General features: G+C 41.1%; 1 protein-coding gene across 3 annotated transcripts; it reads left to right on the top strand.

Annotated features, from left to right (window-relative positions):
- Positions 1–25,655: 25,655 nt before the first annotated feature.
- Positions 25,656–55,604, top strand: LOC122210048 (integrin alpha-D-like). Of its 3 annotated transcripts, XM_042922460.1 has the most exons (30): positions 25,668–25,852; positions 27,613–27,718; positions 30,334–30,437; positions 30,570–30,640; positions 30,766–30,880; positions 34,106–34,236; positions 34,897–35,042; positions 36,534–36,687; positions 36,784–36,934; positions 37,130–37,203; positions 38,517–38,646; positions 38,761–38,903; positions 39,055–39,195; positions 39,289–39,498; positions 40,200–40,330; positions 40,449–40,606; positions 41,489–41,643; positions 41,902–42,033; positions 42,859–42,932; positions 43,163–43,304; positions 44,834–44,947; positions 45,061–45,140; positions 45,240–45,323; positions 47,601–47,679; positions 47,843–47,950; positions 48,058–48,135; positions 48,339–48,452; positions 48,603–48,704; positions 48,972–49,082; positions 55,213–55,604. In XM_042922460.1, the coding sequence occupies exons 1-30, from the start codon at positions 25,819–25,821 to the stop codon at positions 55,309–55,311; spliced, it is 3,471 nt and encodes a 1,156-aa protein (XP_042778394.1). In that variant the 5' UTR covers positions 25,668–25,818; the 3' UTR covers positions 55,312–55,604. The 3 variants fall into 3 exon arrangements, with proteins under 3 accessions (XP_042778397.1, XP_042778394.1, XP_042778395.1); XM_042922461.1 differs by lacking the exon at positions 39,055–39,195 and having other exon boundaries at positions 25,669–25,852; XM_042922463.1 differs by lacking the exons at positions 48,058–48,135; positions 48,339–48,452; positions 48,603–48,704; positions 48,972–49,082; positions 55,213–55,604 and having other exon boundaries at positions 25,656–25,852; positions 47,601–47,677; positions 47,843–47,911.
- The last annotated feature ends 14,590 nt before the right edge of the window (positions 55,605–70,194 follow it).

Here is a 70,194-nt window from a genome sequence, read left to right on the forward strand (position 1 = left end):
ATGCATAGGGGCACATGTACCCCAATGTTTATAGCAGCACTTTCAACAAGAGCCAAATTATGGAAAGAGCCTAAATGTCCATCAACTGATGAATGGATAAAGACATTGTGGTTTATATACACAATGGAATACTATGTGGCAATGAGAAAGAATGAAATATGGCCCTTTGTAGCAACGTGGATGGAACCGGAGAGTGTTATGTTAAGTGAAATAAGCCATACAGAGAAAGATAGATACCATATGTTTTCACTCTTATGTGGATTCTGAGAAACTTAACAGGAACCCATGGGGGAGGGGAAGGAAAAAAAAGAGGTTAGAGTGGGAGAGAGCCAAAGCATAAGAGACTCTTAAAAACTGAGAACAAAGTGAGAGTTGATGGTGGGTGGGAGTGAGGTGGGGTGATGGGTATTGAGGAGGGCACCTGTTGGGATGAGAACTGGGTGTTGTATGGAAACCAATTTGACAATAAATTTCATATTTAAAAAAATGTCAATACTACCGAAAGCAATCTACATATTCAATGCAATCCCTATCAAAATTGCATACATCATTCTTAACTTGCCAAAAGTTTTTAATCATAAAAAGATGTTGGATTTTTTACTTGAATATTTTTTAGTCTTCCATCTTGAATTACTTTTAGTGGTTCTGAGTAATTCTCTTTAGTTTTTTTAGTGTTTCTCTCAGCACTACAGTATATACATGTGATTTATAATAATTTGCTGGCATCAACATTTTTCTACTCTCAGTTAAGTGTGGACATCTCACTTCAATTCAAGTCCCTTTGCCTTCATCACTTTTAAATATCATTGTCTTGTGTGTCAAATGGTGCTCTAATTTTGTTACAGTCTTTAAAACATGATTTATAAAACCCATGAGGAAAAGGATAGTTCACTATATGTACTCATACTTCTGATATTTCCATTGTTTCCTTTCTTTGTGCTTCCTGAGGCTCCAATATTTTTTCTTTTACCAGTCCCTTTCCAAATATTCTCTAAGGTGCCTCTCATTCTAATATTCTACAAATTCAAAATCTTTCAAGGAAACGAGTTAAAAGTTAGGCACTCAGAGAAGTAAACATTTTTAGAAGTCTGAGAGAGGAGACCAAGCTGGTCTGAAGCTGAGGTCCTGACTAGAAAGACCACACTAGGAAGCTGAAGAAAACAGAGTATCAATGAAGAAAGAGTAATGGAGCAAATTTTATACCCTCCACAATTATGTTTTGGACAAAACAATTTAGTTTTGTTTAAATTTATAAAGAACTTTACCATTCAAATGAACTATCCTAGAAAGTCTTTTATTCAAACATTATAGGACACCTACAACGTGCCAGGAGCTGTGCTGGGTGGTGGAGATGCAGAGATAAGAAATACATGGTCCTTGTCCTAATTCATGATTGGCTTAGACAGGAGTACCTAGAAGCAGAGCCTAAGATGGGGATTCTGGTAATTATTTACTGTTAAAAGAATGTTCAAAGAGGAAAAATAGTGAGGGGAGTGGGAGGAAAGGTCAGAAGATGAAGTGAGACAAGATGTGGGCTCAGCTATAGTCTACATTAGTCTGATTGAAAGGAGACCAGAAAGAGCTAGGCAATATGAATGACATCACAGAGCCCACCTTAAGGCAAAGATCAAACTTTCAAACCTCTGTAATAGCACAATTCTAGGGAGAAAGCCAATTGTGGGCCATTAGCATCCAGCATTCATAGCAACTAGAAGATTGGTAAATTGTCTGGGAAGAAAGATCTGAGTGGGTACCAACAGCATCCACTGTAATGGTCTGGGATAGCAAGTAGATGGTAATCAAATTATAGTGGAATTTGGTATCATGGTTCAGACAGGTACCAAAATAAGCATAAGAACAAAGAGGAGTAGTGGTGTCCAGCTGGCTCAGTCAGAAAAGCATGTGACTCTTGATCTCAGGGTCATGAGTTTGAGCTCCACATGGGGTGTACAGATTATTTAAATAAATAAAACCTGGGGTGCCTGCGGGCTCAGTCGGTTAAGCATCTGACTTTGACTCAGGTCATGATCTCACTGTTCGTGGGTTCAAGCTCTACATCCAGATCTGTGCTGACAGCTCACTGACTGGCACTTGCCTCTGATTCTGTGTCTCCCTCTTTCTATGTCCCTCCCCTACTCATGCTCTGTCTCTGTCTCTCAAAAATAAATCAACATTATAAATTAAATAGATAAATAAATAATCTTAAGAAAAAAAAAAAGAACAAAGAGGAGGAAAGAATAAATTCTGTCTGGGGCAGCTGAAAAAGTCTTCCCACATAGTTTGTGGGAACCAGTGGAAAATGAAAATGTGGGACACTTTGTTCAAAATTATTAATCACTTCAAAATGATGACATGGCACTAAACCAAGAACAGAGCCCTTCTAAATGTGCGGCTCTGTGCAACTGCATAGTTCACTCACCCATGAAGCTGGCTCTCATGAGGAAGAATCTGTGAACACTGAGGAATCAACAGGGTTGTGAAGGAGATGAGTTATAAGCTCCAATCTGTATTTTTCAAAGCAGTTTCCAGAAGCAGGGCAGAGGATGATTAGGGAATCAGCTTTGTGATAAATTCATGATGTTTTCTAGGCCATTTAAATGCCTCATCACTCATCTCAATGAAACAAAATGTTCACTCTTTATCATGTAGGGTGATTTTGTTGCTGTTTAGTTAATACTAACATCTGTAATAGTCAATTGTATGTGAAGAAATAATTATATATCCTTAATGAATAATGTTCTAATAAATAATGTTCTTCTAATTATTTATGACCTGATAAATTCTGTACCTAGAGACAAATTTTCAGAAATAGGCAACTTTGGAAGAGCACAATACAGAGTTCCAACATTCACACTCAGAGGTCAAGATTGAAGATATATCTAAGGAAAATTGTGAGTGTATGTAACAATCTATTTTTGACTATAAGCCACATTCACATGTCAAGAGAACAAAATTTTCTTTTTGTATTTTTTCAGCTTTCATTTCATTCTAAGTAAAAGCCTACTTCAGATAAAAGCAAATCCATTTTAAAACTTTATTTCCTCTGGGTGCAGAACACTGTTGTTAATAAACACATTTAATTCTGAAAAAAAGGGGGGGCTGCAAGAAGTGGTACAATGTGAGAGCTCCCCCTTCTGGTCTCTGAACTCCATTCAAGTAATTAATTAATTTTAATTAATTAAACATATAGTGTTACACCAGTATCAGGTGTACAATATAGTGATTCAACAGTTCCATACACCATCCTGTGCTCATCATGACAAGTGCATTCTTTAATCCCCACCCCCTATTTAACTCATCCTCCCACCCCTCTCCCTTCTGGTAACCACCAGTTTGCTCTCTAAAATGAAGAGTCTGTTTCTTGAGGTGCCTGTGTGGCTCAGTCAGTTAAATGTCTGACTCTTGATTTCAGCTCAGGTCATGATCTCACAATTCATGAGATCGAGCCCCACATCTGTGTCAGCACAGAGCCTGCTTGGGATTCTCTCTCCCCCTCTCTATCTTCCCCTCCCTCTCTCTGTCTCAAAATAATAAATAAACATTTAAAAAAGAGTCTGTTTCTTGATTTCTCTCTCTCTCTCTCTCTCTCTCTCTCTCTCTTATTTTTCCCTTTGCTTGTTTGTTTTGTTTCTTAAATTCCACATATGAGTGAAATCATATGGTATTTGTCTTTCTCTGACTTATTTCACTTAGCATTATACTCTCTAGCTCCATCCATGTCAATGCAAATGGCAAGATTTCATTCTTTTTTTATGGCTGAGTAATGTTCCATCACACACACACACACACACACACACACACACACACACCTCTTTTTATCCATTCTTCAGTTGGTGGACACGGGCTGCTTCCATATCTTGGCTATTATTGTAAATGGTGCTGCCATAAACACAGGGGTGTGTGTATCCCTTTGGTTTAGTGTTTTCGTATTCTTTGGGTAAATACCCAGTAGTAAAATTGCTGGAATGTAGGGTAGTTCTACAGTGGGTAGTGGAATGTAGGGTAGTTTCCACAGTGGCTTCACCAGTTTACATTCCTACCAACAGTACATGAGTGTTCCTTTTTTTCCACATCCTCACCATCAAATGTTGTTTCTTGTATTGTTCATTTTATCCATTCTTACAGGTGTGAGGTGATATCTCATGTAGTTTTTTGTTTTCTTTTTTATTTCCCTGATGGTAAGTGATGATGTTTCTGCTGGCCATTTGGATGTCATCTTTGGAGAAATGACTGCTCATGTCTTCTGCCCGTTATTAATTGGATTATTTGTTTTTTGAGCGTTGAGTTTTATAAATTCTTTATATATTTTTGATACTAACTCTTTATTAAGTGTGTAATTTGCATATTTTCTTCCATTCTATAGGTTGCCTTTTGTTTTGTTGATTGTTTCCTTCTCCGTGCAGAAGCTTTTCATTTTGATGTAGTCCCAGTAGTTTATTTTTATTTTGTTTCCTTTGCCTCAGGAGACATATCTAGAAGGAAGTTGTTATGGCCATTGTCGAAGAAGTTACTTCCTATGTTGTCTTCTAGGATTTTTATGGGTTCAGGTCTCACATTTAGGTCTTTGATCCATGTTGAATTTATTTTTGTGTGTGATATAAGAAAGTGGTCTAGTTTCATTCTTTTTTGCGTGTTGCTGTCCTGTTTTCCCAACACCATTTATCGAAGAGACTCTCTTTTTTTGCATTGGATATTCTTTCTGATTTGGCAAAGATTTAATTAATCATATAATTGTGGGCTTATTTCTGGATTTTATATTCTGTTCCTTTGATGTTATGTGTCTATTTGTGTGCCAATACTATACTGTTTTTTAGTACTACAGCCTTATAATATAACTTGAAGTCCAGATTTGATGTCTTCAGCTTTGTTTTTCTTTTTCAAGATTGCTTTGGCTATTCAGGATCTTTCATGGTTCCAAACAAATTTTAGGATTGTTTCTTCTAGTTCTGTGAAAAATGATCTTGGTATTTTGATAGGAATTGCATTAAATGTGTATATCACTTTGGGTAGTTATAAACATTTTAGCAATATTTGGTCTTCCCAAATATGAACCTGGAATATCTTCCCATTTCGTTGTGTCACTTTCAGTTTCTTTCATCACTGTTTTATGGTTTTCAGAGTATAGGTCTTTCGCCTCTTTAGGTAGATTTATTCCTAAGTATCTTATTATTTTGGGTGAAATTGCAAATGGGATTGTTTTTATTATTGTTTTTTCTGTTTCTTCATTATTAGTATATAAATGCAACAGATTTTTGTATGTTGATTTTGTATTTTGCAACTTTACTGAATTCACTTATTAGTTCTAGTAGATTTTTGGCGGAATCTTTTGGGTTTTCTATATAGAATATCATGTCATCTACAAACAGTGAAAGTTTGACTTCTTCCTTGCCAAATTGGATGCTTTTTATTTCTTTTGTTGTCTGATTGCTGTGGCTGGGACTTCCAGTACTATGTTGAATAAGAGTGGTGACAGTGAACATCCTTCTCTTGTTCCTGACCTTAGGGGTAAATCTCTCAGTTTTTTTCCATTGAGTGTGACGTTTGCTGTGAGTTTTTAATATTAGGGCTTTATTATGTTCCCTCTAACCTACTTTGTTGAGGGTTTTATCATGAATGGATGTTGTACTTTGTCACATGATTTTTCTGTACCTATTGAAATAATATATTCTACCCTTTCTCTTATTGATATGATGTATCATGTTGATTAATTTGCAAATATTGAATCATCCTTGCATACCAGAAATAAATTCCTTTTGATTGTGGTGTGTGATTTTTTAAAATGTCTTGTTGGATTCAGTTTGCCAGTATTTTTTTTTTTTTTTGAGAATTTTTTCATCTGTGTTATCAGGGAAATTGGCCTGTAGCTCTCTTTTTTTCGTGGTGTCTTTATCTGGTTTTAATATCAGGATAGTGCTGTTTTCATAGAGTGAATTTGGAAATTTTCCTTCCCTTTCTATTTTTTTGAATAGTTTGGCAAGATTATGTATTTAAATGTTTGGTAGAATTTACCTGTGAAGCCCTCTTGTCCTAGACTTTTGTTCACTGGGGTTTTTTGATTAGAGATTCAATCTCCTTGATGGTAATCTGTTGATTCAAATTTTCTATTTTTTCCTGCTCCAGTTTTGGTAGGTTATATATTTGTAGGACTTTATCAATTTCTTCTATGTTGCCCAATTTTTGGCATTTAATTTTGGTATATAATTTTTCACAATAGTCCCTTAAAATTGTTTGTATTTCTGTGGTGTCCATTATTTCTCCTCTTTCATTAAATGATTTTGTTTGAGTTCTCTCTTTATCTCTCTTTGATAAGTCTGGCTAAAGGTTTATCAATTTTGTTGATCTTTTCAAAGGACCAGCTCCTGGTTTTGTTGATCTGTTCTATTCAGTTTTGTTTGTTTGTTTCTGCTCTAATCTTTATTATTTCCTTTCTGCAGCTGTTTTTGGGTTTTGTTTTTCCTGTTCTGGCTCCTTTAGGTGTAAGATTAAGTTGTTTATTTTAGATTTTTCTTGCTTCCTGAAGCAGACCTGTATTGCTATAATCTTTCCTCTTAGAACCACTTTTTCTGTATCCCAAAGGTTTTGGACCATTGTGTTTTCACTTTCCATGTTATTTTATATTTTCTTCCTTTATGTCTCCATGTTATTTTTTATTTTTTATTCAACCCATGCACTGTTTAGTAGCATGTTATTTAACCTCCATGTATTTGTTGTTCTTTCCAGGTATTTTCTTGTAGCTGATTTCTAGTTTCATAGCATTATGTTCCAAAAGATGTATGATATAGCTTTGATTTTTTTTTAAGAAATAACTTTGATCTTTTTAAATTTGTTGAGATTTGTTTTGTGACTTAATATGTTTCCTATTCTGGAGAATGATCTATGTGCCCTTGAAAAGAATGTGTTTTCTGCTGTTTTATGATGGAATCTTCTGAATATGTCTGTTAAATCCATCTTGTCCAGTGGAGTGCCTGGGTGACTCAGTTGGTTGAGCATCTGTCCAACTCTTGATTTTGGCTCAAGTCATGATCTCATGGTTCACGAGTTCGAGCCCTGCATGGGACTCTGTGCTGACAGCACAGGGCCTACTTGGGACTCTCTGTCTTCCTCTCTCTGCCCCTCTCCTGCTCACAATCTCTCACTCTGTCAGAAGTAAATGAATAAACATATAAAAAAATCCATCTTGTCCAGTGTTTCATTCAAAGCCACTATTTCCTTGTTGATTTTCTTTTTGGATGATCTTTCCAGTGATGTAAGTGGGGTTTTAAAGTCCCCTAGTATTATTGTATTACTATCAACTAGTTCCTTTATGTTTGCTATGAACTTTTTTGTGTATGTGGGTGCTTCCATGTTGGGTTCATAAATATTTATAATTGTTATATCTTATTGTGGGATTGTCCCCTTTTATTATTATATAGAGTTCTTCTTTGTCTCTTGTTACAGTCTTTGTTTTAAAGTCTACTATGCCTGATGTAAGTATTGCTACCTTGGCTTTCTTTTCACTTCCATTTGTGTGATAAATGTTTCTCCATCTCCTCACTTTCAATCTACAGGTGTCTTTAGGTTTGAAATGAATCTCTTGTAGACAGCATATAGATAAGTCTTGTTTTTTAATCCACACTGTCACTCTATGTCTTCTGATTAGAGCTTTTAGTCCTTTTAATTCAAAGTAATTATTGATAGATATATGTTTATTGCCATTTTGTTACTTTTTGTGGTTGTTTTTATAGTTTTTCTCTGAGCTTTTCTTCTCTCTCTCTTTTTTATGGTTTTCTGGTTTTCTTCAATGATTATACTTGCATTCCTGTCTCTTTATTCTTTGCACATCTATGACTGGTTTTTGATTTGTGGTTACCATAGATTTGTATAACATCTTCTGCATACAGTAGTCTATATTAAGTTGATGATCACTTAAATTTGAGCCCATTCTTTACTCCTCTTCCCCCAGTCCCTTGGTTTTAGGTATATGGTATCATATATCACATCCTCTTATTTTGTTAATCCCTTGACTGATTTTTATGGCTATATTTATTTTTCATACTCTCATTTTCCCTTCCACTCAAAGAATGCCCTTTAATATTTTTTGTAGGATTGGTTTAATGATCACAAACTCCTTTAGTTTTTGTCTGAAAAACTCTTTATATCTCCTATTCTGAATGATAAGCTTGCTGGATAGAATATTTTTGGCTGCAGATTTTTTCTATTCAGTACTTTGAGTATATCACTCCCTTCTGGCTTGGGAAGTTTCTGATGAAAATTCTCCTGAGAGCCTTATGGAATTTCCCTTGTATGTAACTATCTTGTCTTCTGTTGCTGCTCAAAAAAAAAATTTTTTTAATCACTACCTTTTGCCATTTTAATTACTATATGTCATTGTGTGCACCTCCTTGGGTAGATTTTTTTGGGGGGGGAGAGATCTCTGTGGCTCCTGGATCTGGATATCTCTTTCCTTTCCCAGATTAGGGAAGTTTTCAGCTATTACTTCTTCAAATAAATGTTCTGCCCTCTTTTCTCTCTCTCTCTTCTTCTTCTTCTAGAATGCCTATAACGTGAATGTTATTACACTTGATTGAGTCACTGAGTTCCCCCAGTTTGTTCTGGTTTACATACTTTTTCCCCTCATTTGCTCAGCTTGATTAACTTCCATTACTCTGCCTTGCAGGTCATTAATTCACTCCTCTGCTTCCTCTAGCCTGCTATTTATTTAATCGAGCATATTTTTATTTCATTTATTGTGTTCTCTATCTCAACTTGGTCCTTTAAAAAACTCTTTGTTGAGAGGGTTGGAAGATGGCAGCATAGGAGGACGCTGGGTTCACCGCGCGTCCTGCTGATCACTTAGATTCCACCTACACCTGCCTAAATAACCCAGAAAACCGCCAGAGGATTAGCAGAACGGAGTCTCCGGAGCCAAGCGCAGACGAGAGGCCCACGGAAGAGGGTAGGAAGGGCGGCCAGGCGGTGCGCGCTCCACGGACTGGCGGATTGGAGGGAGGGAGCCTGGGCAGAGAGGCAGCCTGCCGACCAAGCAGAGCCCCTGAGTCTGGCTTGCAAAAGCGGAGGGGCCAGATGGAGTGTGTTCCGAAAGCAAGCGCGACTTAGCTTCTGGGAGGTCATAAGTTAACAGCTCTGCTTGGAAAGCGGGAAGGCTGGAGGACAAAGGGAGGGAGAGCTGCTGAGCCCCCGGATGACAGAGCTCAGTTTGGTGGGGAACAAAGGCGCTAGCCAGCTCCATCTCCCTCGCCCATCCCCCAGCCAAAATTCCAAAGGGAACCAGTTCCTGCCAGAGAACTTGCTCGCTCTGCGCAAACACCCAATTCTGTGCTTCGGCGGAGCCAAACCTCTGGCAGCGGATCTGACTCCCTCCCGCTGCCACAGGGCCCCTCCTGAAGTGGATCGCCTAAGGAGAAGCAAGCTAAGCCTGCCCCTCCTGCCCCCGTGCACCTTGCCTACCCACCCCAGCTAATACGCCAGAACCCAGCACCACAAGCCTGGCAGTGTGCAAGTACCCCAGACGGGCCACGCCACCCCTCAGTGAACCCCGCCCCTAGGAGAGGGGAAGAGAAGGCACACACCAGTCTGACTGTGGCCCCAGGGGTGGGCTGGGGGCAGACATCAGGTCTGACTGCGGCCCCACCCACCAACTCCAGTTATACACCACAGCACAGGGGAAGTGCCCTGCAGGTCCTCACCACTCCAGGGACTATCCAAAATGACCAAACGGAAGAATTCCCCTCAGAAGAATCTCCAGGAAATAACAACAGCTAATGAACTGATCAAAAAGGATTTAAATAATATAACAGAAAGTGAATTTAGAATAATAGTCATAAAATTAATCGCTGGGCTTGAAAACAGTATAGAGGACAGCAGAGAATCTCTTGCTACAGAGATCAAGGGACTAAGGAACAGTCACGAGGAGCTGAAAAACGCTTTAGACGAAATGCGAAACAAAATGGAAACGATGATGGCTCGGATTGAAGAGGCAGAGGAGAGAATAGGTGAACTAGAAGATAAAGTTATGGAAAAAGAGGAAGCTGAGAGAAAGAGAGATAAAAAAATCCAGGAGTATGAGGGGAAAATTAGAGAACTAAGTGATACACTAAAAAGAAATAATATACGCATAATTGGTATCCCAGAGGAGGAAGAGAGAGGGAAAGGTGCTGAAGAGGTACTTGAAGAAATTATAGCTGAGAACTTACCGGATCTGGTGAAGGAAAAAGACATTGAAATCCACGAGGCACAGAGAACTCCCTTCAGAGGTAACTTGAATCGATCTTCTGCACGACATATCATAGTGAAACTGGCAAAATACAAGGATAAAGAGAAAATTCTGAAAGCAGCAAGGGATAAACGTGCCCTCACATATAAAGGGAGACCTATAAGACTCGTGACCGATCTCTCTTTTGAAACTTGGCAGGCCAGAAAGGATTGGCACGAGATCTTCAGTGTGCTAAACAGAAAAAATATGCAGCCAAGAATCCTTTATCTAGCAAGTCTGTCATTTAGAATAGAAGGAGAGATAAAGGTCTTCCCAAACAAACAAAAACTGAAGGAATTTGTCACCACTAAACCAGCCCTACAAGAGATCCTAAGGGGGATCCTGTGAGACAAAGTACCAGAGACATCGCTACAAGCATAAAACATACAGACATCACAATGACTCTAAACCCGTATCTTTCTATAATAACACTGAATGTAAATGGATTACATGCGCCAACCAAAAGACATAGGGTATCAGAATGGATAAAAAACAAGACCCATCTATTTGCTGTCTACAAGAGACTCATTTTAGATCCGAGGACACCTTTAGATTGAGAGTGAGGGGATGGAGAACTATTTATCATGCCACTGGAAGTCAAAAGAAAGCTGGAGTAGCCATACTTATATCAGACAAACTAGACTTTAAATGAAAGGCTGTAACAAGAGATGAAGAAGGGCATTATATAATAATCACAGGGTCTATCCATCAGGAAGAGCTAACAATTATAAATGTCTATGCGCCAAATACCGGAGCCCCAAATATATAAAACAATTACTCATAAACACAAGCAACCTTATTGATAAGAATGTGGTAATTGCAGGGGACTTTAACACTCCACTTACAGAAAAGGATAGATCATCTAGACACACGGTCAATAAAGAAACAAGGGCCCTGAATGATACATTGGATCAGATGGACTTGACAGATATATTTAGAACTCTGCATCCCAAAGCAACACAATATACTTTCTTCTCGAGTGCACATGGAACATTCTCCAAGATAGATCATATACTGGGTCACAAAACAGCCCTTCATAAGTATACAAGAATTGAAATTATACCATGCATACTTTCAGACCACAATGCTATGAAGCTTGGAATCAACCACAGGAAAAAGTCTGGAAAACCTCCAAAAGCATGGAGGTTAAAGAACACCCTACTAAAGAAGAAATGGGTCAACCAGGCAATTAGAGAAGAAATTAAAAAATATATGGAAACAAACGAAAATGAAAATACAACAATCCAGACGCTTTGGGATGCAGCGAAGGCAGTCCTGAGAGGAAAACACATCGCAATCCAGGCCTATCTCAAGAAACAAGAAAAATCCCAAATACAAAATCTAACAGCACACCTAAAGGAAATAGAAGCAGAACAGCAAAGGCAGCCTAAACCCAGCAGAAGAAGAGAAATCATAAAGATCAGAGCAGAAATAAACAATATAGAATCTAAAAAAAACGGTAGAGCAGATCAATGAAACCAAGAGTTGGTTTTTTGAAAAAATAAACAAAATTGACAAACCTCTAGCCAGGCTTCTCAAAAAGAAAAGGGAGATGACCCAAATAGATAAAATCATGAATGAAAATGGAATTATTACAACCAATCCCTCAGAGATACAAACAATTATCAGGGAATACTATGAAAAATTATATGCCAACAAATTGGACAACCTGGAAGAAATGGACAAATTCCTAAACACCCACACTCTTACAAAACTCAATCAGGAGGAAATAGAAAGCTTGAACAGACCCATAACCAGCAAAGAAATTGAATCAGTTATCAAAAATCTCCCAACAAATAAGAGTCCAGGACAAGATGGCTTCCCAGGGGAGTTCTACCAGACGTTTAAAGCAGAGATAATACCTATCCTTCTCAAGCTATTCCAAGAAATAGAAAGGGAAGGAAAACTTCCAGACTCATTCTATGAAGCCAGTATTACTTTGATTCCTAAACCAGACAGAGACCCAGCAAAAAAAGAGAACTACAGGCCAAAATCCCTGATGAATATGGATGCAAAAATTCTCAATAAGATACTAGCAAATCGAATTCAACAGCATATAAAAAGAATTATTTACCATGATCAAGTGGGATTCATTCCTGGGATGCAGGGCTTGTTCAACATTCGCAAATCGATCAACGTGATACATCACATTAACAAAAAAAAAGAGAAGAACCATATGATCCTGTCAATCGATGCAGAAATGGCCTTTGACAAAATCCAGCACCCTTTCTTAATAAAAACCCTTGAGAAAGTCGGGATAGAAGGAACATTTTTAAAGATCATAAAAGCCATTTATGAAAAGCCCACAGCTAACATCATCCTCAACGGGGAAAAACTGAGAGCCTTTTCCCTGAGATCAGGAACACGACAGGGATGTCCACTCTCACTGCTGTTGTTTAACATAGTGCTGGAAGTTCTAGCATCAGCAATCAGACAACAAAAGGAAATCAAAGGCATCAAAATTGGCAAAGATGAAGTCAAGCTTTCGCTTTTTGCAGATGACATGATATTATACATGGAAAATCTGATAGACTCCACCAAAAGTCTGCTAGAACTGATACATGAATTCAGCAAAGTTGCAGGATACAAAATCAATGTACAGAAATCAGTTGCATTCTTATACACTAACAATGAAGCAACAGAAAGACAAATAAAGAAACTGATCCCATTCACAATTGCACCAAGAAGCATAAAATACCTAGGAATAAATCTAACCAAAGATGTAAAAGATGTGTATGCTGAAAACTATAGAAAGCTTATGAAGGAAATTGAAGAAGATATAAAGAAATGGAAAGACATTCCCTGCTCATGGATTGGAAGAATAAATATTGTCAAAATGTCAATACTACCCAAAGCTATCTACACATTCAATGCAATCCCAATCAAAATTGCACCAGCATTCTTCTCGAAACTAGAACAAGCAATCCTAAAATTCATATGGAACCACAAAAGGCCCCGAATAGACAAAGTAATTTTGAAGAAGACCAAAGCAGGAGGCATCACAATCCCAGACTTTAGCCTCTATTACAAAGCTGTAATCATCAAGACAGCATGGTATTGGCATAAAAACAGACACATAGACCAATGGAATAGAATAGAAACCCCAGAACTAGACCCACAAACGTATGGCCAACTCATCTTTGACAAGACAGGAAAGAACATCCAATGGAAAAAAGACAGTCTCTTTAACAAATGGTACTGGGAGAACTGGACAGCAACATGCAGAAGGTTGAAACTAGACCACTTTCTCACGCCATTCACAAAAATAAATTCAAAATGGATAAAGGACCTGAATGTGAGACAGGAAACCATCAAAACCCTAGAGGAGAAAGCAGGAAAAGACCTCTCTGACCTCAGCCGTAGCAATCTCTTACTCTCACATCCCCAAAGGCAAGGGAATTAAAAGCAAAAATGAATTACTGGGACCTTATGAAGATAAAAAGCTCTGCACAGCAAAGGAAACAACCAACAAAACTAAAAGACAACCAATGGAATGGGAAAAGATATTTGCAAATGACATATCAAACAAAGGGCTAGTATCCAAAATCTATAAAGAGCTCACCAAACTCTACACCCGGAAAACAAATAACCCAGTGAAGAAATGGGCAGAAAACATGAATAGACACTTCTCTAAAGAAGACATCCGGATGGCCAACAGGCACATGAAAAGATGCTCAACGTCGCTCCTCATCAGGGAAATACAAATCAAAACCACACTCAGATATCACCTCACGCCAGTCAGAGTGGCCAAAATGAACAAATCAGGAGACTATAGATGCTGGAGAGGATGTGGAGAAACGGGAACCCTCTTGCACTGTTGGTGGGAATGCAAATTGGTGCAGCCGCTCTGGAAAGCAGTGTGGAGGTTCCTCAGAAAATTAAAAATAGACCTACCCTATGACCCAGCAATAGCATTGCTAGGAATTTACCCAAGGGATACAGGAGTACTGATGCATAGGGGCACTTGTACCCCAATGTTTATAGCAGCACTCTCAACAATAGCCAAATTATGGAAAGAGCTTAAATGTCCATCAACTGATGAATGGATAAAGAAATTGTGGTTTATATACACAATGGAGTACTACGTGGCAATGAGAAAGAATGAAATATGGCCTTTTGTAGCAACGTGGATGGAACTGGAGAGTGTGATGCTAAGTGAAATAAGCCATACAGAGAAAGACAGATACCATATGGTTTCACTCTTATGTGGATCCTGAGAAACTTAACAGAAACCCATGGGGGAGCGGAAGGAAAAAAAAAGAGGTTAGAGTGGGAGAGAGCCAAAGCATAAGAGACTGTTAAAAACTGAGAACAAACTGAGGGGTGATGGGGGGTGGGAGGGAGGGGAGGGTGGGTGATGGGTATTGAGGTGGGCACCTGTTGGGATGAGCACTGGGTGTTGTATGGAAACCAATTTGACAATAAACTTCATATATTGAAAAAAAATAAATAAAAAAATAAAAAAACTCTTTGTTAAAGGTCTCACTGATGTCCTCCACTCTTTTCTCAAGGCCAGTGAGTACCTTTATAATCATTACTTTAAAATCTCTATCTGGAATATTACTTATATCTGTATTACCTAGGTCTCTTGCTGTTGTTTTGTCCTGTTCTTTCATTTGTGATATATTCTTTTGTCTCCTCATTTTACCTAACTCTTTGTGTCTGTTTCTCTGTGTTAGGAAAGTCAGCTATGTCTTCTGCTTTTGAAGGTAATGGCTTTATGAAGAATAAATCCTGTAGTGCCCTTTAGTGCAGTGCCCCCTGTTCCCCAGGGCTTTGTGCTTCAGTGAGTGTCTCCTATGTGTTGTGTGTGCTCTCCTATTGAGTCCTAGCCTTCTTTTTCCTTTAGTCCAATTGTCTGCAGAAGCTCCCTTTGCCTGTTGTGGGCAGTGTTTGGCCCTGGGCCTAATAGGGTACATTTTAACAAGGTGTGCAATGGCCTGCTTGTAAATTGAGAACTGCCGCCACTGCCACTGCTGGAACCAAGGTCCCACAAAATGTTCATATTGGTTAATGAGGTGTTGGCGGGTTTTGTGCTGGTCTTCTGGGGGAGGGGTCCTGCATTGCCAGGACTAAGGCAAGCATGACTGGAAAGGGTGGATCTGTTGAAGCATGGGAGGTGGTGGGCTTGGAGCAAGTAAGCTAGGAAGTGATTGTCAGCACTAAGCTGGTTTCTGAAGGTGGCTGTGTGTTCATGCTGGGATGTGGAGAGGGAAATGGCACCTACCAGCTCCTTTGATCCTGGTAGGGTCTCTCCACAATCCCTGCCTCTCTGGGCCATGCTCTGAGATGAGTAAATAAGTCTCAAGTAAGTCCCAGGCAGCTTTCAAACTGCTGGTTCTATGCTGTATCTGCAGGAGCTGTCTGTCATACTGTCTCTTTAAGGGCAGGGACTCACTCAGCTTCCTAATTCACTCAGGGCTCTCTCAGAGCCAAGCTCATGGATTTTTAAAATCCCATGCTTTAAGTTCTGCTGGTTGTAAGAACTTACAACAGCCCCTCTCACTTTTAAAGCCAAATGTTAAGGGGATTCATCTTCTCCATATGGACTCTCCAATTTGATAGCCTATTTCTCACCCTTCTCTGTGACCTCATCTCCCTCTAACTGTGGGTGGCCAGGGTCCATTTTGCTCCCAAACTGTGTCTCCATTCTTCCTAACTTCTTCTATGTGGCCTCTTCTCCACCTTTAGTTGTGGAGTTTGTCCTGTCAATTTTTAGGTCATTTTTCCGGGTTATTTATATTGATTTAAGTGTTATCTAATTGTATTCAGGAGAGGAGGAAAGCTTAGGGTCCTCCTACTCCACCATCTTCCCAGCCTCTCTCCTCTTCCCTTGTGACTTGATGACTTTTTTAAGTGTAACACTTGGATCCTTTCTCTTTATTTATGGTTTTGTATCAATTATAGGTTTTTGGTTAGTGGTTACCATGAGGTTCATGTATAACATGTTATGGATATGGCAGCTTAGTTTTAGTTTATGATGGCTTAAGTCATACACATTCTAAAATCACTACAATTTATTACTGCCTCCACATTTTATGTATATAATTTCATATTTTATTTCTTTTCATTTCACAGCCTTTAGAAATAATTTTATAGAGATAGTTGATTTTACTACTTTTGTCTTTTCACCTTCATATTAGCTTTATAAGTGATTGAACAACTACCTTTACTTTGTTGGCCTTTACCAGTGAAATTTTTTCTTGTAATTATTTTTTTTCTTCTAGTTATGGCCTTTCCCTTTCACTTTAAAGAAGATGGATAAAGAAGATTTTATATATATATTACATATATGTATATATAATATATATAAAGGAATATTACTCAGCCATACAAAAGAATGAAATCTTGCCATTTGCAATAACATGGACAGTGCTAGAATGTTATATGCTAAGCAAAATTAGTAAATCAGAGAAAGACAAATGCCATATGATTTTACTCATATGTAGAATTTAAGAAACAAACATATGAACATATGGGAAGGGGGAAAAGGGAAGAGAGGGAAACAAGTTACAAGAGAATCTTAAGGATAGAGAACAAAGTGAAGGTTGATGGAGGGTTGTGGGTGGGAGTTGGGCTAGATGGGTGATGGGTATTAAGGAGGGCACTTGTGATGCACACTGGATGTTGTAGGTAAGTAATAAATCATTGAATTCTACCCCTGAAACCAATACTGCACTGTATGTTAACTAACTAAAATTTAAATTAAAAAGAACTTGTTTTAATAAATACCTTACAATTGCTCTCATATGTGGAACTAAAGAAATGAAAATAAGGTAAAAAAAAGAGAAGCAAACCAAGAAACAGACTTTTAGCTATACAGAACAAACTGATGGTTACCGGAGGGGAGGTGGGTGAGGGGATGGGTTAAATAGGTGATGGACATTAAGGAGGGCACTTGTTGTGATGAGTACTGGGTATGTTATGTAAGTAATGAATCACTAAATTCTACACCAGAAACCAATATTACACTGTTTGTTAACCATCTGGAATTTAAATAAAAAATTTGGAGAAAAATAGAAGTCCCTGTAAGATTTCTTGTAAGGTTAGTTTAGTGATGATGCACTCCCTTAACTTTTGTCTGGGAAACTCTTTATTTCTTCTTTAATTCTAGATGTTAACCTTGCTGAATAGAATATTCTTTTTTTTTTAAGAGAGAGAGAGAGAGAGAGAGAGAGAGAGAGAGATAGCAAGCAGGGAAGGGGCAGAGAAAGAGGGCGACAGAATCCCAAGCAGGTTCCATGCTGTCAGCCCTGCTGACATGGGGGGCTCTAACTCACGAAACTGCAAGATCATGACCTGAGCTGAAGCCACGAGTCAGATGCTTAACTGACTGAGCCACCCGGGCAGCCCTGGATAGAATATTCTTGACTGTAGGTTTTTTCCTTCTAGTACTTTGAGTATATTATGCAACTCCATTTTGGCCTGCATACTTTCTGCTGAAAAATCAACTTATAGACTTACAGAATTTCCCTTGCATGTAATTGTGTGGTTTTCTCTTGATGCTTTCAAGGTTATCTCTTCCAATTTTGCTATTCTAATTATGTGCCTTACAATTTTTTTATTTAAAATTTTTATTTTAATTCCAGTATAGTTAGCACACAGTGCTGTGTTAGTTTCATATGTACAACATAGTGTTTCAACACTTGCATACATCATCCTGTGCTCATCATAACAAGTGGACTCCTTAATCTGCATCATCTATTTCATCCACTCCCTACCATCTCTCCTCCAGTAACCATAAGTTTGTTCTCTATAATTAAGAGTATGTTTCTTGATTTCTCTCTTTCTCTCTCTCTCTTTTATTTTTTTCTCTTTTCTTGTTTGTGTTGTTTTTTAAATTCCATATATGAGTGAAATCATATAATATTTGTCTTTCTCTGGCTATTTCACTTAGCGTTATACTCTCTAGCCCCATCCATATCATTTGCGTGTTAGCACACAAATGGCTGAATAATATTCCATTGTGTGTGTGCATGTGTGTATGCATCCATCAATGGACACTTGGGCTCTGTCTTGAGGTGGCTCTCCTGGTATTCATTTTGTTTGGAGCTGTCTGTGTTTCCTGGACCTGGATGTCTGTTTCCTACCCCATGTTAGAGAAGTTTTTAGCTATTAGGTTTTTTAGGTATTTAGCTATTTAGGTATTTAGCTATTTTAGTTTTTAGGATGACCTTTTAAATTTCTTCTGTTACTTCCACATGTAGCAGTAAGAGTTTCTGTCCCTTCTCAAATCATAGCCAATACCTTAATTTCATTATTTTATGAGTAGCTTCGCATGCTACTTTCCATTGAGATGTTTTGAGGGATGACGTCAGATAGACGGTATCTTACTGTCTCAGTTGTTGCTACCCAGTCAAACGAAGATCATTGTAAGTTAGTATTATTTTCTCAAAAGGCCCTAGATGTTGATTAAATTTAGCATCAGTGGTAATCGGTCTGGGTTGCACACCCCCTGTTCCTGTGAGGGTCAGAATATGCTCTCATTTGCCCCATAAATCTAATAGGTTCTGGGTCTCTGTGTCTAAATCAGTTTATTGGAATTCCTATTTTTTTGTCATTTCTTATCTAGTATAAGATTTCTCCTCCGTGACTCTGACTGGTTCCATATTATCATTCGTTGTGGTTTTGTCTATTTTCATGGGTTTAACTTTTAGTAAGTTAAAGTTACCAGGGCTGAAAAGGTTAAAATAATTATTGTCCTCAGGCTGTGGATTGGTACTTTTAGGAACAAAAGGATCTGGACTTCTTTTTACTCTGGGGTCACTTTTTGTACTACTTTTATATCACTCCCCCCCCCCCATTGGTATCTATGTTATTTAATGTTCCTAAGAAGAGCATTGGGATGTCTTCCTTCTTTGGTCTTTTAAATATAAGATATAACTCACTGGGTTGGGAAATGAGGCCAACATCTGGAGTTTCTTTCCAGATTAAATCTTAAATAAGACTCTGGGGGTCCTCAGAAGTTAATATATAATCCAATCTACCCCTAAACCACCCCCTTGAGTAATTTGTGTATGGTTAATAGGTGAGAGATATTTGGTATTGCCCTTTTGTCTTTCACAACAGTGTTCAGAGTTTAATTTTACCTTTTAAAAATGTTTATTTATTTTTGAGAGAGAGAGAGAGACAGAGACAGAGACAGAGACAGAGAGAGACAGAGAGAAGTGGACAGAAGATCCAAAGCAGGCTCTGTGCTGACAGCAGAGAGCCTGATGTGGGGCTTGAACTCATGAACCATGAGATCATGACCTGAGCTGAAGTTTGATGCTTAACCGACTGAGCCCTGCAGGTACCCTCTAAGTTTTATTTTAAAGGTGTTTAATAAAGCATGCCAAAATGTTCATAATGGTAAATCAGTATTACAATAATTATTGTGGCCAATGTTAGCACCCAAACTATAATAGCTCTATAAATTTTGTCTATTCACAGGCTGTTTATAATTTCCATAGAATGCCATAGATGGTAAATAGCATATTTAATTTAAACTTTGCCAGTTCAATAATGGGCTTTATCAGGTTTTGGTCAATTATGAATTGATCATAAGTTGTCAATCTGTATTTCAAATTTGCAATGGGTATGATATAACCCACAGCACTGACCGCTTCAAATATTATTACTTCAGGTTAAGTACTAATTATGCCAATTATTTTGCTTGGTGGATAATTAACCCTCAGAAACTAAGTTCATCTTTGCCGGCAATTTATTTAACTGTGGGAATTTCACAAGCCAATAACATGCAGGATAATGTCTCTTAATAAGTCATTAAAGAAATAACATACTGCAGGGGTGCCTTGGTGGCCCAGTCTGTTAAACACCCAACTCCTGGGCGCCTGGGTGGCGCAGTCGGTTAAGCGTCCGACTTCAGCCAGGTCACGATCTCACGGTCCGTGAGTTCGAGCCCCGCGTCGGGCTCTGGGCTGACGGCTCGGAGCCTGGAGCCTGTTTCCGATTCTGTGTCTCCCTCTCTCTCTGTCCCTCCCCCGTTCATGCTCTGTCTCTCTCTGTCCCAAAAATAAAATAAAACGTTGAAAAAAAATTAAAAAAAAAAATAAATAAACACCCAACTCCTGATTTTAGCTCAGGTCATAATCTTAGTTTGTGGGATTGAGCCCCACACTGGGCTCTGTGCTGACAGCACAGAGCCTGCTTGGGATTCTCTCTCTCTCTTTCTCTCATTCCCTTCCCTGCTCATTCTCTCTCTCTCTCTCTCTCTCAAAATAAATAAATAAACATTAAAAAAAAAAGACATAACATACTCCAAAACAATGATGGATTTGTCACACTATTGTTCCAGGTGAGGGGAGATGAAAGGAATAGAATCCAAGTTTAGTTGTGGTGTTGTTTATACAGTTGATAATCAGCAGAGACAGTTTAGCCAACCAAGAACTGATGTCCAGCTGCCAGTGCGAAAGTAAAATTCCCTGGTTACTACAGCATGTTGATAGGAAAAGATGCCAAGGTGTAGGTGGGCAAGATGATCTCCTTCACAGAGTTGCTGCATGGCTTTCACCATTGCTAGTTTTACCATGGCAGGAGTTAATTTCCCCAAGGTCTTCAGAAGGCTATTCAGATCAGTAAATTGTAGCCTTGCTCAGACTAAATACTCATGGATATCCCTCACAAAATCTTGGTATTTGTAGTCTAAATGTCCCCTTTTGAGAGTTGCTTCTTCATATATATTTTTAAATATAATTTGTTGTCAAATTGGCTTCCACACAACACCCAGTGCTCATCCCAACAAGTGCCCTCCTCAATGACCATCACCCACTTTCCCTTCTCCCCCACCCCATCAACCCTTAGTTTGTTCTCTGTATTTAAGAGTCTCTTATGGTTTGCCTCCCTCTCTCTGTTACTCTTTTTTCTCCTTCCCTTCCCCCCATGGTCTACTGTTAAGTTTCTCAAGATCCACATGTGAGTGAAAACATATGGTATCTGTCTTTCTCTGACTGATTTATTTCACTTAGCATAACACCCTCCAGTTCCATCCACATGGTTGCAAATGGCATGATTTCATTCTTTCTCATTGACAAGTAGTATTCCATTGTATATATAAAGCACATCTTCTTTACTTATTCATCAGTTGATGGACATTTAGGTGCTTGTTGAAAGCACTGCTATAAACATTGGGGTACATGTGCCCCTATGCATCAGCACTCCTGTATCCCTTGGGTAAATTCCTAGCAGTGCTATTGCTGGGTCATAGGATAATTCTATTTTTAATTTTTTGAGTAACTTCCACACTGTTTTCCAGAGTGGCTGCACCAGTTTGCATTCTCACCAACAGTGCAAAAGTGTTCCCATACCACCTCACACCGGTCAGAATGGCTAAAATGAACAACCCAGGAAGCTTCTTCACATATTTTGACTAGTAATCCTTCTTCAGCAGGGCCCTTCAGCAGCTTAGCTACTAAGTTCATATCAGTGAGAAGAGATGATATACTGATATACTGACACAACTCCTTTATTTTTATATTAAAATGACTTTACTTCTTTTTTAATTTAAATTTTAGTTAGCCAGCATATAATGCAATATTGGTTTCAGGAGTAGAATTCAGTGATTTATCACTTACATTCAATACCCAGTGCTCATCACAACAAGTGCCCTCTGTAATACCAATCACCCTTCTAGCCCATCTCTCACTCACCTCCCACTGTCAACCCTCAGTTTGTTCTCTGTTGTTAAGAATCTCTCATGGTTTTTTTCTCCTCTCTCCACTTTCTTCCCCCTTTCCATATGTTCATCTGTTTTGTTTCTTAAATTCCACATATAAGTGAAGTCATATTGTATTTTCTTTCTCTGACTTATTTTGCTTAGCATAATACATTCCAGTTCTATCCATGTCATTGCAGATGGCAAGATTTCATTCTTTTTGATGGGTGAGTAATATTCCATTGTATGTATATGTATAGATATATATCTTCTTTATCCATTCATCAGGTAATGGACATTTGGGCTCTCTCCATAGTTTGGCTATTTTTGAAAATGCTGCTATAAACATTGAGGTGCACGTACCCCTTTGAATGTGTATTTTTTTATCCTTTAGGTAAATATCTTATAGTGTGATTGCCGGGTTCTATTTTTAGGTTTTTTTTTTTAAGTTTACTTATTTATTTTGAGAGAGAGAGAGGAGACAGAGAGAGAGAGAGAGTGAGAGAGAGAGAGAACAAGCTGGGGAAAGGCAGAGAGAAGGAGAGACGGAATCCCAAGTAGGCTCTGCCATTAGCACAGAGCCTGATGCGGGACTTGAACCCACACACTGTGAGATCATGACCTGAACCGAGATCAAGAGTCACATGTGTAACCAGCTGCGCCACTCAGGGGCCCCTCTATTTTTAGTTTTTTGAGTAACCTCCATAGTGTTTTCCAGAGTGGCTGAACCAGTTCGCATTCCCAACAACAGTGCAAAGAGGTTTCCCCTTTCTCCCAACACCTGTTGTTTCTTGTGTTTAATTTCAGCCATTCAGACAGGTGTGAGGTGTTATCTCATCATGGTTTTGATTTATATTTCCCTGATGATACATGATGTTGAGCATCTTTTCATGTGTCCATTTACCATCTAGATGTCTTCTTTGGAAAAGTGTCCATTCATGTCTTCTGCCCATTTCTTAACTGGGTTGTTTTTTGGGTTTTGAGTTTGATAAGTTCTTTATAGATTTTGGGTGCTAACCCTTAATTAGATATGTCATTTGCCAATATCTTCTCCCATTCTCTAGGCTGCCTTTTAGTTTGGTTGAATGTTACCATGCTGTGCAGAAGCTTTTTATCTTGAAGTATCAATAGTTCATGTTTGCTTTTGTTTCCCTTGCCTTTGATGATGAAAACAACTTCACTTCTAAAAGCAATTTTATTTTGTCTTGGTTATAAACAAGGGGATTTGAAATCATATTAAACCAATATACAACACATGTGCTTCTTACCCATTTCTGATACATTGGAGGTCCCAATGACCCCTTTCTTGGGTTTGATTAATTTCCTAGAGTAGCTCACAGAACTCGGCAAAACATTTTACTTACCAAATTACAGATTTATTATAAAAGGATATAACTCACATACAGCGAGATGGAAGAGATGCCTAGGGCAAGGAATAGGGAAAGGGCATGAAGCCTTCATGTCCTCTCCAATCATGGCCTTCTCCCCAAATCTCCATGTTTTTGCCTACCTGGAAGCTTCCAGAATTCCGTGCTTTTGGATTTTTATGAAGGCTTCATTACATAGGTGTGATTAATTAAATCATTCATTGACCATTGATGATTGAACCCAATCTCCAGCCCCTCTCTCCTCCCAGGAAATTGGGGAGGTGGGACTGAAACTTCCAAACCTCTAATCCCATGATTGTCTCTACTGGCAGCCAGTCACATTTTTAAAATAAATATCTATTCATTTTTGAGAGAGAGAGACTGAGTGGGGTAGGGGCAGAGATAGAGGGGTACAGAGGATCTGAAGCGGGCTCTGCGTTGACAGCAGTGAGCCCAATATGGGGTTTGAACTCATGAACCATGAGATCATGACGGAGCTGATGTCAGACATTCAACTAACTGAGCCACTCAGGCACTGTGACCAGTTCCCATTTTTAGTTGCTTCCCCAAGGTCCCCTTGTAACATGAGACACTTATATTGTTCTTATCACTTGGGAATTCCAAGAATTTTTGGAGCTCTGTGCCAGAGAAGACAAAGACCAAATATATGTTTATTATAAATAATCATATCAAAAGCTTTAAAAGTTTTACAAAGAGTTGGTGGTTCTGCTAAGTGTGAAACCCCTATTAAGTGCCCTGAAGATACTAGAGTTGAGGAACATCACCTACAGCAACTGTTGAAGGAGTCAGAGCCTTGGAAAACTCATTACCAGGCCTAGGAGAAAGATACTTTTGTGACACTGTGTGGTTTTCATAAGTATTTGAATATCTTTTTCCAATATGCCCTTATTATTGTTGTTGTTGTTTTTTAATGAGTGGAAATTAACAGAAAAACTTTTGCTGAGACAAGTGATAATAAAATTGAGCAAAATTGGAAATCTTTACAGTTGCTGAAATCAGTGAAATATTAGTTACCCTCAAGCTTTGCTTGGGAAAGGAAGTCCCAAATTAAAGATTATGTATGAAATGTTAATTCATTTGAGATTGTGTCTAAAAGATGAGGTGTGCTATAGATGGAGGACACGAAGAGATCTTTACATTTTGTGTTAAGAAAGACCACCAAAAATTATTTTGTGGTTCCAAACACAGAGAGAAGTTCACAGGTTCACAGGTTCACAGAACTGATGAGAGGGTGCCGTTTGCTACAGAGGCTTAGCACAAGAGTTGAGCTAGTTGCTCAACTGTCCTTGACATTCTTTGCAGGAAGTAGGTAAATCAGCCTCAAAGCCAGCAATCATACATAATCTTTGGCCCCATTCCCTGCATCAGTGCCCTTCCCACCATCTACTTTATTTTTTTCTGTATATTAAATATCAACTCAAGTAAATTGACCTAAAATTTTTGTTTAGAGATGATTTTATATTGTCTATAGTTGACATGTAAACTACATTTTCAGTATTTTAACTGTCACATATATACTTAAAATAACATGCCATAGTTAGGGATTTTGTCATATATTTTAGCCTTCTAATTCTATTCCTGGTACTATACTCAGTACCTTTTTTTCATGTTTTTGAGAAACATTCATATATGCTTAATTATAGAATATTCAAAACACAAAGAATATTGCAGAGAATAAATAACAACCACGCATTTATCTATCTTTTCCACATTGAAAAATGTTAAAATATTAAAGTATTAAATGTTAAAATATCAAGAGTTGAATGTTAAATTTAACAAATGTCAGAAGTTCCCTGTCCACCTCATCACTGAGGCAATCACTGTTCTATATCTATCCTTAACAGATTAGTTTTGCCTGTTCATGTGAAACGAATCAAACATTTTGCAGTCTGGTGTCTGATTTCTTTTACTTATGACAAAATTGAGATTTATCCATGTTGTTACACCTATCTGTAGTCTCTTCTCTTTTATTGTTGACTGGTAAGCCCTTTTATGGCTACTAAGCCCATTTACCAGTTTGATTATCCATTTTCCTCTCAATGGAGTCCGGTTTTATAAACAACACTGTAACTCCTGCTACACCCCCAACACTGCTATCGGAGGTGGAGGCCTGCCGTTCTCCAGGCTCACATCCATGAAGTGAGGGCTCTGTAGCCATCTGTTTCACCCCCTTTAAGTCATATGCACTTTGGTTTCTGGGCCCCAGGGGGGTCCCAGGGTTCCCTGGGTATCAACTGGGTCTCAAGGGATGGGGGAGGGTGGACTTCTGGGAAAGCCAAGCCCTGGACAAGGAAGCCAGATCTCTAAAGGTGGTGGTGGTGGGAGAGTATGGGCGATTTTCCCCAAGAGTGTCTTTGGCCTCCTGTCCCTGCCTCTGTTCTATGATTAACCAAAGACTTCCTCACTATGCCCCTCCTTCTGTCACTTGAAGGCCTGAGTCATTATTTTAATTCTCCCCGAGGACACTGAGTATCCTTCAGTGCTCTGCTGCTCAGCTCTTCACGCCTCCTTCGATACGCTGCTCAATGATGGCTTTTGGAATTATGCTCCTCTTAGGTGGTAAGTGGGGCCTCAGAGCTGGAAGAGGTCTGGGCAGGGGCGTCTCTGTCTGATAGGGCATTCTGGGGCTGGTGGTCAGCTCATATAGCTCTGTGGAGGAGGTGAGGCAAGGGAGTGCCTTAGTGTCTAGAGTCTGGTGTGGAAAGAGGAATGGCCTGGAATCAGGGGAGGGTCATAACCTGAGCAAAGATGAGACAAGATGGACTCATAGGCTAAGTTTGGGTGGAGAATAAACTACTTCTCCACATTCCCCAAGGCTTCCCCCCACCTTCTGTCAGGCCCCTGGTGTGTGTGTGTGTGTGTGTGTGTGTGTGTGTGTGTGTGTTGTATGGTTGACAGGAGTCAGCCTCAGAGCCCCAGGGGGGAAGGCCATAGAAGTCACTAGGGAAGGGAAACTTTGGATATCTCATCCTTGGTCCTTGGTTTTGATTTCAGGTAGGTTGTTCCACGACTGCCAAGAGAATAGTCCAGAAATTGAACCTGTAACAGGATCACATTTCTGTGTCATTTGAAATGATTTGTGTGTCAGTCAAAAATCAGATTCCACACAAAAATCCAGACTTTCAGCTTCTCTTGAGAAATGGGAAGGTCTGGAGCTCTGAATTCTAGACCCTGGTAATGCTTACCTCCTTTAAAAGGGCCACATTCTCTAAGTGCCCATAATTCCCTGGTACTCACACCACCCACTTCACTCACTGATGTCACCCTCTTGGCCTCTGAGACATTTCAGTCTGAGACTTTTGGCATCATCCTACTTGTCTGGTCATAGGTTCTTTTTTCAGACTCAGAAATAGAATCATCCTTTGAGGAGATTTGGGATGTGAAGCTCCCTTGCATGTGGCCATGGTAGGGTTATGGCACCTTCAACATCTGGCCTTTTCCCAGAACCCCAAGATTCAGTTGTTTGGACCTTTCCTGTCACATCCTGGCCTAATGGTTTATATTCTTAGAGCTTCCCTACTTTGGGGTTGGAGTTGACTCCTCAATCCAGAGACAGCTGGGAATTCTAGTAGAAATGGAGAAGAAACCTGCTGTCTAGGAGTGAGAGTTGTGGGAAAAACCCTTGAAATGTAGGGGACCTTCCACTGAGGTTTTTGAGCTTAGTCACCAGAGAGGAGAATGTGAAGGATCAGGAGAGTGGGTTGGAATCCTGGCTCTACCAGGGACTTCCTGTGCAGTTCTGGGTCAGCCAACAAATAGTAAGTAATTAGTCACCTGTTAAGGGCCAGGCACTGCCTCAGGCACCAACACAAGATGGTTGCAGTCCTTGTTGTCTTAGAGCCTAGCACCAAGGAAGGGGGGCATGGGAAACACATAATAATAAATAATTAATCAAAAAATTCTAAGTCTGTTTCCCCATCTGGACCTTAGGGTGGGCCATGATGTAATTATTAATGGTGTCCCTTTCATTCTCAGAAGGTCTCAGTTTAGGAAATGAATTGTATTATCATAAGGGGCATTCTTGAGCTAACATACCATGAGGTGACAGGCTCAATTTCAGGTTGTACATGTCCTTTGAAATATCCTTGAGGGGGCATTTCTCTGGATTGTTGCCCTTTGTATTGTGGTTTGATTATTGTTGAGGAAGGGAGAGACAGGAGCCACACAGATGGCAAATCAGGAAACAAAAGAACACCCTTCTCCTGGGAAGATGAGCTGGACTGGGGTGGGCATCAAGATCCCAAAAGTCAGGTATCCAGAGGAGATGAGGCTTCTCTGACTGTTCCTCCCACCCTCACTTCCCTCTCCATATTCCTCAGTCATTGCTTCTTATTATGGGTTCAACTTGGATGTGGAGGAGCCCATGGTCTTTCAAGAGGATGGAGTTAGCTTTGGACAGAGTGTGGCCCAGTTTGGCAGATCGAGGTAAGCCCTGCCCACTCTCCCCACCCTCACCCCTTCAGCCTTCAGGCAAATGGATGAACATGGATTAGGAGGTATCTGGAGGAAGGGCAGCATGGGCAAAGTCTGACACCACTGACACCACTACTACCAACTATTCACGGTCCCAGGAAGGGTCACAAACTCTGGACAAGACACTCCTTCAGGAGGGAGATCTTGAATCTCCTCCAGACAGGTCTCGCCTCATGGCATGTGACCAGTGTAAGTGACCAGTACAGTTACCCTTGCACTTGTAATAATGTTTTGCAGTCTTCTTCTTGAAATTATTAAGAATTGATCTTAGCATTTGTGTGTGGTCATTAAGATTGATGGGGAAGTGGAGATGTGCTGGAGGCTTGGAGCTTTGGCTCACATGCAGTCTAGCCTTCTGTGGAGTGGTTCTTAGCTTCCTGCTTCCCCACACCTATCCAGTGACCCCTGCTGCCCTCAGCCCCTGGTATGAGTTAGGCAAGGTCAAGGTTGGCTGTGCACAGTTTTCCCAGTCTGTGGGGTTTGCACTGGCCCTGGGAAAATCCCTGTGCCTTGGGGAAATCAACACTAAATAGCAAACAGGTAAAGACAGGACAGGTAAAGAGGAGGATCATGGGGAGGAAAAAAAAAGGGAAAAAAACTTTTTTTCCTCCCAGAATAAAAGGCCCACATTTTTATCTCACACTGGGACTGTCAATTATGTACCTCACCCTGCTTCCAGAAACTCACATTCTCAGGTCCCAGCAGCAGGGACCCAAGTTGTTAAAGTCCCAATGTGATGCAAGTGTAACGGAAATCTGGAGGCATAAGAAGGAAGAGATCAAACCCAGGAGGGAATTCTAGGAAGGCTTCACAGAGGAGGTCAAGTTGGCAATGAGCCTGAGAATACAAGAAGATTTCATTGGCCAAGAAGTAGCATATTGAGGTCACTGAGTTCTAAGAGCACATCCGTCCCCCTTCCTCACCCAGCTGTCAGGCTGGGGCATGGAAGAAAATGCCAGATGTCAGAGTTATGGGGTGGTTTTTTTTTTTTTTTTTGGTTTGTTTGTTTGTTTTGAAATATACAGGGCAAAAACTGAAGTGCCCAATCTTGGAAGGTCCAACTCAATAAATTTTTCATATGTGTATACCCAGGTAGCTGCCGCCTGGATCCAGGTACAGAAAACATCCTCAGGTCCCCTCCCCTGGATTCCCTTAGGCCTTTTCTGATCACTCAAAATCCAACAAATTCAAAGATAGCCACTGTCCCACTTCCATCACCATCAGTTACACACACACACACACACACACACACACATCTATAAACTATTGATTGACTGCTGTTCACCAGTATTTACAAAAAAAGTAAATATATAGATTGGATGACATGCTGATTGCTACAAAGTTATTGTTTTTCCTGTTGTCTGTTGAAACACAACCCAAACACTGAAAAGACTAAGCCTATGAATCAGGAATAGATAGGGTAAAGAAAAACATGTAGATGAAAAGTTTGCTCATCCATTTATGCCAGCAGGTCCCAAACTGCTACATCTCTAACCATCTATTTAGATTTTCATCAGCAAGTGTTAGACCCACAAGGATTTCAGTTTTCCATAAAGGAATAGCTTTCTAGAAGGAAGATTTAAATGCTAACCTAATGTGGTTTGCCTGGCTAATTAGTTAAAAACACACAAATATTTGTCTAGTTTTCTCATCTGAGTGGAGAGATTGTTGGCAGACATAACATTTTTTTAAAATTAAAAAATTCTCTCCTCTCAAAAGGTTTTGTAAATAAATTTTTGCACTTATATGACTGTAGATATTGATATGGAGTCTGATGCTTTTGCTTTAAGTTGTCCAACTCAAATTGCTTATGTTATATTTAAATTATCCAATTAATTACAGAATAATATTTTTGTTTTGGTACCTTATGGCTTAAAATTTTTCCATGTAGGGGTGCCTGGCTGACTCAGTCAGCTAAGCATCCGAGTTTGGCTAAGGAGATGATCTCACAGTTTGTGGCTTAGAGCGACACATTCAGCTTTGTGCTGACAGCACGGAACATGCTTGGGATTCTGTCTCCCCTCCCCTCTGCCCCTCCCCAGCTCATTCATGCTCTCTCTCTTTCAAAAATAAATAACCTTTAATTTTTTTTCCAGGGCACCTGTTGGATTGAGCACTGGGTGTTGTATGGAAACCAATTTGACAATAAATTATATTTAATATAAAAAATTCTTTTTTTCCATGTAACTTGAGGTGATCTATTTCTTGGGTGGCTCAGAATGATGGTACCCCAGAAACAAAATGCACTTACTCATGGCTGGAAAATGTTTTTCTTTTGAATATATTTATTTTTGGTTAATGTTAAAAAACAGCACTCAAACCATTTGTATATATAAATACAAATTTATTTATGTATCCTCACACATACACAAACAAAAAGTCCAGCATAGTCCTTCAGCACATGTGGGTTAAACTGAAGCTCTCCTTTTTGAGTAGCCTCATGAGTGGCAAATGCCAAGAGCTTCTCTCTCAAACTCTCACTTCCTTGTCACATGGTGATACTTCCTCACCTGAAGAGCCCTTGGCCTTACCCCTCATACAACTATATGTCATGCTTGTGCCTCCAGACTCGTGGTGGGAGCCCCCCTGGAGGTGGTGGCGGTCAACCGGACAGGACGGTTGTATGACTGTGCAGCTGCCACTGGCCTATGTCAACCTATATCACTGCACAGTGAGTGACTCCACCTGGGAATTGGGGCCCTCAATCCTCCTGTACCAGAATGTCTCTCCTTGGCCTCTAGTCCTGATTCTCCCCCCAAATGAGGGTGTGCCCATAAGTATGATCATGTGTATCTGCCCTCAGCACCACCAGAGGCCGTGAACATGTCCCTAGGCCTGTCCCTGGCAGCCTCCAACAATCGCTCCTGGCTGCTGGTGAGTTTCTCTGGGTCATAGAAGGGTCACAAGGGCGGGATCAGGGGCCAGAGGAGGCTTGGGCTGGGGGAGAAGAAAATGGAGAATTCTGGGGCCCCTTTGCTCACACAGGTCTCTGCCTCTAGGCCTGCGGCCCAACCATGCACAGAGCCTGTGGGGAGAATATGTATGCAGAAGGCTTTTGCTTCCTGTTGGGCTCCCACCTGCAGACCATTCGGACAGTGCCTGCTGCCCTGCCAAGTAGGTCCCTTTAGAGACAGCATTTCTGTTTTATACACATACTGGCACAGAGGAGTGGGCAGAGCCTAAGACTATGGTCTTGGCTTCCTGTGCTCATGGCCCCTTCCCAGAGGCCTCAGTGAGCCCAAGAAGGTCTGGGAACATGGTCTGGCCTCATAAGAAGGGCAGCTTACAACAGGTTCTCTAAGCTGGTCAAGGGGAAAAGGAGGCATGAGGACCTCACAGTTGCCAACAGGTGCAGAGATGCTTCTTGGGCTTTCAGAGAAAAGGCCTTGGATGGTCAAAAATGTGGTGAGGATGATAGATCCAGGGATCCAAGTACGAGGCCATTCCTGATCACTCACTGATGAGTTTCTAAAGGGAGCAAACATTAGGACCATGGAAAATGTGATGCACAATTTTGTTGCTGATGTCTTCCACAGAGAGTGGTGCCAGGGACACTGAACATCATCTCTCTGAGAGTCATTCTGAATAAGTCTGTCTTCTGTGTCCTTGGGAAAGTGACCTAATTCCCTGGTTTTCATTTCCTCTTTGGTCAACTGGGTCTTAATAATCGAGGTGGTTATGAGGATTAAAACATTATATATATATATATATATATATATATATATATATATATATATATATATATGCTTAGACCTCTGCTTGGCACATAATATGTGACTACTGTTATGACTGATATTCTAGCTAGCTAGAACCATGTGCTTAGACTAGGAGGAAGATACAGGTAAACTGTCTTCTCTGGGCACTCTAGGTGCTGACTGAGAGCAATGCTTTGGACTAGAGAAGCCATGATACCAGGCATGGTGGGATTTTAGGCAAAGGTGAAATAGCAGCAGAAACACCTCTCAATCAAACTGTGAGAGCAGAGTCTACAGACGGGACAGAGAGAGTGGAGGAGGGGTGTCCAGGACTCTTGGGGGTGCCATGAACTACCTTGGATGTCTGTGCAGTCAAAATAGAGGATGTGGCATTTCAGCACTAGGACATATCTCCTTTATTCTAGATGTCTCCATGGCTCATGAGATGGGATGCTTGTTGAAAATGGAACTTAGGCACATAAGCCTGGTGTAAGCAAGGCAAGTCTGAGTAGAGGATGAAGGGACTGCATGCCAGACAGTGCTGGATGTGTGATGTGCATTTTTATTGCATCCTCATAGTTTCTGGTTGGTAGGCAGGATGATCCCTGTCTCACAAGCAAGAAAACTGAGTCTTAGAGAACTGAGTTCCCACTGTTGGGAAGTAACAAAGCTCAGAGATGAAACCAACCTTTCCTGATGTTAACCTGTCTTTTCTCAGGCAGTGCTCAGCTATAGCCTGGTGCCTGCTGTTGGGAGCCCAGTGGATATAATAAAAGGAACAAAGAACAGAAGTGGTATTGTGAGGGAACTTGCCACTGGGCTGGCCTGAGAGAGGATATGGTGGGTGGTTTTGTGGTCCAGCTAACAAGTACACACAAGTGAAAGATGTGGGGACAGGGAACTTCAGCTACCAAGCTGTTGGGAGATAACAGGTGAGGAGGGGAGCACCTTAGGGCTTCTTGGCCAGCCATGTGGAGGGCTGAATTTTCTGGTCAAGGAAGCAGAGAGGAAAGTGATCTTCCATTTCTTTTCAGCATGGGTGAAGCACCAGCTGGTTGAATAGGCGAGATGGGGGAGGTGTGGGGAGTGAGGAGAAAGTATTTTTGTTTCAGTGGCAGGAGGCCAGCTGCCACAGTTCAGCATCATGCCTCATTGCTGTCTGTGGTGGCCTGATCTCTTACCACACTGAGAGCAACACAGGATGTGGGGTACTGGTGGAGGCACCAACTGTGTCCTTTACACAAGCCACACACTTTATGTGAGTTTGGGGTTGGTCTGAAATGTCTTATTTGTTCATGGGTATAAGGTGAGTCTTTACCCTGTGTGGACTCCATGAAGGCAGGGATGGTATCTTTTCTAAAACTATGGACTTAGACCAGATTTCCTGAGAAGTGAACTCTGTGTCTCATTTGGGAATATTCTCAGCAACAATACTTCTGAGAGCATGAAGGAAGCAGGACTCATTAGAGAAAGAGGGTGGACTGTGATGGATCAGAACAGAGGCTTCAGCCAACTCAGAGAAGCTTGGAACATGACTGCATGCAGGTTGCCCCCAGGAGCAGGAGGTGTAACTGTGGGCAACTCCTGATGCTTAGTTATCAGCTGGGAGCCATCAACAGCCAACTACCTGCAGCTGATGATAAGCACCTCCGTCCTGATAGGGGGTGTGTCTTGGTGGCACAACTTAGCATCCATGCAGGTGTGTTTTTGGGCCTGAAACAATGCCTGGCACATGGTGATGATGGTGATAGGAGCTAACCTTTATGGGGGGCCAGGCCCAATCTTAAGCATTTTATACACATATTACTTTTTATCCTAGTCCATGTGTTAGGCACTATTATTATCTCCATTTTACAGATGGGGAAAACTGAAGCCCAGTGAAGTTACATAACTTGCTTGAGTTGACCACTAGTAGATGCAAGAGCTGGGATTTGAGCCCAGGCATGCTCAGAATACAAACTCTGAATCACTTTCCTAAATTGCTTTCCCCTGTGCTCTACAACATTCCTAGAGTGTGTATTCAATAAATATTTGTTGACTAAGCAAATGAGGAGCCCACCTTGTCTCTGTCCTTTCCTTCCTCCTCCATGTTCTAGGCTTTGTGGAAGGTGGGAAGCAATAGGGACCCTGATGAGGGGGAAGGGGCTTGGGCAACAGATTTTTCTTTTGTGGTTAGAATGCTTTTTTAAATAAAGTTTTAATTTTAATTACAGTATAGTTAGCACACAGTGTTATATTAGTTTCAGATGTACAATATAGTGATTCAACAATTCCATGTATCACCTGGTGCTCATCATGACAAGTGTGCTCCTTAATCCCCATCACCTATTTCACCCATCCACCACTCACCTCCCTCCTGGTAACCAAGAGTTTGTTCTCTATAGTTAAAAGTCTGTTTCTTGTTTGTATCTCTCTTTGTGTTTCTCTCTCTCTCTCTCTCTCTCTCTCTCTTTGTTTGGTTGGTTTCTTAAATTTTGGGCAGTGGATTTGGGCCTCCTCTGTGGAGGGTGCTGGAAACTTGGTGGGAATTGATTCCTAATCCAGGAATGACACTGTAAGTCTGTGGAGCAGAAAGGGTTTCTGGGTCCTGGGAGATGGCTGGGCCCCACACTAGCATCTCTGATTCCTTCCTCCTTCTCTACAGAGTGTCCAAGTCAAGAGATGGACATTGTCTTCCTGATTGATGGCTCTGGAAGTATTGACCAAAGGGACTTTAAGCAGATGAAGGACTTTGTCATAGCTGTGATGGGACAGTTTGAGGGCACCAACACACTGGTGAAGATTGGGTCCCTGAGACCTGGGGAGTGTTGGGGGGGGGGGTGGCCGCCTTTGGGAAAGGCCAACCTAGGAGGAGGCCTGGCATTGCTGGGGGTGGGCTCAGTGGACCTATGCCATGATAAGGCTAAGATCTCAGTGCAGGGCTGATTTGTGCCCTTACCTGAGGAAATTCCCCTGTGGCATTTAATATGTCTTTATATGGCCCAGGAAATATAAGGTTTTTTTACTGTTAAAAATCATTGAAAGGATTGCAAAAATAGTTTTGCTATGAAATTAGACTGAAGATAACTTGGCCAAATACTTCATGATTTCTTTGTTGTGTTTTCCATGCAACTCATTATTTCTCTTATTTTATTTCTCACTAATTAGTGTATATGTGTGTATGAATTCTTGAGAAGTAAGGAAATATAGCCTACAAGTTGATTTCATATGTTATGAAAGTTTAAAAAATCTTATTTTAACAAATATTGCAGTATTTCCAAAGTATGAAAGAAGCATTATTTGGTTTTGATTTCCTAGTTTTCTTTTTGGGCCAATTTCCTCCTGGGTTTTAGCCTCAAAAAACACATGGAAATTGTAAATCCAAAATTATTCTAAAATAAAAGTTAATTTAAAAATAACTCCTGAAACCCAGGGCCTTCCTCTTGGTCTTTGCAGTTCTCACTCATGCAGTACTCCAACCATCTGGAGATCCACTTCACCTTCACTAAATTCCAGAGAAGCTCAAGCCCTCAGAGCCTCGTGGATCCCATCAGACAACTGAAAGGCCTGACTTTTACAGCCACAGGCATCCTGAAAGTAGTGTAAGTTCTCCCTTCTGCCTCATTTGGACACACTGCCACACCACTTCCTCATGCTGGTCTGCACAGTTCTAGGAAGTTCTGGAGAAAGGGGCTCTAAAGGGGAGTGGAGAGGCTGTCCTCCCTGGAGTGTTCCCCCCGATATAGTGTGGGATTCTTCTGCAGTGTGTGTCCTCTCTGCCGGCCTTGGATTTGCTAGATTCTGACTCCACCTGGGGCAGCAGAGACATAAGCTTTGGTTCAGACAATCAGAGTTCTCATTCTGGCTCCCTGCTGATAATCTGGGCAACACTGGAAGTTACTGAATCTAAGTCTCAGTAAACTGTCAAATGAGGATAAATGTACATCCTGGTTGTAAGGATTACATGAGATCTGATGCATGAGGTGCTTCTGAACATGAAGTGCTGGACAAGTGGTTAGAGTTTTATCCAGAAAATGGTGCACCCCTTTTTGACATCCCTGGCAGAGAGTCAGGAATTGTTGCCAAGTGTGTTCTGCCTGTCTCCTCACTCACATCCCTCTACCCCCACATCCTCATTTATGTGAGTTCTCTGCATTAACTGGGTGCTTACAATGTGCCTGTCCAGCACTGGGTGCTAGGCAGACCATGAAGAAATGGCTTAGGTGGTGGGGCCAGAACAGAAGATGTGGCTCTTCTGGGAAAGAACTGGGTGAATGTCTGGGATCTTTGACTTGTGCACCCCAGGGTACCACTCTAGGGGTGGTACTGGAGAAATGCTGAAAAAGGCATACTCCTACCAACTTTGCTCCCCAAAGTGCAAGAGCTACCAAGGCTTTTTAAGCCCATAACTAGAATAGTGTCATTTCCATTTCATGCTACTGATTAAAACAAGTCACAGGTCAGATTCACTATGGGAAGGGAATCAGATGTGGCACACTGGGGCCAACACTGAAGACGAGCTATGGCACAATTCTTATTCTCATCTTCCACGAAGACAAGCAGAGGTTCAGGGAGGTAAAACAATTGACCAAGTGTCTGACTCCAAAGCTCCTACTCTGAACCACACTGTCTCCTGTAAATGAGGTTCCATAATGGCAGGATTTTTAGAACAAGACATAGGAGTACATTTATTATTGGTCTTACTAATTATTGTATGGCTTTCAGAAAGGGCTGAGACTATTTCTTTTGTTTAAGTTTTCATTTATTTTTGAGAGACAGAAAGAGAGAGACTGGGGGAGGGGCAAAGAAAAGGAGACAGAGAATCCAAAAAGGTTCCAGGCTGTTAGTGCAGAGTTCGATGTGGGGCTCCAACTCATGAGATGTGAGATCATGACCTCAGCCAAAGTCTGACACCAAACAAACTAAACCACCGAGGTACCCGTAGCTGAGGCATTTTCTTAACATTTTTCCTGGTAAAGTTGAAGGGTGCCAGAACACCAAAGTCTCCCCAGATGACCTTCTAGAGCTGCAAATGATTTCTTTTCAAAATCAGTTTCATCTCAGGAGAGCCAACTCCCTTTCTTCCTTGACAGGAAAGAACTGTTTCATAGTAGGAATGGTGCCCGTGAAAGTGCCAAGAAGATTCTCATTGTCATCACAGATGGGCAGAAATACAAAGACCCCCTGGAATACAGTGATGTCATGCCCCTGGCAGAGAAAGCTGGCATCATTCGCTATGCCATTGGGGTACGTCCTCTTCCTCGTGGCTCTCTCAGACTGAGACTGCATCTCACCCATGCAGAAAGGCTGGTGGGCTCCTCCTCAGCTGCCTCTCTGCCACAGGTGGGAGATGCTTTCCAGGAACCCACTGCCAGGGAGGAGCTGAACACCATTGGCTCAGTGCCCTCTCAGGATCATGTGTTCAAGGTGGACAACTTTGCAGCACTCAGCAGCATCCAGAAGCAGCTGCAGGAGAAGATCTTTGCAGTGGAGGGTAAATACAGGGCGAGCTTGGTCTTGGAATCCAAAGGTTCCCAACCCGATTGTTCCCTACAGTTCTGAGGGTCCATCCCTATTCACATGTCACCCAAAATTGTGCCCCAGAACCTGAGACCCAGACTCATTCTTCTCCTTCTAAGTCCTTGTGGTCTCATGGTCCCCAGAGCCTAAGTGACCTGTTTTCCCACAGGAACCCAGTCGAGGACAAGTAGCTCCTTCCAGCATGAGATGTCACAAGAAGGCTTCAGTTCAGTGCTCACCATGGTAGGTGGAGCATATGCTTGATAAACAGGTCTCAGGCACCAATCCTGGGCCAGCCCTGTGCTGGGACCTGGGACCCAGAAGTAAATAAGAAGGAGATCCTGTCCTCAAGGTCACTGTCCGTTTAGAGAGAGACATATAGGCAGTGTATGTAGGTGCTAGGAGCACGGCAGAGAACAGGATAGCCAAGGTTCCTGCTCTCACAAAGAGCACACATACAGTGGGAGGAGGCAATAAACACAAACAAAAGATCTTCAGATTATGCTCTGTGTTAGAAGAGAGCAAGAGAGATGATCAGAGGAGGCCTGAGGAATAACAACTGAGGGTGAATGATGAGAAAGGGATAGGTGTGGAAAAATCTGGGGAGAGATTGCTCCAGGGAGAGGAAAAGGCAAGTGCAAAGGTCCTGAAGCATGAACAAGGTTACTGCACTAGGGAGATAAAAGGGACAGCATAGCTGGAGCAGGGTGAGTGAGGGGCAGCATGGAAGGAGTGGGTGGAGAGATGGGAAAGGCCAGATCATGCAGACCAAAGAAATGACAAAATAGCATGACTTATGTGAAAGTAGATGTGTGTTAAAAATATCCATAGGGATTTTCTTCAAAAGAGTTTTGGGGGTGAGTTGGAGGGACATAGAAATGAATCGAGGTTGGTAATGAATTGATCATTGAACCTGGGTACTTACGAGTTCATTGTGCATTTCTTTCTACTTTTGTATATGTTCTAAATTATCTATAGTCAAAAGTTTAGAAAGGCAATAAGCAAGGTATGCAGAGTAGGAAACACCTATCACTCCCCGAGGGAGCCAAGGAAGACCTCACAGAGAAGGTGGCTTTGAGGATGACTCTTCCCAAGGGAGGAGTTGCGTCTCAGAAAGAGAGGAGAGGTGTCCAGGTCAAACACTCGGTGTGTTTGAGCTCTATGCTCAAAGCATAGAGCAACTCCACAGGTTTGTCTGGGGAGGACCTGAGATGCCATCCTCAGGGTCTTGGTGACAGGGAGCCATCTTGGGTTGCCAGCTGGGTGATGGCTATATATTTGGTCTGAGGAAACCTAACACTGAGGAGGATGGAGAAGAAGAACACAATAGGAGGCAGAAAGGGCAGTGGGTGAGAAGAGCTGGGACTTACTGGAGCAGTGGCACTGGGGATGGACTGAGAGAGACATTAGGAGTCAGGGATTGAAGCTGCTGGACAGGACTGGGGAAAGAAAAGAGAATTCCAAATAATGAGTGGAGTCGGCAGCAGGCATTGCTTTGGAATAGGCTGCCTTGTTTTGACTCAAAACTGCTTAGCCCTGGAATCCTTTCCTCCCAGGATGGACCAGTTCTGGGGGCTGTGGGGAGCTTCAGCTGGTCTGGAGGTGCCTTCCTATACCCCCAAAATATGAGCCCCACTTTCATCAGTGTGTCTCAAGAGAACGTGGACATGAGGGACTCTTACCTGGGTGAGAAAAAGCTGTGGTTGGGGGCACAGGCGGGAGGAGATGAGCTGCCTGGAAAGGGCAGGAACTTAAGGGATGGGGAGGAAGATTTTGTGCTGAGGCCTGCCCTCCCCCCAGGTTACTCCACCGAGCTGGCCTTTTGGAAGGGGGTGAAGAGCCTGATCCTGGGGGCTCCCCGCCATCAGCATACTGGGAAGGTTGTCCTCTTCACCCAGGAGTCCGGACAATGGAAGCCAAAGGCTGAAGTTGCAGGGACCCAGGTTGGGTGTAGAGGAATCCAGAGTGGACCATGAGGGTGGCAGGGTGTCCAAGGATGGAGAGGGAGGAGATGAAGGGGTTTGGGGGACCACGGGGTAAGGTTCTGGTGGCAGGGGGCAGGCAGGCAGGGTGACTTCACGCTCTGCCCTCCAGATTGGCTCCTACTTTGGGGCCTCCCTCTGTACTGTGGATGTGGATAGAGATGGTAGCTCTGACCTTGTCCTCATTGGGGCTCCACACTACTACAAGCTGACGTGGGGGGGCCAGGTGTCCGTGTGCCACTTGCCCCAGGGGGTGAGTGTCTGATGAGACCTGGGCTGGGTGGGGCCTGGGAGTGGGGTGGAGGGGTTGTCTGGGTTGGGGCATGACACTGGTTTTGTTCCGCAGAGGGCTAGGTGGCAGTGTGAGATCATTCTCTGTGGGGAGCAGGGCCACCCCTGGGGCCGCTTTGGGGCAGCCTTGACAGTGCTGGGGGATGCGAATGGGGACAAACTGACAGACGTCGCCATCGGTGCCCCAGGAGAGCAAGAAAACCGGGGTGCTGTCTACCTATTTCATGGAACCTCAGAACTGGGCATCAGGCCCTCCCACAGCCAGGTGAGGCCCCTCTCTGAAGCCTCTTCCAGTTCCACCTCCTTTCCCATGTCTTAGATGTGCCTGATGTCCCTGTGCCTCTTGTCATGGACCTTAGTAGTAGCTATTCTCCTTTTAGGGGTTTATTGCCATGAACTTCACCAGGCCCAGCTAAGTGCAAATTATCTCTCTTTTGTCCTTTGGCTCCAAACAGACTCCAATCTGTTGTGGGCAGTTTAGTGGGTAAGAGATTGCAGGCCCTGGTCAAATGCCTGGCCAGTCATGTCAGCTGTGTTGCCTTAGGCAGTGACTGATTTAACCTCTGTGAGCCTTAGTTCCCCTCTATGAAACATTAAATGATAAACTCCATAGGCTTCTTGTAAAGACGACTCAATGGAGTACTAAGTACTCTGTTCATCAAATATTTATGAAGGAATATACACGTGATGAGTAAATTAACCTATTATATTTCTATTGTTATGCTTTAATTTTGTCATTAGCCTGTACCCTCACATGAATTGGACCAAAGGAGCTTGCCTCTCTCTGTCTGAGATCCCTGGGGTCTCACTACACTTGCTTTCCATTCCTACCCATTCATCTCTCCTTTTCAATTTTTCCATTCAGTTCTACTTTCATTCACTGTATTCTCCTTTCCAAATCTTTATTCTCAAACCTCTCAAATGACCTTCCCTTGACTTCCACTTCTCCTTTCCCTCTTTGGCCAGCGGATTGCAAGCTCCCAGCTCTCTCCCACACTCCAGTATTTCGGACAGTCGCTGAGTGGGGGTCAGGACCTCACCCAGGATGGACTAGTGGACCTGGCTGTGGGGGCCCGGGGACAGGTGCTGCTGCTCAGGTGATAACTCCCCACATCCCACCCTTTCCCTCTGTGTGTCCAGTTCAAAAGCTGCCGCCTCCCTTGTTCTCCTCCCCAAGGTCAGAGTCAGGTCCTCAGCCCCTCTTTGCACCCTCAGGAGTCAGCCAGTGCTGAATGTGGGGGTGACTATGAGATTCATGCCCTCAGAGGTGGCAAAGGCTGTGTACCAGTGCTGGGAAGAGGTGCCCACCACTCTGGAAGCTGGAAATGCCACAGTCTGTCTCACTATCCGCAAAAGTTCACTGGACCACTTAGGTGAGTTTCTTCCTAGTGAGTCTAGCCCCTTACCCCATAAAGGTTCCCACCCTATCGTCAGGAGAGAATGCGCCCAGGAATCCAAATACCACCTCCACATCCACCCAGCTGCCAGTGTTGGAAACCTGGGTCCCTTTTCTCCCCCTCTCCCCACACCCAGGCCATAGGTTCTATCTCCAGGGTACATCTGCCCATTTCTCCCCACTGGCCCCAGCCACCTCCTACCTTTCCTACCTATACTTTGAGCTGTTCCCATGTCTGTTTTTTGCAGCTCCCACCCTATCCCCATAGAGAAACTATAGGGATTGTTCCTAAAATGCAAATCTAGTTTCCTTACTTTCCTGCTTAACACCCTTCAACCACTTTCTTCTTGCATTTAGAAAGACCAAAATCCTTCCCTACAATGTCCTTGCTGACTTTGCTCCTCTCTGCCCTTCCAAACTCACCTCATCCCACTCTCCCTTTTTGTAAATGTGCCATCATCTCTCTCCCTTCTGGTCTTAGCCACTGTTCTCATGGTCTGGGATTTTCTCTTCCCCATTCTTCACCAACCCCTGCTCATCCTCCAGGTCAGAGATCAGACAAGGCCCACCCAGGGAGGCACCTCTGACGTCCAGCAAGCCCTCCTTGGTACAACTGAGGATCCCACTGTTGAGTTGATCATGGTGTGACATTAAGTCCTACATGCTCATCTCTTTTCCTAGACTGTGACCTTGGGGCTATATTTCTCTATCTCCTTCTCTACCTATATCCCCAGCACCTGTTACATCTCATGACCCATAGAAAGTGCACAGCAAATATTTATTGCACAAATAAAAAAAAAGCATAGAACTTCAGAGGTTCTCTTTGACTTTTCGTCTTCTGTTTCCCATTCTCCTCCAGGTGATGTCCAAAGCTCTGTCAGGTATGATCTGGCATTAGACCCAAGCCGCCTGATTTCTCGTGCCATTTTTGATGAGACCAAGAACAGGACTTTGTCTCGAAGAAAAACCCTGGGGCTGGGGGATTACTGTGAAACCATTAAGCTGCTTTTACCAGTAAGGACTTTGGGTTCTGGGAAAGGTGGGGGGAGAAGGAGCCCAAGGATAATCTCTGGCATCTCTGCTGCCTGTTGGGTGAGGTGGAAAGGGTGGGGAGAGTGGGGCCTGAGAGAGGAAAGTTGAGGCCAGAGTACCTGGCTGAACAGCTTGCACAAAATTCTGACTGGACAGCAGGAAATGGATGCAGTTGAGAAGGGCCAGTGGTGGAAAGTAAGGAGAAGGATAGTGGGGCTTTGAAAGCCTATTCTCCCTCAGGACTGTGTGGAGGACGTGTTGAGTCCCATCATCCTACATTTCAACTTCTCCCTGGCTGGGGAGCCCATCCCCTCATCTGAGAACCTTCGCCCTGTGCTGGCTGTGGGCTCACAGGACCTCTTCAATGCTTCTGTGAGTCTTCTGACGAAATCCCAGGGATGTACTGATTTTCACTGTATCTCTGTGTGCTTCAAAACCTATTTTGGTTCCCAACCACATCAAGTCCAAATTGCCTCCACCCAGTTACCAAGGCCCTGCCTAGCTAAGACCTTTACACATGTCCCAGCTGGTGCCCACCTTATCTCAATATAAACTCTCTGGTTCTCATTTTTCAAATCCTTCCCAACTTTTCTCATTCCTACTTCTGTTCCTTTTTCCATGTGGTATCTCCTACTTGGAAAACATTTCCTTCTCTCCACCCCAAAGATCTTCTCTAGTCCCCAAAGCTCCAGTCTTATCTTCCACTCTTTTGGAAACCACATTCAGCATCTATCACTTCTCTGGCTTCCTATTACTTCATGGTGATACCAACGTTACATGACTGGAATCATAGCAATCTGCATCTACTTTTGTGGGTCCTTTAGAATTGTGGGTTCCATAAGTACAAGAACCATGTCTAATTCACCTGTAGTTTCCAGTTTTTCTAACTCCCTACCCACCCCCTTATTGTTACTTAACAGTGTTTGTTGAATAATTGTTCCAATGTGAGTTGGATTTAACTCCTCAACTAAATTCTGTGCCCCTTGAAACCAAAGTTCTTATCATTCTTTTATATTCTAACTGCCCCTTCCCCACTGCCCCACTTCTTGTCAGTGTCTAGCACACTGTTGTGTGCAGAGTGGGTGTTCAGTAATACTCAATAATGAGTATTACTCATTATTAAGAGGAGTGCTCCTACTGAGGGGAATGAAGAAAGGTTGAGACATGGATGGGAAGAGATATTCTGTTTTGCTGCAGCTCCCCTTTGAGAAGAACTGTGGACAAGATCACCTCTGTGAAGGAGACCTGAGTGTCAGTCTCATCTCCTCAGGGTGAGCTCTATCTGCTTTCATTTCTAGACACTTAAGCTTTTGGGTCTCCCATCCTCATAGGATGAGATGTACTTTTGTTTCCCTTTGGCTCTCCTTCTAACAAAGAAATTTTGATTGGAATGTTCTCAGCCAATAGTTCATGAGTTCCCACAGTCCCACCCCTACCCCCTATCCAATTCCAACTCATTTCCAATGGAGCCTCTTTTTCAGTTTTGTCCTTCCTCCTCCAGCCTGCAGACCCTGGTGGTAGGGAGCTCCTTGGAGCTTAATGTGACAGTGACTCTGTGGAATGAAGGTGAGGATTCCTATGGAACTGTGATCAACTTCTACTATCCAGCAGGGCTGTCCTATCGACGAGTGTTAGGAACCCAGGTAAATAGCTCCCTTGGGCTCCAGTTGCTGGGATCTCTTCCCTGCTCTGGGTTATAGTAGTTTTCTTTTAATTCTTCTCTGGTGAAATATAAACACACACACACACACACACACACACACACACACACACACACAGACATACACAGACACACACATACAGAGTTCCAGAGTCAGAGAGGGATGGAGGGAGGGAGGAAGGGAGATAGAGTGAGAAGTGCATAAAGCTTATGTATGATGAATAATATTAATGAAATGTCTATGTAATTAGCATGAGGTCAAGAAATAATACACTGCTGGCACCCCCAGATGTCCTCCCTGTGCCTTTCCTTATAACCTCACTCTCTCCCCAAAGGTAATCACTAAAGTATATTAGGAACTGATGATCACAGTAAGAATAGTGATTGCCGTTTCTTAGATAAAACCAGTGAGTTTTTGCCAATATTTGAAATTTATATGAATGGAAACATGTTATATGTTCTCTTGTATATTTATTCATTTCTTCAACATATGTTTGTGAAATTCATCCATGTTGTTCCTTGTGGCTGTAAAACACTTTTATTGCTATCTGGAATCCCTTTGTATGACTGTACCACAACTTATTTACCCATTTCACAATTGATGGTCATTTGAGTTGTTCTCTGATATTGGCCATGACTATTCTTGAGCATGTATCTTGGTACACATATGCATAATATTTGGAAGATGTATGTCAGTTATGGAATTTCTGAATCATTGAGTATGCATATTTTCAATTATAAGTAAAGTCAAACCATTTCCACCTATTTGCACTTCCATCACCTGTGGCTTTCCATCCACTCCAACACTTGGCATTGTCAGACTTTAAAATTTTTGTCTATCTGTTGATACCTCCTTGAAGTTTTAATTTACATTTATTTAATGAAGTTGAGCAAATTGTAATCATTTCCTGGTCATTTTGATTTCTTCTTTTAGGAAGTGCTTGTCCAAGTCTTTTCCTTATTCTTCTACTGAGTTGTCCATACTTTTCTAGTTGTTAAGAGCTCTTTAATATTCTTGTTACTAATACTTTTCCAGTTATATGTATTAAGTATATTTTACAGTCCTGTTCCCAGTCTTTTCAGTCTCTGTATAGTGTCTCTTGATGAGCCAAATGTCTTAATTTGATTGTGGTTGAATTTTATCAAATATTTTCCTTTGTCGTTTTTTTTTTTTTTTTTTTTTTAATGTGTGGATCTTGTCTGAAATGCTTCCCTACTCCAAGGTTATGAAGATAATCCCCTGTATTATCTTTTAAAAGCTTTATAATTGTGCCTTTTCACATTAAGAATTTTTATCTAGCTGGAATATTTTAATGTATGGAGTGAGGTAGGGATCCAATGTGTTTTGCTCTTTTGTTTGTTTTATTTTGTTTTGAATAGGCCGATTTTCCTAAGACCATTTTTTGAAAAGTCTGTCCTTTTCCCTACTGTTCTGCAATGCCCCACTGTTATATATCTAGCCCACATATGCACATGGGTAACATATTTGAATTTCTTTTCCTCCTCTGGAAGCAACCACACCAGCGCCCACTGCGACTGGAATGTGAGGCAGCGCCCACAGGGAATGAGAGCCTGAGGAGCAGCAGCTGTAGCATCAACCATCCCATCTTCCACGAGGGCACTAAGGTGAATGCTTCCCCCCAAATCCTCATCACTCTGCTCCTTTGTCCTTACCCATTTTCTTCCCTCACTCCCCCATGACTTTCCTTATCCCCATTCTTTCATTCTTTTCCTCTCAGGGCACCTTCCTAATCACATTTGATGTCTCCTACAAGGCCACCCTAGGAGACAAGTTGTTTCTGAGGGCCAATGTAAGCAGGTGAGTCCAGGTGTATCCCTCACTCTTCCATCTTATGCTCCAGTCAGAGGTTTCTCTCTTGGATTCCTTCCCAACTGGGCTCCCCCCCTCTCTCTCCAGTGAGAATAATAAGCCTACATCCAGCAAGACCACCTTCCAGCTGGAGCTCCCTGTGAAATATGCTGTCTACATGGTGATCAGCAGGTATTTAATACCTGCCCTCCCTTGACCTCTGACCTTCCTCTAAGCCTAGTACCTCCCATGGCTGCCCAGCCTGCTCTTGAAAGGGTGGGTATCTAAACTATCCCCTCTGATTCCTCACATGGAAATACTTGTGACCAGCCGTACATTTATCTATAATACCATCTACCATACAGTTCTTGCTTCTTCTCTGATGAATTGGCCTACTATTTGGATGCACATTTGCCACCATTGTGCACTCCTCTCTCTTTCTCTAAGATGGAGGCTTCCTTTAACATGAAGCCAATTCTGGTTTTGGTGCTAGATATGAATGTGCAGAGGTGAAACTAACTAGGTTAAGATTGAGGCTTTTTTAGCACTCTGAAGTGGGGAATATGGTTTGTCACCACACAGAGGAAATAAAGGTCAGGTTTTCACCAAACCAGAAGGAGAGCAGAGGTGTGAGAAACTGCTGGGAAAGTCTCTAAGAGGCCAAGGCTGCAGCAGGCCACAGGAGAGGCAAGTGCAGGGTTGTTGCTCTCAGTTTTGAAGGTGGGTGGAGGAGCAGGGGCAGGTCAGGCTGGAAGCAGGGCAAAGAGCCCTGAATACCTCACCAAACTCCAGAGGCTTAGTGAGTTGGTCAGAAGCTTATAATATTGCCATGGGACAGAGTTTGCTACTGTTGTTGCTGCTGCTGCTGACACATGAAATTTTAGGGGAACTGGGTTGGGGGTGCTGATCAAACAGTGTGTCATTGCCCTTCCAAACTCTGTGTCCTAATTTCCCCTTCTAACCATGGGAGAACAGTGAAACTTGTAATTTAAGAGCTTCCAGTTATATATACTTATGATATGACAGGCATTTTAAATGTACTTGACACATATCTACATTCCTTTAATCCTTCGAATAACTCTATGACATAGTTATTGTTAACCACCCTTTTTTAGCAACAAAGAAATCAAGAGGTTAAATAACTTGCCCCTGTCAGTCAGCTGGGAAGTGATAGCACCACGAATCACTCAGATGGTCTGACTCCAGAGCTTGTGCTCATGCCCATATACTACTGTGCCTCTCCAAGGATTGGGAAAACTGAGTGATTTACTGAAATTTGAAAAGAGAGTTAGAACTGAAGTTTTAAGGTGAAAAAACTGAAGCACAGAGAGAAACATTTGGGATCAGGAGCATAGAGGAGGGCAAACACACTGAGGGAAAAAATAAATCCTAACATTTATGTCATTGCTGCAAACTGCCTCACAACTCTATTACAGGCGCTATTATTAGCATCCTCATTCTAAAGAGGAAGAAACTACAGGGCTCCAGAGAGGTTTAGTAGCTTGCCTTAAATTAGTTGGGTAGGAAGTGGTAGACTGAAATGTGAACCCAGATGGCTTGGCTCCAAAACCTGTGTTCTTAATCATCAAACTGACAGTCACATCTGTGGGAAAACTGGGGTGGGGGGCGTGGAGTTTCCGTATGGCTGGCCTGGCTTCTGTACACTAGCTGCTGGTGAAATGTGCATGTCCCGTTGCTTGTTTGCTTGATTCCACTGAGACCTTAGATGATAACTCTGGAAAGACAGGGATTATGGCTTGTTAACTGTTGTATCTCCAGAGTCAAGCACACAGCCAGTCACAGGGTAAATGTTTACTGAAGAAGGCCATGGATGCATGGATAGATGGATGGAAACCCACCTGCAGCCTGGGACATTTATGTCTGCTCCAGGGTCTTGTGTTCATGCACCATCCTTTTTCACATTTACTTAGCTGCCGCAGGATAGCCACATTTATTTTATTCTTTCCATCTGGAGGGGCTTGCACTGCATTTTTTCCTGAGTGATCCAACCAAGATTCCCTTGAGTCCCCTTAGGCTTTTTTGTTCTGGCAGTGGCCTCTGCAAGCATTACCTAAGGCCAACCACGTACCTACTAGAGGAGAAAGCCATGTGAATGCCTTCTTCTCGTGGGAAAGTGTTTAAATGTTATAATAAGTAATGTTTAAGTTGGGCCTTTAAGTGACATTTTCCAGAAGGGGAGTGGTAATTACATTCCAAGCAAAAGAAAGAACTTGAACAAAGTTATGGGAACTTGAAAGAGCCAGGGTATCAGAGGGCAACCTAGCAGTTCTGGGTGACTGGGGCAAAAGTCATGGGAGAAGGGCTGAAGCTGAGTCTGCAGAGGCATGCGGGGACTGTAATTATATCTCTGGGCATTCTTCTGGGCCCACAGAGCCTTTGGAAGACGACTGGGGCAAAAGTGAGGATGGCTCCGTAGCTGTTTCTCACCAACAAGCCCTCTCTCTCCAGGCAGGAAGAATCTACCAAGTACTTCAACTTTTCAACTTCTGGTGAGAAGAGCAAGAAAGAAGCTGAGCATCGTTATCGTGTGAGAAGCCAGGGAGCATCCATATCTTCCCTCCCATGGTGCTGCTAATGTTTGGAGCTTGTGGAAAAGAGACAGACAGTGTACCTGAGGGCTAGAACCAGGAAAGGAGTAGGATTTGGGATGCTCTAGGACCACAATAACGTTCTGTCTCAATTTTCTGCAGGTGAATAACCTGAGTCAGCGAGATCTGGCCATCAGCATTCATTTCTGGGTTCCTATCCTGCTGAATGGTGTGGCTGTGTGGGATGTGGCTGTTGTGGCCCCTTCACAGGTGCCTGCTTGCCTTTCCTAATGCTCCGGAGTCTGACCCACAGTGCCCCACACCGTCTTACCAGTGAAATGTTGATCATTTTGTGGCTATTTTCTCTCTCTCACTAGAGTCTCCCCTGCGTGTCAGAGAGGGAACCTCCCCAGCATCCTGAATTCCTGACCCAGATTCCAGGGAGTCTTGTACTGGTGAGAAAGACCCTGGATTCCCATTGCAGGACCAGCTGTATATTGGGGTATATAGGGAAATGCACTTGCTGGGTTGCAGATGTATACATATGTCCTATAATTTTTCATCTGTTCTCAACCCCAAGCCTGACAGAGTTTATTTTCTGCTGTCGTTCTTGCCTAAACTAAGACCCTCCTCAACTTCATTCCTCTCCTGTCCCTAGAACTGCTCCATTGCTGATTGCCTGAGGTTCCGCTGTGACCTGCCCTCCTTTGGCATCCAGGAGGAAGTTGAATTCATCCTGAAGGGCAACCTCAGCTTTGACTGGGTCAGCCAGGTGTGTAGGCCCAACAGGAGAGTCCCCCCTTCCCCCCAGGATTCAGGTGCCACCAGATGACGTCTGTGTCCATCCTCCAGCCAGGACATTTCTTGAACTCTGTGCCTTTCCCAGTGCTAGTTCCTCATCTGTGCCCCCTCTGTTTTGTAGACATTGCAGAAGAAGGTATTGATTGTAAGTGTGGCTGAAATCACGTTCAACAGGTCCATGTATTCCCAGCTTCCAGGACAAGAGGCATTCTTGAGTGCTCAGGTAGTGACTGTGTGGTAGGCAGTGGCCAGGCTGGTAAGAGGGCTCCTAATGCAAAATCTGTGGTGCCTTGTGGGAGACTCACAAGCTTGGAGGGAGGAAGGATGAAGGTCTCTCAGCAGGAGGGTTGTCCCTACGCCCATGAGTTTTTCTGTATGTCACCCCTTGGAGTAAAGGAAGGAGGGGAGAGAGTTAAAGGTTGGGGAACCTGGGAAGAGTCTGGGACAGCAAGAGTTCTGATACTTTCTGATGAGGTCACCTCCACTCCAGATGGAGATGGTACTAGAGAAGTATGAGGTCTACAACTCCATCCCCATTATTATGGGCAGCTCTTTGGGAGGACTGCTGCTGCTGGCTCTCATCACAGCCATCCTCTACAAGGTGAGTGTTTTCATCCTGCTTTTGACACCATCAGTTTTTGATCCCATTCTTTCTGCATTGTGGGGAAGAGCTCACCTTGGATATAGGTACACATTCTTTATTTTTTGTTATTATCAAATTTTTTATTAATTTTTTAAATCTAATTCACATCCAGTGCAATATTGGTTTTAGGAGTAGAATTCGGTAATTCATAACTTACATACAACACCCACGGTTCATAACAACATGTGTCCTCCTTAATACCCATCACCCATCTAGCCCACTCCCACCTACCTCCCTCCATCAACCTGCAGTTTGTTCTATATCACTTAGAGTCTCTTGTGGTTTGTTTCCCTCTCTCTTCTTTCCCCTCTTGCCATATGTTAATCAGTTTTCTTTCTTAAAATCCCCATATGAGTGATTTCATATGGTATTTGTCGTTCTCTGATCGACTTATTTCACTTAGCATAATACATTCTAGCTCATCCACATCATTGCAAATAGTAAGATTTCATTCTTTTTGATGGCTGAGTAATATTCCATCATATATATATATATATATATATATATATATATATATATATACACACACACACACACGTACACATACACACACACTGCATCATTATCCATTCATCAGTTCAATGGAAATTTGGTCTCTCTCCATAGTTTGTCTTTTGTTGATAATGCTGCTATAAACATGCAGTGCATGTACCCTTTCAAATCTGTCTTTTTTTATCTTTGGGTGAATATTTAATAGGGCATTTGTGGATCTAGGGTAGATCTATTTTTAGTTTTTTGAGGAACCTCCATATTGTTGTCCACTTTGCATTCCCTTCAACAGTGTAAGAGGTCCCCTTTCTCCCAATCCTTGCCAACACCTGTTGTTTCTTGTGTCACTAATATTAGCCATTCTGACAGATGTGAGGTGGTATCTCATTGTGGTTTTGATTTGTATTTCCTTGATGATGAGTGATATTGAACATATTCATGTTAGCAATCTGGATGTGTTCTTTGGAGGTATTTATTCATGTCTTCTGCACATTTCTTAACAGGGTTGTGTGTTTTTTGGCTACTGAGTTTTATAAATTCTTTATCAGATATGTTGTTTGCAGATATCTTTTCCCAATCCACAGGGTGCCTTTTAGTTTAGTTCTTATTTCCTTCACTGTGCAGAAACTTTTTATCTTGACTAAGTCCCAGTAATTCAGGTTTGCTTTTGTTTCCCTTGCCTTTAGCAACGTGTGTACTAATAAGTTGCTACAGCCAAAGTGAAAGAGGTTGCTGCCTTTGTTCTCTTCTAGGATTTTGATGGTCTCCTGTTTCACATTTAGGTCTTTCATCCATTTTGAATTTTTTACTGTGTATGGCATAGGATAGAGGTGCAATTTCGTTGTTTTGCATGTCACTCCCCAGTTTTCCAAACACCCGTTGTTGAAGACACCGTCTTTTTTCCATTGAATATTCTTTCTTGCTTTGTCGAAGATGAGTAAACCATATAGTTGTGGGTCCATTTCTTGGTTTTATATTTTGTTCCATTGACCTATGTGTCTGTTTTTGTACCCACACTGTCTTGATGACTAAAGACTTGCAGTATAGCATGAAATCTGGAATCATGATGCCTCCAGTTTTGTTTTGCTTTATCAGGATTGCTTTGGCTATTCAGGGTCTTTGGTGGTTGCATACAAATTTTAAGATTGTTCTAGCTCTGCAAAAAATGCTGGTGGTATTTATTTATTTATTTACTTACTTTTTTTATTCATTTTTAATTTAAATTTTAGTTAGTTAACATACAGTCAGTATTAGTTTCAGGAGTGGAATCCAATGATTCATTATTTATATACAACACCCAGTGCTCATCACAACAGGTGTCTTGGTGGTATTTTGATAAGGATTGCATTAAATGTGTAGATTGCTTTGGGTAGTACAGACATTTTCACAATGTTTTTTTTCTTCTAATTCATGAACATACAGGCTTTTCCTTTTGTTTGTGTCCTCTTCAATATCTTTCATATAGTTTCACTATAGTTCATATAGTCAATGATTTCAGGAGTAGATTCCTTAATGCCCCTTACCCACTTAGCCCATCCTCCCTCCCACAACCCCTCCAGTAACCCTCTGTTTGTTCTCCATATTTAAGAGTCTCTTATGTTTTGTCCCCCTCCCTGTTTTTATATTATTTTTACTTCCTTTCCCTTATGTTCATCTGTTCTGTTTGACTCTTCTTTAAATGTCTGGTAGAAATCCCCTGGGAAACCATTGCCCCAGGACTCTTGTTTTTGAGGAGATTTTTGATAACTGATTCAATTTCTTTGCTGGTTATGGATCTCTTTAAATTTTATATACCTTTCTCTTTAAGTTTTTGTAGTTTGTGAGTTCCTAGGAATTTTCCCATTTCTTCCAGATGGTCCAGTTTGCTGGCATATAATTTTTAACAGTATTCTTTTATAATTGTTGTATTTCTGTGGTGTTGGTTGTGATCTCTCCTTTCCATTTGTGATTTTATCCATTTGAATCCTTTCTCTTTTTTTCTTAATAACTCTTTTTAGGGGGTTATCAATTTTATTAATTCTTCCAGAGAACCAGCTCTTAGTTTCATTGATCTGTTCTACTGTTTTTGTGTGTTTGTTTCTATATCATTTACTTCTGCTCTAATCTTTATTATTTCGGTTCTTCTACTGGCTTCTACTGTTGCTTTTCTGCCTCTTTTATGTGTAAGGTTAGGTTGTGTATTTGGGACCTTTCTTGCTTCTTGAGACAGGCCTGAACTGCAATATATTTTCCTCTTAAGACTGCCTTTTCTGCATTGTGTTTTCATTTTCACTGGCTTCCATGTATTTTTAAATTTCTTCTTTAATTTCCTGGTTAACTCATTAATTCTTTAGTTAGGATATTCTTTAACCTTCATGTATTTGAGGGTTTTCAAAATTTTTTGTGTGCTTGATTTCAAGTTTCATAGCATTGTGATCTGAAAATATACATAATATTATCTCAATTTTTTTTGTACTTGTTGAGGGCTGATTTGTGACCCAGTATGTGATCTATTCTGGAGAATGTTCCATGTGCACTTGAGAAGAATGTGTATTCTGCTGCTTTAGGATGAAATATCCTGAATATATCTATTAAGTTCATCCGGTCCAGTGTGTCATTCAAAGTCATTTTCCTTGGGGGTGTTAAAGTCCTCTACTCTTATTGTATTATTATCAATGAATCTCTTTATGTTTGTTATTAATTGAATTATGTATTTGGGTGCTTCCAATTTGGGGCCTAAGTATTTACTATTGTTAGATCTTCCTGATGGATAGATGCCTTAATTATGATCTAATGCCCTTCTTTATCTCTTGTTACACTCTTTGTTTTAAAGTCTGATGTGTCTGATAGAAATATAGGTAACCCAGCGTGGTTTTTTTTTTTTTTAACATCCATTAGCATGATAGATAGTTTTCCATCCTTTTATCTTCAATCTGCCAGTGCCTTTAGGTCTAAAATGAGTCTTTTGTAGGCAGGATATAGATATACCTTTCTAAAAACAAATTCTATTCTGACACTTTGTGTGTTTTGATTGGAGCACTTAGTCTATTTACATTCAGAGTAATTATTGAAAGATATGAATTTGTGCCATTTTGTTGACTGTACAGTGATGTTTCTGGTGATGGTCTCTGGTCCATTGTAGTCTGTTGTTTGGTCTTTCTGTTTTTCCTCTTCACTCAGAGTCTCCCTTAAAATTTTCTGCCAGGCTGGTTTAATGGTCATGAGCTCCTTCAGTTTTTGTTTGTTTGGAAAGTCCTTATTTCTCCTCCTATACTGAATGACAGCCTTGCTGGAAAAGGACCTCTTGGCTGCATATTTTTTGCATTCAGCATGTTGAATATTTCCTGGCACATTTCCTGCCACTCTTCTGGCCTGCCATGTTTCTGTGGAAAGATGTGCTGCAAACCTAATCTGCTTTCCTTGTAGATTAAGGACTTTTCCCTCCTTTCTGCTTTCAGGATTCTTTCCTTATCTGTGTATTTTGTAAATTTGACTATGACATGCCTTGGTGATGACCCGCTTTTGTTGAATTTAATGGGAGTTCTCTGTGCTTCTTGGATTTTGATGTCTGTGTTTTTCCCTAGATTAAGAAGTTTTCAGCTATAATTTGTTCTGATAAACCTTCTGCCCTGTTTTCTTTCTCTTCATCTTCTGGGACTCCCAAGACATAGATGTTATTACATTTTAATAAGCGACCTAGTTCCCTAAGTCTGTCATTGTCATCCATGACCTTTCTTTCCTTCATCTTTTCATTTTCATTATTTTCCATAATTTTATCTTCTATATCACTGATTTCCTCCTCTACTTCACCCATCTTTGTTTTTATAGCTTCAATTTGGGATTGCATCTCAGTTTATACCATTTTAAACTTTGGCCCAAGTAGATTTTTGTTCTTTTATCTCTGCAGTAAGGGATTCTTTAGTGTCTCCTATGCTTTTTTCAGGCACAGCTAACACCCTTAATTGTTTTAAATTATAGTTCAGACATCTTACTTATATCTGTATTGACTAAATATCTCTGACTGTCATTTATTCCTGTTCTTTCTTTTGGGGTGAATTCCTCCATCTTGTGATTTTGGAGAGAAAGAAAGAAAGAAAAATCAAAATACAACCAAATAAATTTTTAAAAAATTGGAGAAAGAAAAAGAAATTAAATAAATAAAATAAAATACATAAAGGAAGCTAGATCCTAGGTGTGTTTTGGTCTGCTTTTTACAAGAAGCTTGGTAGAAAAAGGTAGAAGGAAAGAAAAGAAAAAGAAAAGAAAAATATATACATATAATTTAAAAATGATAAAAATTTTTAAAATAAAATAATAAAAATTGCTCTTTCTGTATCTAACAAAAATAAAGACAAAAATAAAAGAACAAAAAGAACAGACAAAAGAGAGAAGAAAGAAAGAAAGAAAGAAAGAAAGAAAGAAAGAAAGAAAAAAGAAAGACCCCCATGGGGCACTAGGCACTTTTTCCCTTAGAGCTGAAACTTTGCAGCCGTCAATGATCCATAGACTTAGTGTGTGAAGGGATTTGTGCTGGTCCTCTGGGAGTGGGGCCTGCCTCTCTGATTCTCTGGTACAATTGCTGTAATGGAGATATGTCTGCAGGGCACAGTGTCACCGGGCTTGGTGTAGTGGCTCCATTCTCCACTTGGTGGCTCACTGAGTGGTTCAATTTGATGGGTTCAGTCACTGAAGTGTTTCAATCTGATGGTGTCACAAGAAAATGGTTTGGCCCTGTTCGCTCTTATTTGGAGTGGGAAATGCATGCCACCCCTCCTCAGCAAGCCCTCACAGATGTGCAGTGACACTGCCTGTGTCCCTGGTTTCTATCATATACCTGCCTTCACCCTGTCTGTGCCTGAGCTGTCTGCCTGCCAAACGGTGCAGCACTCTGTGATTTAACTCAGGCACAACTGTGTTTCAAAACCTTCCACTTCACAGACCCCCCCCCCCCACCGCCCCGCAGTTCCTTGGATGCCCTGATCCCATGGAGGGTCTCCTCTTGGATGCCCATGGAGGGATGGAGGGTCTTCATGTTTTGTGGCTGGTGCTGGCTTGTTGCAGAAGACAGCTGCCTGACCACACAGCAGATCAGAGTTTATGGTAAATTGCAACACACAACCAGTACCAGGGTTTGCAGACCTCCCCTGGCCTACGTGCACATTCTTGCTAGGTCGCTGAGTGTGAGAGATCCCTTCCCACGTATGACATCACCAGTCCTCATTAGTCCCTATGAATGTACCTTCCTATCTGATTCTCAGGACGCTGTTAATTGCTCTCCCTGTCTTTTCCACTCTCCTCTTCTTCACTACATGTTTCCCTTCATAGCAAATTGTAACATAAAAGCAAAGACCTGGATTTGGTGTGGATACCAGCGCTGATTCCTTCCGTGACTGTAGGCAGCGCCTGGCCCATGCTGGGTCTTGATTTCTCATTCTGAAGGTGATTCCACCCCACTCACAGAATTTTGGTAAAGGCTAAATGACATAGCATGTCTAACGTTTCTAGTGCAGTGCTGGAACATAGTAGGGGCTCTTCCAATGGTGATCCCTCTCCCTCCCCAGTTGTCTCATTTCCCCTCTTCCACTGGATTTCCTAATTCCCTTTTCCTTCCTCTCCATAGGTTGGCTTCTTCAAACGTCAGTATAAGGAAATGATAGAGGAAGCAAATGGACAGACTATCTCAGAAAATGGGACCTCAGACCATCAAGTTGCCCAATAAGAAACTACCTCCTATTCTCCCTTGGACCTGTTCTCCTGTGAGAGGTTTCCTGGACCTCTTACTCTAACCTAAGTTAGGCCAGCAGGGAGAGAAATGCTCCATGTGAGGGAGGCCAGGATCAGGTTGCTTTCTCCCTTTGGGAAATGCATTGTGTTCACCCAAAGTGCTTGCCTGGGAAGGGCTATTTGTTTTGTCAAGGCTGCAACTGGAAACCCCAGAACAGGATCTTCACCATTGCCCCTGGGTGGGCTTGATTTTGATTTTTACCTAGAAATACATGAACAATAGCCTCAGGCTCCAGTCTCTCTTTCTTCACTAGCCACCAATGATCTTTCTAAAGTACAGTACTAAACAATCCACAGTCCTCATCTATCTTTGGTGGATCCCTAATTTTCATAGAATGGCAATTGAACTCTCCAATTGATATTAGGAATCCAGCTCCATTTCCAGAAGGTGGGCTTTGATACACACATCATGAGTTGCTCTGTGCATCACTATTGTCCTAATTCCTAGTAAAATACTATCAGTATCAGCTCTTTGTCTCAGGAATCTCAGTCCAGATTTTGAAACTGAATTGGGAATAAAATGTCTACACATTGGAATTTGTAAACATGGCTTCCAGCCTTTGTCAGCATTGCTGGCTGGGAGGGAGAAGTAGTACCCCAGCAGGGGTATTGCCCCAATGTCACTTTGGCTCAGCTAGCTCCAGCATCTCTCAAGAGATCAATATGCCCAGGATACTTCCATTTTTTGAGGTTCCAAATATAGTGAATGAAGAAATGCTAAAGCATTATCCTAAAAATTGTGTATTTTAAATGTTTGCATTAACAATTTAACACATTGCACAAAACAATGCATGTGCATTTTTTGGTTACTATGTCAAAGGTCTAAAACTGTAGGGATGGGAGTCCTGTATATTGATGCCTATAGTGTCCACTAACCATGGTGGATGCTGGCCTTCTGTGAAGCCTGGGGCCAGGACAAGAAAGTTAAATACAATGGAGGTTATTAATGTCCCTATGTTAGGGTAACCTGACTTCTTAATCTACTCACTCTATTCTCCAGTCTGTCACTGATAGGAAGCTGATGGGGCTGTGGTGGGGGCAAGGAGAAGGGGCTCAGTTGGAAAGGTCATTAGAGTGGACTAATACACAGATATTTCTTACAAATCCTAGGATGTAATGAAGGGGTCATTATTTGCATATGGCTAGTGATTAGAAGGCACTTTGAAGCCCTATATCAGAGACCTGCCGCCCCAAATAAGCATTCTTACTCTTATACCACCCATCTTAGCATAAAGGCCAAACCAGTGCCCAGTATTGACTTGTGAGTCAACACATAGCAGGCCATTCCATGCCCTAGAGGGATCCCACTGCTGCTGCCACCTCCCAGGAGTTTGGGCAATTTGGATGTTTGAATTAAAACTACAGAAGGGTGAGACAGTTGATGAGTGATTTTAGGGGAAGCTGGAAAATGACCCTTTACTGCCAACCAAAAATATCTCCTGCATTCACCATTATAGGGCCCAAAATCCCTTTGGAGTTTCCAGAAGGACAAAATACTATGCAATAGCTATGAGTGGGCCTTAAGATTAGAGTATATGAGAATCAAGCTTGAGAATGTTGTTTCTCAAAATGTGTTCCATGAATCACAGTGGTGTCTGGTGGTCTCCTAAGTGCTAAGTTTTAGGGAAAAAAAAAACCAGCAAGGAACAGTTTTGAACCCATACATTTCACACATTTGAAACTGGTGACTTTCATAGAAATACTGCTATATCCTTAATAATTGTGTTCCTAAAGGTTGTCCATGGGCTCTAAGGACTGCAGTGGGCTCTTGCCTAAAATGAAGGCAACAGGTGTTATTTTCACCTGTTTGCATATTTGCATATTATTACTTATATTAATTTTATTTGCATTTTTCACAGGTGCTCTTGTGTTATGCTATATCTCCAAATCACAAAAATGGATCAATGGCTCAAAATTTTTTCATTGAAACATAAAAGTTGTGATTTAAAAAAAGTAAATTGCTTAGGATAATATCATCAAAATCAATATTGAATGAGATTCCAGTGAACATTTAATATAGGGATATGAATGGTGGGATGAGTTATTCTGAACCCAAAATTAAAATATATCTAGAAAATATTATACCATTGAAATTGGATTTTATTGGGTTACATATCTATTTTCTCCTAGGCCATTATCCATTATGAAACTTTGTCAAATGATGGCATGAAGTTATCAAAGCTTTTGTGTCATTTTCACACATGATAAAATTGACCTCTCAGATAAGGCAACAAAGGTTTCTCAGAACAACTGAAGCATGTTTCTTAGAACATCCCAAAGCAACAATTTTATCATTAAATACAGAGAAGACAACAAAACTACAGTAGCATAAATTAAAGTTGCTCTTATAGCAAAAGTATGTAATAGTCACATAATTTCCAAGAAGCCTATAAAAGCAGCAACGAGGTTAATATCTATACTGGAAAGTTGGTTTTGGCTGCAAGTAACAGGGAACATCAAAATACATAAGGTATATAAAAAGCCTTCTCACAAGGGGTCCAGATATAGTCATTAATTCAGTCACTCAATAATGACATTAAGATGTGGCTATCTTGTGATGCTTTTGTCTTAGACCATCCCCCTCATCATTGCAAGATGGCTGCCATAGCTACAGGCATTTTGTCCTTGGATAATAGTGCCCAAAGGCAAGAAGAGCTCTTTGGTGGAGAAGGTCATTGAAAGGAGGTGACCATTGGTTGACCCAGGTAATTCGAGTCTTCTAATCCCCTGCCCTGTCCTTGGAATATATACTCTGCCCACCATTCCCACTGTGGGAGCCACTTTCAAGGACACATCCTTAGAAAGCAATATGTACTGAGTCTATCTGGGTGGTACATGTGCCTCAATCTAGTTAAGTCCTCTGTATAAACTTAAGATTCTGGTGGGCATGTGCAAAGATCTACTATTCTTGCAGCTGCCCAAGAAAAGCCTCATATTTCCCTTGCTTATTAACTCTGCTACCTACCAATCTGGAGTGGCCTGACTCTTCATTCAGGCTCTGTCTGCCTTCAATATTGGGACTGGTTTCAAATTTCATCCTGGGAATTCCTGAAGTGCAAACCAACAACTTTCTAGCTAGCCAGGAGACTGAAAAATGGGTCTTGGGAGTTGGCCATGGGATAGATATCACTGGAACTGTGTAGTCATTCTGTCACTTTAAAGGATAGTGACTGGTTTGGGACTGATTGGTTGAGTTGCCCAGATATTTGTTGGGTAACCCTGAATGGGACCCAGTGGTTGTGTGGACAAATCTTTGGCCATGGCTTCCACCTGGGTGATTGGGACACTGCATCCTGGGTTTTCCTTGGGCATGGGAGAGTTGGAGAGTTTATCCCACAGTAACAAAAATTGCTATCCCCCCTCTCCTCAAGGCCAGATGGGAAAGCTGTTTTGCACTGACAAGATCATTTGGCTGCTGTCTTTGTTCTCTTAATTGGTCTGGAGGACATAATAGCACACACAGAAGCCCTTACTAAATTCATCCACCAAGACTTAAATTATAGCTGACAAAGCCTGTATTTACTGAATACTGAAATATCTCTAATGAGAAAACATGTCCTCCAAAGTAGGATCACTTTGTATATTATTGCTATCTCACAAGAAGACAACCTGTGCTATAACCCAAAAAGAGTGTTGTGTGTTCATATCTGATGAGTCTGTTAATGTATCATCTTTATTAAATCCCATGAGGACACAAGTGAATGCCCTGAATGATCTGACCCCAAAACTAGGGGACTTAATAAATAAATGGTTTGGATTATGGGGCTCTTGGTGGGAAAAAAGGTTACTTATTTTAGGAATCATTATCTTCATCTGTGTTTTCTCTTGCACGTGCCTCTACTGCTACTGTGGTATCTGCCTGCAGTGCATGCAAATAGCTGCTAAAGGAGTCGCCGCTATCCTAGTGAAACTCATTGCTGACCATTCAGGGCACATTGCAGCAGAGAGGTGTGTGTAACATTCTAATAGCCAGTCACAAGGGGTAGAATGTTGGAGGAGGTCACTGACAGGATGTGGCCACCAATTGACTCTTGAGCTGGACCTGGGCAATGGGACGCTCCTTACTCTCTCCCCTGTACTTGGCATGTACACAACCCACCATTTCCACAGTAGAAGCCTCAAAAGAGCAATGTGTTGTTGAGACTATCTGGATGGTATAGATGACAGCATGGTTAATATTGTATATAACTTAAAAATTTTTTGGATATATGTATGTATGTATATACATATGCATTCACACACAATTTAGCATTTAATCCTGCAAATGTGAGCTGATACTAAACATACTGCTTTGTAACCTGTTATGTTTTACTTCACAAAATAGAATGAATATATTTTCATGCATATATGTGAAGCTTTCCAATTGAAAAACAGACCTGGAGAATGGGTCAAAATACAAAGTCCAGTGAGATGTTGGTAACAAGGAAACTTTGTTCTTTTACAAAATTCCATCAGATGATTAAAAGTACAAGGGAGTCAAAGATACATCAGAAAATGCTGGCAGTAAGAAAGCAGAGGCCAGAATTTAATATCAGTCAAGAACAGAATTCAAGCCTAAAGCATACAGAATATGTATGAATTCATATGTATGAAAAGGCTATATGAATGCCTTTGCTTCTCCAATGCATCACCACAAACTTGTTTCTTGTTCTTCTCTTCCTATCTCTTCCATAAGAATTTCCACCTCATCTACTCCTCTTATCATTTCTTCAGGCTCCAAATGCTTCACAGGCATGTCCTCTTTAAACCCATGGCCAGGGGCGCCTGGGTGGCTCAGTCGGTTGAGCGTCCGGCTTCAGCTCGGGTCATGATCTCATAGTCCATGAGTTCGAGCCCCGCGTTGGGCTCTGTGCTGATGGCTCGGAGCCTGGAGTCTGTTTCAGATTCTGTGTCTCCCTCTCTCTGCCCCTTCCCTGCTCGTGTTCTGTCTCTCTCTGTCTCTCAAAAATGAATAAACATTAAAAAAAATGTTTAAACCCATGGCCAGGCCAACTTCTCTGACCTCAGCCATAGCAACTTCTTACTATACACGTCATCGAAGGCAAGGGAAACAAAAGCAAAAATTATTGGGATTTCATCAAGATAAAATGCTTTTGCACAGTGAAGGAAACAATCAACAAACTATAGCAGTCTATGGAATGGGAGAAGATACTTTCAAACAACATATCTGAAAAGTGTTAGTATCCAAAATCTATAAAGAACTTATTAAACTCAACACCTAAAAGCAAATAACCCAGTTAATAAATGGGCAGAAGACATGAATAGGAGACATCCAGATGGCTAACAGAAACATGAGAAGATGCTCAACATCACTCAACATCAGGGAAATACAAATCAGAACCATGATGAGACACCACCTCACACCTGTCAGAATGGCTAAAATTAACAACTCAGGAACAAATAGATATTGGTGAGGATTTGGAGAAAGGGAACCCTCTTGTGCTGTTGGTGGGAATGCAAACTGATGCGGCCACTCTGGAAAGCAGTATGGAGATTCCTCAATAAGCTAAAAATAGAACTACCCTGTGACCCATCAATTGCACTACTAGAAAGTTACCTAAGGGCTGCAAAAATACAGATGAAGGGTTACATGCACCCTGATGTTTATAGCATCATTATCAACAATAGCCAAACTATAGAAAGAGCCCAAATGCCCATAGACTGATAAATAGTAAAGAAGGTGTATAATGGAATATTAGTCATCAAAAGGAATAAAATCTTGCCATTTGCAACAACATAGATGGAGCTAAAGTGTATTATGCTAAGCACAATAAATCAATTAGAGAAAGAAAATACCATAATGATTTCACTCATATGTGGAATTTAAGAAACAAAACAGATGGACATAAGGGGAAAGAAAAAAGAGAGAGGGAAACAAATCATAAGAGACTCTAGCAGAGAACAAACTGAGGGTTGGTGGAGGGAGGTGACTTGGGTAGGGCTAAATGCATGAAGCATATTAAGGAGGGCACTTGTCATGTTGAGTACTGGGTGTTATATGTAAGTAATGAATCACTAAATTCTACTCCTGCAAACAAAGACTATGTGTGAACTAAGCAAAATTTAAATAAAAATTTGAACAAATAATGCAAAATTGAAAAACCAAAACAAACAAACAAAAAACCCTAGTCAGGTGGGTCAGCCCTCCTCTAATATTTCCTTAGGCTTCCTGGCTTGAACCTTCTTTGGAAATGTGAGGATTTCCTTCCACCTCCTGTGGTACATCTTCTGAAGAGTGATCAGTCACAGGCTTTGGCATGTTCTGTGGTTTTCCTTCATTTTCATCACAAGGCTTTGGCATGTTGAGTATTTTTCTGTTATTTTTTTTTAAATAAACTAATCCTGCGGGGATCCAGGGGATTTTCCTCCCACTTCTCTCACACATTTTGTATTGTGCCCCAAAGACCAAGAGTCCTGAAAGGATCTGGGGTACTTTCCTCCTTCCTTGGTAATGAGGAGCTGCTGCAGGGAAACAGGCCTTTGATTATAAGGGCTTCTGCACACGTTGACTCCATCTCATTAATGACTGCTGGATGACTTCCATTCGGTTTTCTAATAGGTCTCAGACAGACCTCATGTCCTCTAGGATCTCATGCCTTGTTAATCAGATGAGTCCATAGAAAAGCCTGCTTTCCTCAGAGTGAATTTTATTTTGGAACTCAAATAAATATTTTGAAAAATAACTTTCATAAACTCACAAAACACTCAGAAAGTATAGAGTTCCCTGTATCTCACCATTTTGTGTGAGGCTTATTAGCAGGTAGAATATTCATTAATACATGGCACTCTTGGGATATTTTTTTTAATTCAAGTTAGTTAACATACAGTGTAGTCTTGGCTTCAGGAGTAGAACCCAGTGATTCATCTCTTATATATGACACCTAGTGCTCATCCTAAAAAGTGTCCTCTTTAATGCCCATCACCCATTTAACCCACCCCCTATCCACCCCCAAGCCAGCAACCTTCAGTTTGTTCTCTGTATTTAACAGTCTCTTATGGTTTGCCTCCCTTTCTTTTTTTATCTTAATTTTCCTTCCCTTCCCCTATGCTCATCCATTGAATTTCTCAAATTCCAAGTATGACTGAAATCATATGATAGCTGTCTTTCTCTGACTGACTTATTTCACTTAGCATAAGACCCTCCAGTTCCATCATGTTGTTGCAAATGTCAAGAATTAATTATTTTTCATCATATATATACCACATCTTCTTCATCCATTCATCAGTTGATGGACATTTGGGCTCTTTCCATAATTTAATTATTGTTGATAGGATAGTGCTGCTATAAATATTGGCATACATCTGCCCCTTTGAATCAGCATTGTTTAAAGTCCTTTAAGTTCCTAGTAGTGCTATTGCTGGGTCATAGGGTAGTTCTATTTTTAATTTTTCGAGGAACCTACATAATTTTACAGAGTGATTACACAAGTTTGCATTCCCACCACAGTGCAAAAAATGTTCCTCTTTCTCCACATCCTCGCCAACATCTATTGTTTCCTGAGTTGTTAATTTTAGCCATTCTGACCAGTGTGAGGTGGTATCTCATTGTGATTTTGATTTGTATTTCCCTGGTGATGAGTGATGTTGAGCATCTTTTCATGTGTCTGTTTCCCATCTGGAAGTCTTCTTAGGAAAAGTGTCTATTCATGTGCTCTGCCCATTTCTTCACTGGTTATTTGTTTTTTTGGGGGGATGTTGGGTTTGGTAATTTCTTTATAGATTTTTGATATTAACCCTTTATCCAATATGTCATTAGCAAATATCTGCTCCCATTCCATTGGTTACCTTTTAGTTTTGTTGATTGTTTCCTTTGCTGTGCAGATTTTTATCTTTATAAGTTCCCAATAGTTCATTTTTGCTTTTATTTCCCTTGCCTCTGGAGACATGTCAAATATGAAGTTGCTGCAGCCTAGGTCAAAGAGGTTGTTGTCTGTTTTCCCCTGTAGGATTTTGATGGTTTCCTGTCTCACATTTAGGTCTTTCATCATTTTGAATTTATTTTTGTGTATGGTATAGGAAAGTGGTCCAATTTAATTCTTCTGCATGTTGCTTTCCAGTTCTTCCAGCACCATTTACTAAAGAGACTGTCTTTTTTCCATTGGATATTCTTTCATGCTTTATCGAAGATTAGTTGGCCATGTATTAGTGGGTCCACTTTTGGGTTCTTGATTCTGCTCCATTGATATGTGTGTCTGTTTGGGGGCCAATACCATACTGTCTTGATGATTATAACTTTGTAATACAGGTTAAAGTCTGGGATTGTGATGCCTCCAGGTTTGTGTTTGTTTTTTTTTTTTTTTTAACATTACTTTGGCTATTTATGCTTCCATATAAATTTTAGGATTGTTTGTTCTAACTCTGTGAAGAATGCTGGTGTTATTTTGATAGGGATTTATTGAATATGTATATTGCTTTGGGTAGTATCAACATTTTAACAATATTTGTTTTTCCAATCCATGAGCATGGAACGTTTTTTTCCATTTCTTTGTGGCTTCTTCAATTTTTCTCATAAGCTTTCTAAAGTTTTCAGCATACAGATCTTTTACCTCTTTAGTTAGGTGTATTCCTAGGTATTATGAGTTTGGGAGCAATTGTGAATGAGATCGATTCCTTGATATCATTTTCTGTTGCTTAATTTTTGGTTTATAGAAATGCGACTGATTTTTCTACATTGATTTTATATCCTAGGACTTTGCTGAATTCATGTATCAAATCTAGCAGTTTTTTGGTGGAGTCTTTCAAGTTTTCCATGTAGAGTATAATGTCACCTACACAGAGTGGAAGTTTTACTTCTTTGCTAATTTGGATGCCTTTTATTTCTTTTTGTTGTCTGCTGAGGCTAGGACTTCCAATACTATGTTGAACAACAGTGGCAAGAATGGGCGGCCCTGTTGCATTTCTGATCTTAGGGAAAAAGATCTCAGTTTTACCCCATTGGGGATGATATTAGCTGTGGACCTTTTATATATGACTTTTATGATGTTAAGGTATGTTTCTTCCATCACTACTTTCTTGAGCATTTTTATCAAGAAAGGATACTGTAATTTGTCAAATGCTTTTTCTGCATCTATTGACAGAGTCTTATGGTTCTTGTCCTTTCTTTTATAAATATGGTGTATCACACTGATTGATATGCTAATATTGAACCAGCCCTGCAGCCCATGAATAAATCCCACTTGGTCATGGTGGATAATTCTTTTAATGTCCTCAATTCGCTAGTATCTTGTTGAGAATTTTTGCATTCAGTTTCTTCAGGGATATTGGCCTGTAATTCTCCTTTTTAGTGCAGTCTTTGTCTGGTTTTGGAATCAAGGTAATGCTGGCTTTGTAGAATGAGTTTGCAAGCTTTCTTTCCATTTCTTTCTTTTTTTTTTTTAAAAGAGTTTGAGAAGAATAGGTATTAACTCTTCTTTAAATGTCTGGCAGAAATCCCCTGGGAAGCCATTTGCCTAGAACTCTTGTTTGTTGGGAGATTCTTGATAACTGATTCAATTTCTTTGTTGGTTATAGATCTCTTTAAATTTTCTATCTCTTTATGTTTAAGTGTTTGTAGTCTGTGAGTTCCTAGGAATTTTTTCATTTCTCCCAGATGGCCCAATTTGTATTGTATTTCTGTGGTGTTGGTTGTGATCTCTCTTTTTCATTTGTGATTTTCTCCATTTGAATCCTTTCTCTTTTTTTCTTAATAACTCTTTTTAGGGGGTTATCAATTTTATTAATTCTTCCAGAGAACCAGCTCTTAGTTTCATTGATCTGTTCTACTGTTTTTGTTTGTTTCTATATCATTTATTTCTGCTCTAATCTTTATTATTTCCCTACTTCTACTGGCTTTAGGCTTTATTTGCGGTTGCTCTTCTACCTCCTTTAGGTGTAAGGTTAGGCTGTGTATTTGGGACCTTTCTTGCTTCTTGAGACAGGCCTGAATTGCAATGTATTTTCTTCTTAGAACTGCCTTTGCTGCATCCCAAAGGGTTTGGACTGTCATGTTTTCGTTTTCACTGGCTTCCATGTATTTTTAAATTTCTTCTTTAATTTCCTGGTTAACTCATTAATTCTTTAGTAGGATGTTCTTTAACCTCCATGTATTTGGGGGATTTCCAAAATTTTTGTGTGCTTGATTTCAAGTTTCATTGCGTTGTGATCTGAAAATGTGTATGGTATGATCTTGGTCTTTTTGTACCTGTTGAGGATTGTTTTGTGACCCAAAATGTGATCTATCCAAAATGTGATCTGGTCCAATGTGTCATTCAGCATTGTTGTTTCCTTATTGATTTTCTGTCTGGATTATCTATCCATTGTTGTAAGTGGAGTATTAAAGTCTCCTACAATTACGGTATTATTATCCAAAAATTTGCTTATGTATGTGATTAATTGATTTATATATTTGGGTGTTTCATGTGGAGGCATAAATATTTACAATTTTTAGCTCTTCTTGATGGATATATTTATTAATTATGATATAATGCCATGATACAATGCCCTTCTTCATCTCTTGGTACAGTCTTTGTTTTAAAATCTAGTTTGTCTGATATAAGCGTGGCTACTCCGGCTTTCTTTTGATGTCTGTTAGTGTGATAGATGTTTCTCTATCCCCTCACTGTCAATCTGCAGGTGTCCTCTGGTCTAAAGTGAGTCTTTTGTAGGCATCATATAGATAGATACGTTTTTTTTAATCCATTGTGATACCCTATGTCTTTTGATTGGGGCATTTAGTCCATTTACATTCAGAATAATTACTGAAAGGTATGAATTTAGTGGCATTGTGTTATTTGTAGATTTCATGTTTGTTGTGATGTCTCTGGTCCTTTGTAGTTTTTGCCCCTTTCCACTCACAGAGTCCGCCTCAGGATCTCTTGTAGGGCTGGTTTACTGGTGATGAATTCCTTCAGTTTTTGTTTGTCTGGAAAACTCTTTATCTCTCCTTCTATTCTGAATGATAGCCTTGCTGGATAAAGGATTCTTGGCTGCAAATTTTTCCTATTCTTCACATTGAATATTTCCTGCTACTCTCTTATGGCTTGCCAAGTTTCAGTGGACAGGTCTGCTACTAACCATATATGTCTACCCTTGTAGTTTAAGAATCATTTGGCCCTAGCTACTTTCAGAATTCTCTCTTTATCTTTGTGTTTTTCTAGTTTTGCTATGATATGTCATCGTGTTGACCTGTTTTTTGTTGCTTTTACAAGGAGTTCTCTGTGCCTCTTGGACTTGGATGCCTGTTTTCTTCCCCAGATTAGGGAAGTTCTCAGCTATAATTTGTTCAAATACACCTGTCCCTTTCCATTGCTCTTCTTCTGGAACTCCTATGATATGGATATTGTTTCATTTCATGGAATGACTTAATTCTCTAGTTCTCCCCTCATGATCTAGTAATTTCCTGTCCTTTTTTTTCAGCTTCATTATTTTCCATTACTTTATATTCTATTTCAACTATTCTCTCCTCTGCTTGTTCTACCCTTGTTATCACTGTATTTATTTTATTTTGCATCTCAATTATAGCATTTTAAAATTCATGGTGACTAATTCTTCTTTTTTTTTTATCTCTGCAGCAAGAGATTCTTCTATGATTTTTTCTAGTCCAGCTATTAGTCTTATGGCTGTCATTCTAAATTCTTGTTCATATATATTGTTTACTTCTCTTTGAGAAATTTTCTGGCTGTGATTTCTTCCTGAATTTTCTTTTGGGGAGAATTTCTCTGTTTTGTCATTTTGACTAAATTTCTGTCTTTTGCATGTTTTAAAATCTTGTTATGTTTCCTGCAACTGAGAGTACTGCTATTTTAAAAAGGGGCCATACATTGTCCAGGGTCTGGCACTTCAGATAGCGTTTTTGGTGTATCTTGCATGCACTCTGTTGTTTCATTTTGGTTGCTCCATCCCACTGGTCAGTGGTCCCATAAAAAGAGAAAAATAAAAAGGGAGAAAAGAAGACCAAACAGAGAATAAAAAAACTATAAGGGAGGTTCAGAAGATGGTGGCGTAGGAGGACACTGGGCTCACCTCATCCAGCTGATAACTTAGATTCCACCCACATCTGCCTAAATAACTCAAAAAACCACCAGAAGACTAGCATAACGGACTCTCTGGAGCCAAAGGTAGACGAGAGGCTCATGGAAGAGATGAGGAAGGGGGGAGAGGCAGTGCGTGCTACATGGACTGGCATGAGGGAGCTAGGGCGGTGGAGGGGCAGCCCACCTGGGAAGGCAGAGCCCCTGAAGTCTGGCTTGCAAAAGGGGAGGGGCTGGCCTCTGTGAGTTCTGACAGCCAGTGGGACTTAACATCTAGAATGTTAAAAGTCAGCTCTGTTCAGAGGGCAGGAAGGCAAGAGGACACCGAGAGGGAGAGTTGTGGAGCCCTGGAAGACAGCTCAGCTCTGTGGGGAACAAAGGTGCTGACAGGCACCATCTCCCTCTCCAATTCCCCAGCCAAAATCCCAAAGGGAACCAGTTCCCATCACTGAACTTGCTTCCACTGCGCAAACACCCAACAATGTGTTTCTGTGGATCCATCGCTCTGACAAGTCTGCCTCCCTCCCAGTGCTGTGGGACCCATCCTGCAGGGGACCACAGATGGCAAAGTGAGCTAAGCCTGCCCCTTCTGCCCCTGTGCACCTTGTGGATCCACCCAAGCTAATATGCCAGATCCCATCAAAGCAGCACCACAAGCCTGGCAGTGTGCAAGTAGCCACACCACTCCACAGTGAGTCTGGCCGGTGGGAGAGTAGAAGATAAGGTACACACCAGTCTGACTGTGGCCCCAGCGGTGGGCTGGGGACAGATGTTGAGTCTGACTGTGGCCCCACCTACCGACACAGGTTAACTCCACACAGCACAGGGGAAATGGCGTGCAGTTCAATGCCACCCCAAGGATTATCCAAAATGACAAAAAGGAAGAATTCTCCTCAAAAGTAACTCCAGGAAGTAGTGACAGCTAACGAATTGATCAAAAATGATTTAAGCAATGTAACAAAACAAGAATTTAGAATAATAGTCATAAAATTAATCACTGGGCTTGAAAAAAAGTATAGACTCCAGAGAATCTATTGCTACAGAGATCAAGAGACTAAGAAATAGTCATGAGAGCTTAAAAATGCTATAAATGAGGTGCAAAATAAAACGGAGGCGACCACAGCTCGGATTAAAGAGGCAGAGGAGAGAATAAGTGAATTAGAAGATAAAATTATGGAAAAAGAGGAAGCTGAGAAAAAGAGAGATAAAAAAATTCAGGACTATGAGGTCAAAATTAGAGAACTAAGTGATGCATTGAAATGGAACAATATCTGTATAATAGGAATTCCAGAAGAGGAAGAGAGAGAGAAAGAGGCTGAAGGTGTACTTGAACAAATCATAGCTGGGAACTTCCCTGATCTGGGGAAGGAAAAAGACATTGAATTCCAAGAGGCACAGAGAACTCCCTTCAGAAATAACTTGAATCCATTTTCTGCATGATATATCATAGTGAAACTGGCAAAATACAAGGATAAAGAGAAAATTCTGAAAGCAGCTAGTGCTAAATAGGCTATAACTTACAAAGGTAGACACATGAAAATAGTAGCAGACCTATCTGCTGAAACGTGGCAGGCCAGAAAGGAATGGTAGGAAATCTTCAATGTGATGAACAGAAAAAAATATGCAGCCAAGAATCCTTTATCCAGCAAGTCTGTCATTCAGGATAGAAGGAGAGATAGAGGTCTTCCCAAACAAAAACTGAACGAATTCACCACTAAACCAGCCCTACAAGAGATCCTAAGGGAGATTCTGAGTGAAATGTTGCAAGGACCACAAAGTACCAGATATATCACTACAAGCATGAAATCTACAGACATCACAATGACTCTAAACTCATATCTTTCAAAAATAACACTGAATGAAAATGGACTAATTGTTCCAAACAAAAGACATAGTGTATCAGAATGGATAAAAAAACAAGACCCATATATTTGCTGTATATAAGACACTCATTTTAGACCTGAGGACAACTTCAGATTGAAAGTGAGGGGATGGAGAACTTTCTATAATGCTACTGGAAGTCAAAAGAAAGCTAGAGTAGCCATACCTATATCACACAAACTAGAATTAAATTAAAGGCTTTAACAAGAGATGAAGAAAGGCATTAGATAATAATTAAAGGGTCTATCCATCAGGAAGAGCTAACAATTATAAATGTCTATGCGCCAAATACAGGAGCCCCCAAATATATAAAACAATTAATCACAAACATAAGTAAACTTATTGATAATAATGTGGTAATTGCAGGGAACTTTAGTGCTCCACTTACAACAATGGATAGATCATCTAGAAACAGGATCAATAAGGAAACAAGGGCCCTGAATGATACATTGGATCAGATGGACTTGAGAGATATATTTAGAACTCTGCATCCCAAAACAACACAATATACTTTCTTCTCAAGTGCACATGGAACATTCTCCAAGAGAGATCACATACTGGGTCACAAAACAGCCCCTCATGTGTATACAAGAATTGAGATCATACCATGCACACTTTCAGACCACAAGGCTATGAAACCTGAAATCAACCACAGGAAAAAGTCTGGAAAACCTCCAAAAGCATGGAGGTTAAAGAACACCGTACTAAAGAAGGAATGGGTCAACCAGACAATTAGAGAAGACACTAAAAAATATATGGAAACAAATGAAAATGAAAACACAACATTCCAAACGCTTTGGGATGCAGCGAAGGCAGTCTGGAGAGGAAAATGCATTGCAATCAAGGCCTATCTCAAGAAACAAGAAAAATCGCAAATACAAAATCTAACAGCACACCTAAAGGAACTAGAAGCAGAGCAGCAAAGACAC

The sequence above is a fragment of the Panthera leo genome, chromosome E3 (genome assembly GCF_018350215.1).
Source record: "Panthera leo isolate Ple1 chromosome E3, P.leo_Ple1_pat1.1, whole genome shotgun sequence".
In the NCBI taxonomy this organism is placed as follows: domain Eukaryota; kingdom Metazoa; phylum Chordata; class Mammalia; order Carnivora; family Felidae; genus Panthera; species Panthera leo.

Excerpts from the sequence above, each read along its gene's own strand:
- LOC122210048 (XM_042922460.1), top strand. The coding sequence starts at position 25,819 with ATGATGGCTTTTGGAATTATGCTCCTCTTAGGTG. Across the intron at positions 39,499-40,199 it reads TCAGGCCCTCCCACAGCCAG|CGGATTGCAAGCTCCCAGCT; the intron begins GTGAGGCCCCTC and ends CTCTTTGGCCAG. Across the intron at positions 40,331-40,448 it reads GGACAGGTGCTGCTGCTCAG|GAGTCAGCCAGTGCTGAATG; the intron begins GTGATAACTCCC and ends TTGCACCCTCAG.